Source organism: Thalia democratica, chromosome 9 (genome assembly GCF_965202585.1).
Source record: "Thalia democratica chromosome 9, ktThaDemo2.hap1.1, whole genome shotgun sequence".
In the NCBI taxonomy this organism is placed as follows: Eukaryota; Metazoa; Chordata; class Thaliacea; order Salpida; family Salpidae; genus Thalia; species Thalia democratica.
Genome location: NC_139173.1, coordinates 35,871,305 through 35,943,393, shown reverse-complemented (window position 1 = coordinate 35,943,393; position 72,089 = coordinate 35,871,305). Strand labels below are relative to the sequence as shown.

The 72,089-nt window shown below is 24.4% G+C and overlaps 1 protein-coding gene across 1 annotated transcript; it reads left to right on the top strand.

The window, feature by feature from the left end:
• The first annotated feature begins 27,779 nt into the window (after positions 1 to 27,779).
• Positions 27,780 to 66,778, top strand: LOC145845232 (uncharacterized). Its single transcript, XM_082952654.1, has 2 exons — positions 27,780 to 28,149; positions 66,678 to 66,778. Exons 1-2 carry the CDS (start codon positions 27,780 to 27,782, stop codon positions 66,776 to 66,778), a joined length of 471 nt encoding a protein of 156 aa, XP_082808780.1.
• The last annotated feature ends 5,311 nt before the right edge of the window (positions 66,779 to 72,089 follow it).

Sequence of the window (72,089 nt, the reverse complement as noted above, 5' to 3'; positions counted from 1 at the left end):
ACTAACAGTTTCATTAATAGTTTTGTACGTGTTAATATAGTTTGTAAAGTTAAGTTACCCCTTGGTGTCCGTATAAACATTTATTCACATGTTTATTGCAGCATAAATGTAATTGACCTGAAATGTTTATGGTGTTGAATATTAAAACTAATAGAAGTTTACTAAAACAAACATAAAATAAGGTTTAATAAAAATTTGTTCTAAAAAAGTCAACTTGATTTAATGAAAGGAAAAGTGCACTTATATTTTAATAAATATATTTGTTAGTTTACTCTTGTGTTACACATTTATTGTTGTAAATAAGTTATATAGTTTTTACATTAATGTTTGTTTGGTTTTTAGACATTTAACTGTTTATAAAAACCTTTAAGTTTAAACAGAAGTTTAAAGCTGAAATTAAAATGTGGCAGAAATATTTGTTATCAACATATTTTAAATTTTTCTGATTATCGAAGCGTTTAATAAGTTTACTTCTTTCATTTAGATTTAAGCAACAAAAATAAAAACTGCGTTTAATATGTACAATTGCTCTGCTTATGCAGCTTTTGAATGAAAGATTTTCAAATATCAAAATTCGCGTAAAAGTTTTGTACAAAACAAACAGCCATATCTTTGTACGTGTATTTCAAGTGAAGAGTATAACAAATATTTATAGTAAAGTTAGAAAGCAATAGCTAAATAAACTTGTTTAAAATTAAAGTTACTTATATTTTTTTGCACTTACGAGGTCTCTTAACGAAACATAGTTGGCATCATAGAGTCTTGAAAGAATTAAATATAATATTTCTCCTCTAGTAATTGATATCTCTTTAGTTGTTTTGTAAAAATCTAAGCATAAAGTACTTTGTTAACTTTATATACCAGCATTAAGGTCAACTCACAGGTGGTTGTGTAGTGCAGTGATTGTCTACCCGTTCAGTGAGCCGGAGGCAGCGAGATCGAGTCCAGCGATCGGCAGTTTTTGAAAATAAAACTTTACTAAATTGTTTTAGGTTGAATTGTTCAGTATCTTAAATTGTTCTATAACCTATAAATTTTTTTGACATTATGTTATTTAAAACTTAAAATTAAGTTAAACAATAAAACTTATGAACGTTAATATAATATAAAAGCTTTATTCAAACTTCTTAAAAAGTACTTTTGTCAGAAACGGATTGTGCTCTTTTGTTACCTATATCTTTGTTAACCTATAATAATAAAAGTTTTACAGATTTTATTTACTTATGAACAACTTAAGTTATCTTTAAATTTTATTAAGTTATACTTTTCAATATGTAATACTTAAACTTGAACCCACAATTTTTATTGTTACTCATAGTTAAAAACCTTATTCAGTATACAAAAACAGTTTAAACTATATTGATAAGACTAAACTAAATACTTGCTACTAATTTCTAACAATTATAAACAGAGTTAATTCCAGAAGAAAGATTGGATGAGATTAAACGCCTTCTGTGAGTTTATTTTGATCATTATTTAATAGAGAAAGACAGTTATCATAAATAAATCTTTTTTTAATTTTAAGTATTAAAGTAAAGCTATTTTTTTAGGTATATAAGTTTAAAAAACCATCAGTGCATTGAAAATGTTTTTCACTAGTCTACGTATTATGGTATAAACGAGTAATATTTATAAGATATATGTTATCAATGTTGATGTCAATATTTTTTGGCATAAAACTTTATTGCTTTATTTTTAATACAAATAAAATACATATTGCTTTACATTGTTACCAAATCAATATTTTGTATACAGTATTTTGTATAATCAACAATTAAGTTTATTTGAGACTGTTTTGTTAATGAATATCCATCGTGCGTGTCATTATATTTGTTTCATCAATATTTTTTTTCACAGGTCATTGGTTTAAACAACACCATATTTCCGAAAGTCCTTATTTTAGGATGATCGTAAGTACATTATTTTTCTAATAATGTATTTACGAATATATATCTAACTGTGAAATTAACACAAAATGCTTAATTATGTGAAAACATATGCATTTAATTATTCATTGATTAACGACTGAGAAACATTACATATACATCAATCTAAAGTAATTATGTTACATAATTCTTTCGTATTACAAAATATAAGTACTAAATTATATTTTTTATTTAATATCAACAGATAAACGAAGATGGATTTGTAAAATTTGATGAAATGATCAAGTTTTATGGTTTGAAAAAACATAAATGCGGCAAAAAGAAATTATTTATGTACGTTTGTTTTATTCCGATAAATTAAATATAGTAGTAGACTTTAAGATATCCCTTTTAACTTGATTAGTTTTGAAACTAAAAGTTCATTTTGCAAATTTTAAAATATTACAAAACTGCATTAACTTGCTTATAGTTATTTGCTAACTTTATACGCAAATTGTTTTAGTGATTGATTATAAACATATTTTAGCAACAAACTGCAAAAATTATAGAACTGAGTGTGATTTTGTAGCTAATTTGCACTTATTATTTTAAAACTATTTGTTTAATTCGTGTTTTGTTTAAGCAAGTTTTAGCTGAAGAAACTCGAACGTAAATAGTAAAATCACTATTTAATTAAAGTTGCTGATCACGTTGTTTAATGACAATGAAGTTTTCAGATGCATATACTTTTTTATTTTTAAAATAGTTTTAGATTTTCAGTAAAAAAAAAACAAAACTATTCAAAATATTTTATTAGTATTATAAAAATTTCAAAATAAAAAAAAACAACTACATTGTTTTACTTGCGACTAAACTACAAACTAAAGGTGATATTTTTGATTTTGTTAATTTTTGTAATATTTATGTACTAAAATACACTAGTTGTTAAACAATGTAAGTATTTGTAATGATCTATTAGTGTACATTAACAAGGCAAATAAGAATTAAAAAACCTTATAACTATATTACTTTATTTAAAAGTTACATATTGAAAATAGATTTACTTATAATGCAGATAAAAGAAAATTTGTTAAAATTAAAAAATAGTTCAGCATTTTAACAAAAATATTGTAAAAAGTTTGTGATGTCAGTGCCGAAAGCAACAAACCCTCTCTAATTTAAAGCATATTTTAAAATAAGTTTGACAATATTTGTATTAATCCATCAGCCAAGTTTTAACGGCTATAAAGCTGTAAAAATAATTACATAATTTCACTAAAACTCAATTTGTAGGCTCATCTGTTCATATTATTAAAAAATTTGATGAAATGATAAACTTTAAAAAATGTTGTTGGTATGTTTTCGTTGATGAAGTCATGTTCAAAACTAATGAAAGTTATAAGTATATCAAAAAGTAAATTTAGGTAAACCAGTAAGTATTATATAACTCAATAATTTAGTTTTTTTTTTTTGGCCAGATAAATAATTATTTAACTTGTTGAAAACGGACTCATAAAAACCATAAGTAGAGGAAAAGCGTTACTTTAAAAATTTAACTATGGAATAGGCTAAATTTTAGAATTAAATCAACAATTGATAAAAATTACTTATTAATTTTAATAAAAAGTATTTTATCCAAATCAATTTTTTCAAATTTCAATCGAAATTAATCAACTTTTTGCAGGAAAATAATTCATTAAAAACTTTTATTCAAAACTTTAACTCACAGATAAAAAAAATAATTATGCCAAGCCTCATAATAAATAATGTTTGCATGTTTTTTTTTTGCTATTTCCTTTCAATAGGAATATAGTTCTGTAAAGTTCAAAAGTTCATTGTATATTAATTGTAGTTTTATTCTGACTAGTTTTAAAAAAAGTAATGAGTTCAATTTGAATAACTTTTTGAGAGGTTTCGAAATTTATCTACACAAAAAAGTACAAAAAAAGATTTTTGTTTGCTTATTTATGTACGTTTGTTTTATTTCGATAAATTAAATATAGTAGTAGAAATTGATATTATTTCAAAATAAACTCAGCAAACTTTTAATAAAAATTAAACTTTATATTACTACCGCCGTTAACACTTATGTTAAAAACTTTCTTGACAATTACTTTATACAAACATTTAAACTTGAAATATATGATTACAATACCAAAAGGTCAAGTAAGCACTTTACATATGTTTTGAATGTATCACTAGCTTAGACTATTAAAGAACTAATTCACACTATATTGAGAAGTTTTAAACTTATACTATCATTATGTGATTAAATATTGATTAAGATTAAGCATAAAGAAATAATTAAGTTTTGATTACTCGTTTAAACTTAGAAAAATAAAATGAACATAATCTGTATGAACTTATTTAAGTTTTCAACAGCTTAAACTATTTACAGGCACATCAGCTGTTTAAAATAAAGATAAGTTTGTTTGTGCAGCACTAGGCTGTAAAAATATTAAAAAAAAGAAATTCTGGTCAATTTTCAGAACACGCTTAACTTATATTCATAAACAGGTTGTTATTACTTGTGTTTTTTCTGCATACGTCACTACTTTACAAATTGGTTTATTTACGAAACTTCTAAAAAATAATAGATCATTAATTAATACAAATTCTTTTGAACCTTAGTTTACAGCTAAGTTTAATTAATGCATGTTGATATTTAATTAACATAAAAGTTTGTTGTAATTTACTAAAAACCAAAGTGTTCTTTTATACTATAATAACTATTTGTTTATCTTAAATTTTTAGTAAATTGCTTTAGCATAACTATTAGAAAAAATATAGTTAAAAGCTCACAAATATGTTTGTTTTTTTCTGAATTATACTAAACATTTTGACAATATCCTATTTTTAATTTAAAATAGTTAAACATTTACCATCACCTTAAAAAACGAAAATTATAAAAGCATTTAAGAAACTATATTTCATTTAAACCTTAAGCTTTTGAAAATATCAAGCTTAATCTGAATCATTTGAGATGAACATAGAAAAAATCTTAAACTTTTAATGATAGTTTTTAAAAGACATCAAAAACATTATCAACAAACTGAGAAAAAACAGTCTCATCTTATTAATACGGACTATTGCACAACTATAACATTAAACTTATTAACATTAACATGGTGGTAACTAGTTTTACGTTTTGAGGGTTTATGTTGACTATTTAGTATCAGTAGGTAACCTAAACAGTGAAAACAAATACGTAATAAAAGTATTGATTTATTGAATTTTAGTATCATTAAGAATTATTCAATGCAATAAAATGAGTTAGCATGAAGTTTGATTATGTTTGCATTGTATGACGAAGTAATAAAATGTGAAATGAATACTATATTTGTAATATTTTGAGTATACTTTGTTTGTATTTATATAAGGTACATTATTTGAATCTTTAATTATAATTATTCGGGCGCATCTAGTAGTTAAGATTAAATTATTAAAAAATTGCGCACTCAACCGTAAAATATGTTGAAACTATTTATTTATTTGAATTAAAATTTTTTTTTATAACATTTACAAACAATTTGCTAAAACTTGTGATGTTTTACTGCATACTCAGCTGAATAATAAGAAGCTTTTGTTACAAAAGATTTTTTTACTAAAATGTTTAAAAAACTAATTTGCTCGTAAATTTTGCTATTTGCTCACAAGCAAGTTTTGATAGGTGATATTCATTTAGTTAAGAGCTTAAAGACCACACTGTAACAAATTATAAGATTGCATTTGCTTTTATCTTGAAATAAGTATTAGCTCGTTTTGTATTTTTTCTCAAGTTACCTTTAGCATAACAGACTTAAGATATTCCATGCCATTTGAAATATCTTTACTTTAGCGAAACAGATTACAAATAAGTTTCGCAGGTAAGGATTTTAAATGGTTCTTACTAGTTTAGTTACGTCAAATTTTTTTGCTTTAATTGTAATTTTACAATTATTAGCAAGTTGAACGAACTAACGAAGGTATTCAAAAATTTATATATTTGAGATAAAACTTTAAAACTTTTAGGTTTTTAATTTAAAAAATTAGAAACAAATCGCACTTTGACGTAGGCAGCAAACGTTACAAGAAATACCTATAATTTATAAAAAAAAAAATTGTTGAAACCATCCTACTTAAGATAATTAAAATGCGAAGTTTAATGAAAAATTTTCGCACCAATTAACTAATTAACGTTATTGAATAAAAGTAGTAAAAGGTTTTGTTTTTATTCATGATATACATGTTGGCATATCATTATTTATAGTTACAGTAAAAAAAAAGGAATAAACTTCTTGTTGTTTTAATTTATTTGGTAGTAACAATAGATTAACCAATTATTTTCTACAATTAAGTTAGAATAATAAAAAATAAATGCAAAATAGTTATTTAACATTTATACTTAAATAAATATAATTTTTCAAAATCAAATGTGGAGTTTACTTTAGACAAATAAATTAAATAGTAGAACTGAGGTTTAGTATAGTATAACTATACATAGGTTTAGTATAGTATAAAAGTTTTCATCAAACTTTTGATAGCTTAAAAAGAGTAGTCAATAAAAAAAAGTAAAATGTTGTATAAAGTTTGATCTTAAGTTTATGTTTTATAAAAATAGCAATTACTATTGTCTCATTTGTGACGTAGATAGCAAAAATCGCAATTGTCAACAAACTTATTATGAATAACAACATAAAATTAAAATATAGGACATCTTCACAATGACATAAAACTTTAACGGCTTAGAGCCGCATAACTAAACTAATACTTATGGCTTAGAGCCTAATATTATTAAATAAAAATATTAGGAAGTTTCATTAAATAGTATTCTAAGCAAATCAAATAATTTTTTTATGGTAATTGAGCGTATTTTAATTTTTTGAATTAAAATCTTGAAGATCTATACGTGATATATAGCACAAAACGTTTAATTAATTAGCGTATACTTAAACTTTTTAGTAATATTGTTTTCTACTTTAGTTTTGATGGCGTATTTAGTGGGCGAAATGGTGCTATTCAAAAGTCGATCGGATTTAAAAAATCAAAAAGATAATTATCATTGATGCTTTAATGGTTTAATTCTATATAGTTAATGTTTGCGATCGTTTGTGGCTAACTTTTTGGCGTATTTTGATGCATTAATTAAGACGTTTGTCCTTTCGTTTGGGCTTGTTATTGAATAACTTAATGTTGGAAAAAAACATTTTTAAAATTATATTATACCTAAGAAATAAAACACATAGTTTAGAAGCCACATATTAAAAAATAAGTAGGCAAGTTAGAAAATTACAGTTGAAATTGAAACTGAAAAAGTTGTTCTATTAAGTTTGAACATATTTAACATATAGCAGCTAAGTCCTTAACTTAATACTTTTTGATTACAGTTAAATTGTATTCTAATAAGCTTCTATAAATAAATCTAGTAAATGGTAAAAAACAAGATACTTTTTGATTAAGTTTTAAACTTTTATTATTACGTGATTACAGTTACTTTAAATAACAGTCCAAGCAAACCCTTTAATTAAACTTAGATTTTGTGACTAAAATATAAAAATAAAATACTATATCTTTTTTAATGAGTAATTTTAATTTCTAGGAACTAAAGCACACTAGGTTTGTTTAAGTATAATGAATGATAGTAGTACAGCAAGCCGCAAGAAACTGTGTACTAGTTGCGTGGTATCATTACGTAAACACTTTGAATAATATTAATAAACAGTTTACTCTCACTTGTGTTATTAGTCTATTTACGTCACAATTTATAAAGATGTACTTATGTTACATAAATTGTAAATTGTAAGACTAATGCTTCTTCTAAGCTATATCTATTTAACTTCAAAAGCAAGCTGAGTTAGTGATTGTTTAAAACTTACTAAAAATTTGATAATAATTTCTAATACAAGACAGTACTATTTGTTTTTTTTTACTTCTGTAACTAACTTTACTTCTGTAATACTTACTTAGAGAATAAATGTTGTCTGTAGAAAATATTTTAATGCTTTTTGTTATTTTATTTTTTTAAATTGAATTTATTCAATTTGTACCTACATTCTAAATATTAACAAAAAGTACTTAAGTATTTTACTGAGCAAAGTTCTGATCTAAACTAATAAAAAATACGACATTCCATAAAAAAATAAAACTTATTTAAAATATGCAGTTTTAAAAACACATTATTTTTAATTTAAATATAAATTTATTTGTCATTACATGATACAATTTCTTCAAACTAACAGCCATAGAAGATACTTGATTTAAATTTTTACTATATTATTAAGTAATTAAAATGATGAAAACATTTTTTTTGTTTTATTTTTTCATGAGTTTAGATAAATATTAATACTAAAGACTTAGAGCACACAAATTATATTAATTCATCATTAATGATATTTTTCGTGGCGGCAATGAGCAGTAGAAAATTCTTTAAACACAGAATAAGTTTTTAGAAATCGTTCTAATATTATTATCTCAATACAGAGTGGTTTAAAGGTAGTAGGGAATACTAATGTATAAATGATTATTACAACATTCAAAAAAAAGCTTATATTTTTATTACAAGAACTAAAAACACACAAAGATACGTTATAGCTACATCACACTATACTAAAACTACAGTTAAACATAAATGATCATGAAAGACTAATAAATACCTTAGAACTTAAGTAAAAAAACATTAGTTCTTAAATCTTACATTCTAGCATCTAACTTTTAATGCACAACATTCTAGCACCACCAATTGCTGCCGAATGCTTCAAACTTTCAAAATTTTGTTTATCTTACATCAAAAACAAAGAAAACTTCTTTTTTGTAACGTGTTTATTAAAAAGAAATTAACTACTTCGAATACACGATGTTGTTTTGGAATAATGAGAAACTTGTTTTGAGAAAGATTATCATTGATTTCATTGTTACAAATTTTATAATTTATTTACACGCTTTGAAATTACAAAATGAAACGTTTATTTCGTTATTGAATCAATAAACAGTTCATTCTCACTTGTGTTATTTTTCTGCTTACGTCACAATTTAACGAGATGCACTTTATGTTTTAAATTTTTTTATAAATAGTGCGTATTCTAAACATTTTTTTCAACTCCAAAAAACAAGCTGAGTTTAGTTAGTGATGATTTTAAAGTTATTAAAAAACCGATGATAACTTCAGGTACAAGTTAAAACTAGTTGTGATTTTAAACTAACTTAACTATTTTGATAGTTATTAGGAACTATTCTTAGTGCTTTTTGTGTATTTTAAAATTTATTTATAAAAAATTAAGTTCATTCAAATAAAGCTAAATTCTTAGTATTTTGTATGTACGAAAGAAATTTCTCAAACAAGTAGACTAAATTTACAAAACTTACACTTCTTTTTTTTTGTGTTCCAAGTTTTCTTTAATAACTGATTTTTTTCAAAACAAAAAGTTATAAAAACTAGCATAAACAAAAACCAATCATTGAGAAAAGTGTTAAAGTCTTACATAAAAATTAAATAAAAATAATACTATCAAACTTTCAACTTTTCGTTTCTAAAAGCTAAAATGACTAAAATACTAAAGAAAAGTGTTAATCTAATTATATACATTGAAATTACTTAGTTTCCAAAATTAATTGTAACAGTTTCGTAGAAAAATAACTTATATTGTTTCTCTCATAGGTTGCCTTGAAAACTTCTGAATGTATTAATTTGTTCGTTTCCTTATCAACACTGAAGTATTAATTATGTACACTTTGTTGATTTTTTTTAAACTGCAGACGTTACGATATTCAAAGTAGTTAAAAGTAAAAGTATATAACAAAAATAAAGATTTGATTGCATTAAATGCTTGAATAGTTTTTTTTTATAGTAATACTATTGTTTCTATATATTTTTAAAGGGTCAGCAGTTTCAAATAAATTAAATGATTTAAAAATAAAATGATTTACATACTTCTAGACATAATGAAAGTTTTAAAACTTTCTTTTAGTATTAACTTATTTTTCATTTTGAATTTTTTTATACTAAGTAAAAATCGTATTCCACAAGATAAAAACTTCTAAATCAAGGTTTCTAAATTTTTCTGCGGTTTTGTACCGTAAAAGATTTTGACACCATATTTGTTACAAAACTTTAGAATCAGGCTTTAACAAATATAAAAATGTTTTTATAGTTTGTTGCTTTTTCATAAAACGTAACTAGCATTTTTTTTAAGTAATATATAATTTAGTTCTATATAACAATATTAACATATGCACAAAACAAAAATAAAAATCTTTAAATTAATATTCAAAACAGATTTTAGCACTAAAAAGTATGTTTGTATATTGTATAAACGCCTTAGCAACCTTGTTTTACTTTTCAGCTTATATAAAAATAACAATAATAATAACGTATTTAGCAAACAGACCAGAAATAAAACAAAACTGTTTATGTATAAAAACAAGGCGGCTAAAGATACTAAATATTCGCAAAACTCAAAATATGTTAAAACAATGCACTTTAAAAAAAAAAAAGTTGTTGGTTTGTCTTCATTGATGCATACAGTTCTGAGCTTGGAACTAATGAAAATTATAGAAGCATAAAAAAAATTATTTCAGTAACACCAGTAAATATTTAAGATCTAATTTAATTTAATTAATTTAAAAAGTGTCAAGTTTTCATCTTTATGTGTTACAAATATACTGTCTTCACAAATCATTTTATCAATTTAGCTTGCATTGTGTGATACTAGAATAAATATAAATACTTCTTGTATTTAAGTAAAGTATATTTCACTGCTTTTTAATGTTTATTTGGTCAGGCACAGGAAATGTCAAATTAAAATAAACGTTTCTAGGTGCTGCACTTAAACTTATAAATTTTGGACTTTACACGTTTTATCTATTAAAATTTTTCCTCTTCTTGTTGTTTTTGCTTTAAACATAATTTTTTAAGTTGACAGTTTTGCTAGTAACTTATTAAATATAAAATCATATTAATTTGTTTATCGATTAATATTTCACACTCTGGTTTTGATTGATGATAATCATTTGACTAAAAGATACTGTACTTTTAACTTTTAGATCACAATAAAAGTTCTGAGCTAAAATATTAACAAACTTTTGAAAAAAAACTGATTGTGTTAACTTTTATTTTTGTTAAAAATTAGATTGTTTCGTATCTGTCTTTGAAATATTTTCTGCTAAAATAATTAAAAGGTAAATGTTTAATTATTACATTTCGCTGAGAGCTTATTTTTAATGTAATTTAAAATATTAGCTGTTTTAGTAAAAATAACATGTGATTATTTTACTTAATTCATTTGTATTGAATAAGAAAATTAAATATCATAATTCGTGATTCTTAGAATTTTTTTTAAATAATGTTTGTTTAGTATACTTTAAACAAGTTTCTCTGAAAATAGTATTCAGCAACGGTGAAAATAAACTCAAAAAGAGAATAAAAGAGAATTTTGAATAGTATATGTTTGTAAACAAGTTTCACCCAAAGTACAGTTTAGTTTAATAATAAAAATAAAGTAAAACAACTGAAATTTATTGTAGTATTGAAGTTATAATACATTATTTTACAGCTATACCAGTGTATTTTATTAAAAATAGAAAAAGTATTTCGTCAAAGGCATGTTACTTACTGTTATTAGTTATGAACTAATTTTGATGGATAGTATAATAGTTGAAACAAAGTAAAATTTCATTAACATTAGTAAACATTAAAGAAAATGACACTTTTAGCTGTAATTGTTTTATATTTTTTAATACAGCTCTTTTATTTTTAGCGGTAACACTCTTAACCTGTAAACTTGAATTACGCTTATTTAATTATATAAATATAGAGAATTTTTTTTTAAATTTTAGTAGGTTACACAAGTTTTTATTATTTACTACACTTTGTTTATTTTATGTTTTTTTGAACTTAATTCATCATTAAACGTAATCTAACAAGTTCGAGTTTTTAAAAAGTTCAAGAACAGCAAATGTGTAATTTGAACAAGAATGTTATAATGGTGCGGCGACTAACCGTAAAAATATTTAAACCCAGCTGGACAGTATCAACTTTTTTATACTTATTCTTAGTCAATTTGTTTGAAGTTGTGTTTTAATTGTTGCATACGTCATCAATAAGGTACATAAAATACCTATTAATATTAAAATTATAATAATTTGTATATAGTTTTTTAATTCTTAGTTAACATTTAATCATTTACAATTATATAAGTTAGAACTAAAAATTTATTTCGATTATATAAACAACATAATTACTTAAAAGAAGCTTGTAACAAAGTTTAATTCTTGCACAAGTGAGAATCTTAATATATGATTGAAAAAATACTAGTTAATGACTAACTATTTTTCTAAGAACTTTAAAGCTATTTAGTAATTACAAACAACAAACAGTTCTAGTAAAAAATATTTTTTTAATTTATTCTATTAATCTTTATTTAGACAATATGTAAAAAGGTTCTAACATAAACAAACTTAGTCGTAAAACTTTTAATTTTACAAGTCTGATTATGGTGATTTGAAATAAAAAACAATCAAACTTTTTGAGCGCTTTTTTTATCGTTCAATAAACAATAAATATACAAAGCCTACGTCGTTTCACCCAAGATCTTCAGATCTGCAAAATTACAAATAAGACGATGAATAGCTAAATAAATAGTGCAAAACAATCAATGCAATCAAATTTATAAAATTTACAAAAATCAACAAGCCAATTTAATATTATTAATTGAACAAAAACTAATTTAATTAACAAAAATAAAATGTTTAAACAGCAGTCTTCATAGTTACAAGTATTGATATGATTTAAACAGTTTTAGATATAGCTTATAACAACACAAATCAAAAATGGCATTTAACAAACAAAAGTACGGTAAAAATTAACAAGAAAGAACAAAAATGACAGCTATTAATACGCTAAGCTTTAAAATGGAATCTTCTTAAAAAAGTGTAGACAATGTGAAAAAGTTCTTGTCTTTTATTTAAATTTCGTTTTTTTTTGTCAGTAAGTGCTATTTCAATTTTTACTAGGTAGCAGATTGAACCAGCAGGTTTTAACGGCTATAAAACTGTAAAAATACCTCAAATATTTACTAAAGTTTGATCTGTAGCCTCATTTGTTCATTATTAAAATAGAATTATTTTTAAATTAATTCAAGTAAAAACAACTACTACTTATAAGCACAAAGTGAGTTTCTTTTTAATTTTTAGATTGTCTTGTAAAGTTAACAAAGAATAAAGTATCAAGCTTATGTTAGATGATTTCTCATTATTACCATATCAACAGATATTTTTGTAAAGGTTCAAGAACAATTTACTATTTATAAAAAAAAAGTTACAAAAAAATGATTTTAATAAAGTTTTCAACTAATGTTTATTTATGATATGTGAGTGCAGCTATAAGCTGTAAAAATAAGGGATGAACCGTGCGGTTTAGTTTCTGAAACCTTTGTGTTTTTATTCATAAATAATTTACTTTTACTTGTTAGTTGTTTTGTATTATACGTCACTATCTAAAAAATTGAATATATATACATAAATATACATAAATTGAATATACATAAATTATTGACAACAAATACTAACGCAACAAAAAATTTTTATTTTGTATAATTTAAGCCAGTTAATATACGCCAATTTATTTTGCAAATCATAAAAAAAATTTTAAAGGTCAAATGACTGAGGTTCTAAAATTAATTATGATGATGTTTGTTTTAGTTAACTTTACTTTAGTGTTAACTCAGTAAGTTGAAATAAAAATTACCTGTACGAATCAAGATATACAAAATAAGTAAATTTTTATTAACCAATATAATTTTTGATTTAATCTTAATATTGATTGATGTATGATGTTAATAACAAATTATACTGTATCCTAATATTATTACACTAACATATGTTTCTGTCTGTTAACGAATTAACACACTACAACTGAGCTCTGTAAAACAATAAATACTGTAAGAAAAAAATAGAAGCTAAAGTACGTGTATACATGTTTTCATTAAATTAAAAATAAATGCTATAGATTTTTAGAGGTTAATCGTTATTAACAGATAAAATACTTAATGTTAAATCCGACTGTTATAAAATTATATAATTATTTGAAATTATCAAGTATAAATTAAACAAAATAAAACTAAAATACACAATAAAATAACAAATTATAGTATAAACTACTTACATGAACCAGAAAGAAGAACTATACTATATAGTCAGTGTAATAAAAGAAGGATACTGTATAACTTGTTGTTATTATACATTTCAGAAACTTTTTTCACTAGGATCTTTTGTAAACATACACTTAAATTTATTTCTTTTAGTAGTAATTTATGATATAAAAATATAAGTGCCTTTGCTAAAGTTATATTATTGTTCTATATATTTTTAAAATGTCATTATTTTTGTTATCTTCTTATTTTATTTTGAATTTTTCTAAAGTAAGTTAAAGCTGTATTTAACAAGACAAAACTAAAGCTTCTAAGTTTTTGAGCAGTTTTGTACCATTAAAACATTTTTAAACACAATAATTTAAATTTGGCGGTGATAAAAATCTTACAAATATTTTTTATATTTGTAATTTTTTGTTTTACGTAATTATCATTCGTAACTAGCATATGTGTTATTTAATTGTGCTTTATAAATATTGATATATGCACAAAAACTAAAAAACTAAAAAAAATAAAAAAAAACTACTTAATTCATTATTTTTCTGCATATTTAAGCACTTAAAACTGTGCTTCAGTATGAAATAAACTCAAAGATATATTTTTAGCTTTAAAGTTTTTTTTTGAAAAGTAAATTTTATATAATGACGTATTCAGCAAACAAACCAGAAACAAAACCAAACTGTTTATGTATAAATACAAGGTGGTCTAATATATTAAATATTCTGAACATTTAATATATATTTTTACGGCTTAGTGCCGCAATTTTGAAAAAAATAGTACTTAACAAAAAAAAGTTCTTGGTATATTTTCGTCGACGCATATAGTTCTAAGCCCGAAACTAATAAAAATTACAGAGTATATAAAAAACTAAATCTCAGTATAATCATTAACTGTTATAGATCTAATTTTTTATTTTCGTTTAAGTGTTAAATTTTCATATTTTTTGTTGTAACATTTAGGTGTGATAAGTTTCTTTACAAACTACGTAATCAATTTAGCTTAAAAATTATTAAACTATAATTCATAAACAAATACAACAGTCAAAAATTAAAAACTTCTTTACTGTATGAAAATCTTCTAAATTTAAAAAAAAAAAATAATATTTTTATAATGTTTTGTTCAGTTCTGAGCTTTAAATAAATAAGAAATAAAATTTTGCTATATCAGCAATTCTTCAAAAAATTTGTTGCCGACATTTCTAATAGAGACATTTTATAAAAATCTCTATTTCATCAAGTAAGAAAGGAACTGTATTAGAAAATAAACACTGTGTTTGTTCAAAATATTTCATTACTTCTAATGTTTATAAAAGGTTTATAAATTTATATTTTTAAAGTTACGCCTTAACAAACAAAAAAATTCTGAAACATAGTTAAGTGGTACAAAAAGTTCTGAAAACTCTAAGCTATTAAGTATAACACAACCTGATTAGTTTGTGACGTATGTAACAAAAGTCACGTATTAAAGTTTATTTCTAATAAATAAGAACATAACATCTTATATATATTTCTAAATCTGAAGCTTATCAATTTTATACGGTACTTTGCCGCAAAACTCTTTCATTAAAATCAATATTATCAATGCGTTTTATAATTACATTTTTGTTGTTATTCTTGACATATGTTAAACGTTTTTTATAGTTTTGCTTAAAACAATATGAACAGGTGTAAAAGTTCATGATTCTTTAAATTTGATTACTAGTAATTGCTGTTTAATGAGATAAACTAGGTCCAATATAAATAATAATTCAATTCAAAACGATAAATTAAAGTTGGTATGCTTCTAACAACATTCACTTGAACCTTAAATTATATTGTATTTGAAAATTTCTAAATTAAGTTAAAAGAATAAATTTATTTTAGTGTCTAAGTTTTTATACATTGTTTCATAGGTGTGTTTTTCATGCAAAACTAAAAAAGTAAACTGTTAGTTGTATGTTTTTGTGATTAGTTCTGACCTTATAAAAATCAAAGTATCATAGACCATAAAAACAATATTTCGTTTAAATTATTGATCAATAAAGAACAATATGCTTTTAGTTTAATGTTTAAAAGTTGTTATTACAACGGGATTACATTTACCTAATACAATCATTCGAAAAGTAATTAAACTCAAGCTGTTTTAAAAAATTACATAAAAAATAAGGTAACACTAGGTTTATTTTATGTTTTAATGTATTTGAATATTAATGTTATTAAGATGCAAAACTGTATGATATTAAAAAAAATAATGTAAAAGTGCGGCAATAAGCTGTTATAAATATATTTGGAAACATATACAACCATTCCAAATGTAAAACTTTCTGTTACTATGTATAATAAATTTTGCTTTTACAAGTTGTTTTCTCTACTTACGTCACTACTTGATTAGAGATTTTACTTTTAAGTTATAAATTAAAAATGATTGGTGTAAAATTTAGGTAAGTATAAATTGTAAGTTTTACATTCAAGTTCTCCAGAAAACTAAAATTTTTTTTAGTTTGTAGTTCAGAATTTAGACTGCGTTTGAAGTTTTAGAAACAGAAAGAAAAAAATGTTTTTAAAAGGAATCTATAAATTATTTCAAAGAAAAAGATTGAGTTTGAAAGTAAAGACTGCGACTATGTTCACAGTTTACCTTAATTAATAATTTGGTAATAAGTGTAAATTATTATTTCTTATTTGAAACCAAACTGAATTTTAGTTTTTGTTTTAATTGATTAATTACGTTCGCGTATAATAAAAACTACAACTGTTATAATTAAATTTTGATCAATAAAAAAAAATTTAATAATGAAAAACAATAATTTGATGCGACTTTAAGCCGATAAAATAATTTTTCAAAGTTAGCAACCATATAATTATAAATGTAGTTTATCTTAAACAACTATTACGTGATGCTTTTTGTTGGAAACGTCATAACAAAATACTTTTCTATAGTGACATACGCAAATTTATTTTGCATCACAAGAACAAATATTTAAAGGTCAAATGACTGAGATTCTAAAATTAATTATGATAATGTTTGTTTCATTTTAGTTAAGTGTTAACTCAGTAAGTTGAAATAAAATAGATCTGGACGATTCAGGATATACATAAGAAGTAAAAGTTTATAAACAAATATAATTTTTGATTTTATCTTAATATTTATTAACTTATGATATAATAACAAATTATACAGTATCCTTCTATTATTACACTTACATATGTTTCTGTCAGTTCACGAATTAATACACTTCGACTGAGCTCTGTATAAAGATAAATACGGTAAGAAAAAAATAGAAGCTAAAGTAGAAGTATACATGTTTTCATTAAAATAAAAATAATTGCTATAGATTTATAGAGGTTAATCGTTATTAACAGGTAAAATACTTAATATTAAATCCGACTGTTATAAAATTATGAAATACTTGAAATTATCAAGTATAAATTAAACAAAGTAAATTAAAATACACAATAAAATAACAAATCATAGTATAAACTACTTACATGAAATGGAAAGAAGAAATATACCATATAATCAGTGTAATAAAAGAAGGATACTGTATAACAAATAATTATTATATGTTCCAGAAAAATTTTTCACTAGGATCTTTTGTAAACATACACTTAAATTTATTTCTTTTAGTAGTGATTTATGATATGAAAATATAAGTGCCTGTGCTAAAGTTATATTATTGTTCTATATATTTTTAAAACGTCATTATTTTTGTTAACTTTTTATTTTATTTTGAATTTTTCTATAGTAAGTTAAAGCTGTATTCATCAAGACAAAAACTTTTTCACTAAAGCTTCTAAGTTTTTGAGCAGTTTTGTACCGTTAAAACATTTTTAAACACAATAATTTTAATTTGGCGGTGATAAAAGTCTTACAAATATATTTTTATATTTGTAATTTTTTGTTTTACGTAATTAGCATTCGTAACTAGCATATGTGTTATTTAATTGTGCTCTATAAATATTGATATATGCAAAAAACTAAAAAACTAAAAAAAATAAAAAAAAACTACTTAATTCATTATTTTTCTTCATATTTAAACACTTAAAACTGTGTTTCAATATGAAATGAACTCAAAGATATTTTTTTAGCTTTAAAGTTTTTTTTGAACAATAAATTTTATGTAATGACGTATTCAGCAAACAAACCAGAAACAAGACCAAACTGTTTATGTATAAAAACATGGTGGTCTAATATACTAAATATACGGGACACTTGATACATTTTTACAGCTTAGCACCGCAAGTTTGAAAAAAAATATAGTAATTAACAAAAAAAAGGTTATTTGTATATTTTCGTCGACGCATATAGTTCTAAGCCCGAAACTAATAAAACTTACTGAGTATACAAAAAACTAAATCTCAGTATAGTCGTTAACTATTATAAATTTAATTTTTTTAATTTCGTTAGTTTGTTAAATTTTATCATTTTTGTTGTAACATTTAGGTGTGATAAGTGTCTTTACAACCTACTTATCAATTTAGCTTAAAAATTATTAAACTATAATTCTTAAACAAATACAACAATCAAGAAATAAAAACTTCTTGACTGTCTGAAAAGCTTCTAAATTTTAAAAGATATATATAGTTCTTTTTTTAATGCTTTGTACAGTTCTGAGCTTTGAAAAAATAAGAAATTGAATTTTTATTATATTAGCAATTCTTCAAAACATTTTGCTGACATTTCTAATAGAGACATTTCATAAACATCTCTATTACATCAAGAAAGAAAGGAACTGTATTAGAAAACAAACACTGTGTTCGTCCAAACTGTTTCATTACTTCTAATGTTTATAAAGTATTTATAAATTTATACTTATATACGCCTGAACAAACAAAAAAGTTCTGAAACATAGTTAAGTGGTAAAAAAAGTTCTGAAACTCTAAGCTATTAAGTATAACACAACCTGATTAGTTTGTGACGTATGTAACAAAAGTCACGTATTAAAGTTTATTTCTAATAAATAAGAACATAACATCTTATATATATTTCTAAATCTGAAGCTTATCAATTTTATACGGTACTTTGCCGCAAAACTCTTTCATTAAAATCAATATTATCAATGCGTTTTATAATTACATTTTTGTTGTTATTCTTGACATATGTTAAACGTTTTTTATAGTTTTGCTTAAAACAATATGAACAGGTGTAAAAGTTCATGATTCTTTAAATTTGATTACTAGTAATTGCTGTTTAATGAGATAAACTAGGTCCAATATAAATAATAATTCAATTCAAAACGATAAATTAAAGTTGGTATGCTTCTAACAACATTCACTTGAACTTTAAATTATATTGTATTTGAAAATTTCTAAATTAAGTTAAAAGAATAAATTTATTTTAGTGTCTAAGTTTTTATACATTGTTTCATAGGTGTGTTTTTCATGCAAAACTAAAATAGTAAACTGTTAATTGTATGCTTTTGTGATTAGTTCTGACGTTATAAAAATCAAAGTATCATAGACGATAAAAACAATATTTCGTTTAAATTATTGAGCAATAAAGAACAACATGCTTTTTAATTAATGTTTAAAAGTTGTTATTACAACGTGATTACATTTACTTAATACAATCATCCTAAAAATAATTAAACTCGAGCTATTTTAAAAAATCACATAAAAATAAGGTAAAACTAGGTTTATTTTATGTTTTAATATATTTGAATATTAATGTTATTAAGATGCATAAACTGTATGATATTAAAAAGAATAATGTAAAAGTGCGGCAATAAGCTCATAAACATATATTTGGAAACATATAAAACCATTCCAAATGTAAAACTTTCTGTTACTATATATAATAAATTTTGGTTTTACAAGTTGTTTTCTCTATTTACGTCACTACTTGGTTAGAGTTTTTACTTTTAATTTATAAATTAAAAATGATTGGTTTAAAATTTAGGTAAGTATAAATTGTAAGTTTTACTTTTAAGTTCTCAAGAAAACTAAAAATTTTTTTTAGTTTGTAGTTTAGAATTTAGACTGCGTTTGAAATTTTAGATACAGAAAGAAAAAAAATGTTTTTAAAAGGATTCTATAAATTATTTCAAATAAAAAGACTGAGTTTAAAAGTAAAGACTGCGACTATGTTCACAGTTTACCTTAATTAATAATTTGGTATTAAGTGTAAATTATTATTTCTTATTTGTAAACCAAACTGAATTTTATTTTTTGTTTTAATAGATTAATTACGTTCGCGTATAATAAAAACTATAATTGTTATTATTATATTTTGATCAATAAAAAAAAAATTATTACTGAAAAACAATAATTTGATGCGACTTTAAGCCGATAAAATAGTTTTTCAAAATTAGCAACCATATTATTATAAATGTAGTTTATCTTAAACAACTATTATGTGCTGCTTTTTGCTGCATACGTCATAACAAAATACTTTTCTTACAAAAATTTAAAATAATAAAACGATACTAATTAGCTTATTGTTTTTAGCTTACCTCTTGACATGAAAGTTATTTTTCTGTTTTAAAATACTGTGGTTAAAAGCTTCACAAAATGCAACTTTACTGTATCTCAATAAACTTTTATTCTATGATAACTTTTATTTTTTTTTTATCGTTTCTTAAACTACTTTAGCTTAATTAGTTTGAAAGTAAATATTTAAATTTGGCAACAACTATCCATTAAATTTACTTAGTATTTTAGTTACTTCTAATTTTTGTAAACTAAAAAAATAGTAAAGTAATTTGGAAACTCTTAGCTGTTATAAATAACATAATATGAGTTATTTGTGACGTAGGTAGTAAAATGACAAGTCAAAATTTACATATTTTGGATAACAACTAAACTTTATTTAACATCTAGTACATAATAGTGCACAGTGCTACAAAAATATCAATTAAATCAATATAATAAATTTTAATGAAAAAATTTTGTTATTGTTCTTAAAGTATGTTAATGTATTTTTAATACTGTTTCACAACGAAAAAAAGAGCAGCTATAAAAATTTTTTGATTCTTTAAACTTGATAAGGAGTAACTGATTTTTATGCAAAAAAAAAACTAAATGTATAAAATTAATATTAAATAAAGATGGAATTATAACAAAACATTTAAGTATTAATTTTATTTATAAAACGTTCACCTGAAGCTTAAAAATATTGTTGAGTTTAATAGTTTTAGATAGAGACATAAATATAAATATTTAATTTAAATAATACAACTGAAAGCTATTTTACTACTGAAGCTATTATAAACTGCTTGATAGCTAAATAAATGTATTTTATTAAAAATGGAAAAGTATATTGCTATTCTCATATAACTGTATTTATTTTGGTGCTCATATAGAAAAAAAAGTGTGTAGCTTATAAAAACAGGTAGTTTACAAAAACATTAAGCAATTAAAAATGATTACTTTATAAGTCTATTAGAAATTTTTATTTTAATGTTAGTACACTAACTTGAAATGCCAATCTTAGAAAACACTTTAATAAACTTAATTATGGTACTAATTACAAAAAATAGGCGAAAACTGATTTATTTTAATGTTTTAATATAGTTCACTGTTTTTATAATTACTTTGGTCAGATACATCATTTGTATATTAGCAAGAATTTTATCAAAGTGCGGCAATTTGCCGTAAAAATATTTGAAAACAAAGAAAAATAACAACACTTCCAAAAGCTTTTTGTTTATATACAAAGTCAATTTACTTTTTCTTTATGTTACTTATATTTACGTCATAACCATAATATACACTTTTATTTTAAAATTATAAAAAATTAAACAACTCTAATTTGTCTTCCAAAGTAGTTATAGATCTTTAAAATAACAACTTTCTAAAAATAATTGAATATGTGTTAATTTTGTGAACAGAAAGTAATCAATTAAAAATACTTTTTTAAATTAAAGCTTTTTAACTGTAGCAGTCTTTTTGATAACTTATATAATTCTGTTCAAAAATGAATATGTTTTCTACTTATCGTCTTATAATAATTTAACAGTGGAAAATAGTAAAAAATTAGAAGCTAAGGTTAAAGTATTAAAATAAACAACATATTTTAATTGTCAAAATATAAAGTTCCCTATTATACAGATTTTTTAACAATAATAAATCAAGTTGGAAAATAAAACTGACTTTTAAGAATCTTTTTAGTGAAGTAGTTAAAATCATTTCAAATAGAGACCTCGAATCTATACTCTTTTAAAGTCAAAAATTGTTTTTTTTTTTGTAATAAAAACGTCAATAGTTTACAAGGTTTTTTTACTTATACAGATTAAACAAATAATAACAAAAATATGTCAAACAAATATCTTTTAAACAAATATTTTATTTACTATGCTGTAAAAGATTTTAGTGTAATGTAAAACAACAAATATAAACTACAAAATTAACCAAGTCAAAATAAAGTAATTAGTAGTTTTAAAGCATAAACCATTCAATAAATACAGTACACTTCCGCTTGAATTTGGACTTTGAACAAAATCAAAAAGTGCGAACTCAAGAGGAGGTCTAACGTAATTAGTATTCATTAGGCATTAAGCAAACCTGTTGTAGAATAAATAACTTAATAAAACTGTTATTATAATAAGACTATTTAAATACAACACAAACCAGCTTAGCTAAGAAATCTTTTGAAAAATCAACTAAAGTTGAAGACCTTACAGAAAATAATGTTAAGGATGAGCATCATGATTGTTATATCTATATATCTTCATATCTAGATTGTATATTTTGCTCAAGATGTTGACAACTGAACTAAAAGCTTTCTCAACAACATAGCTTGAAGAAAAATCTACAAACACAATCTAACTTCCTTTCAAAAGATTGGATATTTTTGCCTTAGTTTTTGTTGAATCCAAAAACTTTCATATCGTTTTTTGAAAAAAAATACTTTAAGTTCAAGGTCAGTTTGTAAGACTGAGAAAGTTTTTTGTAAGTCAACGTTTACTTTAAAAAGATATGCTTCGAAGGATGCCATAGTCAACTTTGGGACATTTAATTGAAAAACGTCAGTAAACTGTTTATCAATATCACATTTAAGCTGTTCCAGATGAGATGAAAACACTTCTACTTCACCTTCACTTGTTTGAAGTTTTAAGATTTCCAAACTTGCAAACTATGAAAACTGATTCTTTTTGAAATGTTTTCTATACAGTTCAAGTTGGTTTCCGAAACTGGTTATCTTACTATTGACTTTTACAAGATTCAAGTTTTTAACTTAAAAGGTTTTGTTCAGATTTTTGATCTTACTAAATAAGTCTGACATGTAAGCAATATCTAATTTTCTTTTATCAAGATTGTCTACCAATACCTTATCCTTTGCATAAAAAAATAAAAAAAACAGCCAAAAACTTTCTAAACAGTTTCCTTTAGATAACCATTTCACTTCTGTATACATTATCAACTTATTGAAAACCTCATCATTTTCATTGCACAACTGCTAAACAGACGACATAGTAAAACATGCCTTTTTATATTGTTGGCAGCTTTTATCATACAGTTTAATAAGTCATTCAAACAGACGCTCAAATTTTTTTCAACTAAATGTTGACAATGTATATCGCAATGGATAGTAATTACATCAGGGTTTAACTCTCTGTAATATGTGATTAATTCACGATACTTTCCTATTATAGACGGAGCACCATCTGTTTCAATTCCAATAAGATGTTTTGAAATTATTTCATTTACTTAAAAACATTTTTTAATTTTTCATACACAAACCTTCCTGTGCTATGCGTTTACACTAGCTAGGATAACGCTAGTTCTTCGTATGTTGTTTCATCAACTATTAAACGCACGCAAACAAGAAAAAGACATTTATTTTTGGAAAAGTGGACTCGTCAACCTGCATCGAAAAAAATTATTGCACATCATTCGAACTAATTTTTATTCAACATGTTCTGAAATTTCATCTATACGTCTTTTTACAGTGTTGTTGCTTTTAGGAATAGAACGTAAAACATTACTGGTGTTTTTATAATAAATGACGTTTTCCAGAACTGTTCTTAAGACAGGAATAAACGTATTTTCCCCTATGGTGTGAGGCAGTTCTTGTTTAACAACTATGCAAGAAAGATATAAGAAGCTAATTGTCTATCTTCCGTAATTTGTGTAGATTTCTTAAACATGCTTGTGATTTTAAACTGTTTTATTTTCTCATCTCGACGTTTTCTGAAAAACTCTACATTCTTATCTACATGTTTATAATAAAATCTATACTTTATGTAAACAAAATGGACTTTTTTTGTTAAAGTTTTGTCTCAGGGTCAAATATTTAATGACAAGCTAAATTTAGTAAATAACAAGGTAGAAAATAAAAAGGTTATGACTGCCAAAAATTATAAAATCGCCCCCCATACGCCCCCTTACTAGTTATCGCCCCCCCCCCCCCCCTTTCGCCCCTTTACTAAAATTCGCCCACCGATTACTAAAATCGCCCCCAGGGGAATCACCCACTTTGGGAAACCCTGAACTATATGCTTGTAATAACTGTGAAAACTTTAAATTTTGCTTGAATGCTTTGTATAAAAAATTTTATTTTTCAGAAAATAGTACCTAACTAAAAACTTTTTAAAAGCATGTATAAAACAAATATTATGAAGAAACTTAAGACCTAAGTTTGAAGTGTAGTTTTTTGAATCTGGGGCACAAATAGAAGAGTTTGTATCGTTTATTTAAGTTATCCTTTCTTTCGGCTTTGACAACAGCGACTTTTTACAGTACTGCAAATACTTTGTTGGTTATTGATTTTGCCAATATGGTAGATTATTTCCCAGTATATTAAACAATAAATGTTGTTTACAACTTTATACAAAAATATAATATAAAATAAACTAGGAAATAATCAAATAGTTTAAATAACGAAACTGTGGTCATCTCAATAAAACTTGAATAACGCAACACTTTTTTATTCCTACTTAAACTTTTGTGGTACAAAACTGAACGTTCTTTGCTAAAGAAAATACAGTTTTCGTTTTAGGTGACAATTAAAATTTAATAAAACTAGATTCTAGATAAACAAAAGAAATGCTCATTCATATTGTAAAACATGTGTTGTATAACTTTAACATACACTAGTTTTCTACTTGCTTTTTATGTATTTAGATAAAACATTAACTTAAAAATATAAAACTTGTTGTAAACATAAGATTTAATTAATCATTGTAGAGTTTTAAATAAGAAGAAACATATATCTATAATTGATTATAACAAGAGTTTCTTTTTAAGTGCTACCTTTATAATAAATTAACAAATAATTTCTAAAAGTCAATAAAAAAGTTTAAATTCAGATTTTGAATCATTAATGTTTTATAAATTAAGTTTTAGTACTAATATACTGTTTTCATGTTGTTCTTTTATATAACAAATTACCATTAGATCTAAATGACACTAAAATAATCAAATTTTAGAATATTAGGTAAGGCTTTATACCGTTGCAGTATTTGGAGTATTTAAGTTTACAAAAACAGGCTAATAATCTTTAATTAGAAATGTTTAAAATGAAAACTTTTACAAATAGTATTTAAACCTACTATTTTACAACCTATTAAGTGAACCTGTTATTTTACATGTAGTAAATCTATGTGAAAATGTATTTATAGCAATCATAACTAATCATTAAAACTTGTCTAATACTTACAAATGTACTAAAAATGTTTATCATATAAAAGAAACAAGATTTATGTAAAAATGTTGATATGGTTGCAACTGACATCTAGTAATCTGAAAGGCCACGCGCATGCTACAGAAGTTTGTTCTCGCATTTGTTGCACGCTGAATTTTGATAGGAAAAGATTTTTTTTAGCTGCTATATTATAATTAATGAAAAACTCATTGTGTGCTTTTCTGCTATAATGTTATATAGCACAGTTTCGAAAATTCACTTTAATAAATATCACAAATAAAAAAGATAATTTGATTACTTTATTACCATGAAATTACTTTTATTCAGAGTATTATTATAATTGTTAACTGCTCGACTGCTCATCGTAAAACTTACGTCTTCTCTAACATCAACAAATAACTATTTCTCGATCTGTTTTAGTTAAAAAGATTGTGAATAAAATGTATTTTGTATTTGTTTAATGTTTTTAACAAAAAAAAATTACTCATAAACTTTTATTAACATTAAGTTTAATACTTTTATACAAAAACTGTTTTTGTAACTATGTGGTAAAGTAATAAAAATAAAAGGAATATTTTATTTGGTTTTTTTATAAGTTTTGATAGTTCTTTATACTAAAGAGTTAAAGCACACAAGTTATATTAAATTATCAAAAATGATAATTGTTTGGGCGGCAACCAGCATTAAAAAACTTTAAACAAAGTATACAACATTTGAAATCTCTCTAATAGTATTAATAAACATTTTGTTTTACTTCAATTATTTTTCTGCTTACGTCACAATCTAACAAGACGTACTTTATGTTATAAATTTTTTTTATAAGAATGTAGAGCGAATTTTAGATAATTTAATAAACTCCAAAGAGCAAGCTGAGTTTTAGTTAGTAATGATTCTAAGGATCTTAAAAACTCGTAGTAAGCTTTTGATAAAAGTTTTAACTAGTTGTGCTTTTTAACTAGCTTCATTACTGTGATAGCTATTGAAAACTAATAAATTGTCTACAAAACTACTGTTAATGCTTTTTGTGTACATTAAAATTATTTCAAAATTTTAAGCTTATTTAAATTAACCTAAAGTTTAATTTTTGTAGGCACGAATAAAATTTCGAAAACAGTTAGACCAAATTTTAAAAAATTACACTTATTTTTTTTGTGTTCCTAAGTTTTCTTTGATAACTAGTACTATATAAAACAAAAAGTAATAAGATTTAGCCTAAATAAACCAATTATTGAGAAAAGTGTTAAAGTCATTCTTATATATAAACTAAATAAAAACAATACTATAAAATTTTCAACTTTTTGTTTCGAAAATTCATAGTGACTAAAACATTAAAAAAAAGTGTTAATCTAAATCAGGGGCCGGCGCGAAGGGTAAATCTGCCGCCCGCGAGCTCGTTTTTTTTTTTGAATGGAATGTGGCCCGCGGAGGAAAATTTTGTAAATGTGCCTGTAAATGTGGCCCGCTGAGCGGAAACAAATTTAATTAAATTTAATTTGTTTTTTGTGTTTAATTTTATTAATTTCCTTTAAAGTCCCTATTTAACATTTAAAATCAATTAAAAAATCTTTACAGTATCAGCTTAAAAATGTAAAAAAGACAGATTAGCATTCTACTAGGTTTTTTTCTTAGTTTCATCATAACTTCCTTCTTACAACAGCAAGTTTAGATTTTTTTCACATGTTTTTTATACTTAAGTTTCTTTTATAGATGTTTTATTACTAAAAGTTATATTTGAGTTTGCACAAAAACATTTAAAACAACATATTAGTAAGAAAAGGTTTATTTTATTTAGTTTTTGAAGAGCTTTTTTCCGGTGCATAACTTACTAAAAATATATAACAGAACACATTTCATTTTAAATTTATTTAAGTACTTTCAAATAGGCCTCGTCAGAAATTGTTTCCTATTGAATTTGAATGAATACAAATTGAAATAAAATTATACTGAAGTTTAAAGTTTTAAGATATAAAATGACGTAATAATCAAAAGTTAAAATTAAGTAAGTGCTAATGTTAAACAAATTTGGTATACTAATAAAACTCGGTAGAACTAAAACAATCTAAATAAAAAGCTACAGATACATGAGAGGACTTTTAAAGTTTAGTTTTGATGGTAAAATGTATAAACAAATAGATGGGGTTGCAATGGGTTCACCTTTAGGTCCTATCTTGGCTAATATTTTTGTTGGTTACCTAGAAAGTAAGTCTTTTTGAACTGTAAAAGTCCTCTCATGTATCTTCGATACGTAGATGACACTTTTGTTATGTTTGAAAATAGACAAGAGAGCTCCAGTTTTCTTAATGGTCTTAATAATCTTCACAAAAATCTCAGTTTTACAAAAGAAGAAGAACACAACAACTCGTTAAACTTTTTAGATGTTTGTGTCCAACGATCAGTTGAGGGGGAACTTTTAACAAAAATTCATCGTAAATTAAATTCAGAAGCATTATATGTTCCGTGGGCATCTTTTGGTCCAGTCAAGCAGAAGTTAGGAGTTTTATCGGGTATGGTGAAGCGTTTCACCAGACTTTGTTCTCCTTGCTTTCTTGAAGGCGAGTTGAAAACACTTCAAAACACTTTCCTTTCGCTTGGTTATCCAGGTAACTTAGTTTCGAAAGTTATAACAAGAGCTAGAAGTTCAACAGCTTTAAAAATGATTGGCCCTCAGAAGTGTCCAGTATACTTAAAACTTCCTTACCTTGGAAATATTTCTGAGAGGTTTTCTAAGAAAATTTCTGAGGAAATAAGCCAAGTTTTCAGCTCTGTTCATTTAAGAACAGTTTTGTATACTGATCGACCTCTGAGTGGAATTTACAAAGATGTTTCTCCCACCCATGAAAAAAGTAACATCATCTATAAATTTAGTTGTCACTGTGGTAGTGACTACGTGGGAAAAACATCTCAAAGGTTTCATGTAAGAATCGATCAACATGTTCCGAAAGTTTTGAAAAAGTGGTTTGATGGCCGTTCTGAGAAACCAACTAAAAAATACTTCTCGGCGATTGGGCAGCATTTGTTGGACAATCCTGAGTGTGTTAAAAATTATAAAAAGGACAATTTTTCAGTCTTAGTGAGAGCGGAGAACTCTTTCCAATTGCATATTCTGGAAGCTTTATGTATTCAATCTTTAAAGCCCAGTTTATGCAAGCAGAAAAAGTTTGTTTACCAAACTAGACTTTTTAAATCCTTATATTAGTAATTTTAACGTAATTAGTTTCTTGTTTAACTTTATTTTTAAGCATAGTTTTAATTTAAAATTTTTTTTTGCTTTTTATTTAGATTGTTTTAGTTCTACCGAGTTTTATTAGTATACCAAATTTGTTTAACATTAGCACTTACTTAATTTTAACTTTTGATTATTACGTCATTTTATATCTTAAAACTTTAAACTTCAGTATAATTTTATTTCAATTTGTATTCATTCAAATTCAATAGGAAACAATTTCTGACGAGGCCTATTTGAAAGTACTTAAATAAATTTAAAATGAAATGTGTTCTGTTATATATATTTAGTTTTTGACACATTTTTATTTTTTATAAGTTTTTTAGCTCTTTGAATTAATTTTTATTCACACAAATGTACAAAGATGCTCATATTTTAATCAGCATACTGACAATTCCCACCCACGATCATTTCCCACCCGATCAATGCCCACCCGATCAATGCCCACCCGCTTACAATTCCCACTCTAAAATATTTTTAACTTTCTTTATTTATTCCTTTTTTTTCTAATATTTTTGTTTTATTTTTATTAAATTATGTTTTACTATCACTGTTACACCTAACCCTTAACTTGGTTTCTAAGCGGTTCTCGGATTTGATCGGGTGGGATTTGATCATGGGTTGAAAATGAGCGGTTCCCATTTAAAACCACGTTTTATTTAATAATTAAATTAGATTAAGTTTAGTTAACTCCTAAAATTATTGTTTATACATGTAGTACCTAGGTGTGTAAAGACACATTTAAAACAAATCATGATACAGATTAAATTTTTTTTGATAAGTATACATTTTTATTTTAAAACAATGTTTTTTGACAAACTAAGTTAACTTTTATGCACTAATATACACAGGTACTGTTTTTTGAACTACTTATTTAATACAAACTAAATTTAGGGATGGTAAATTTATCAAGTTTGTATATTTTTTATCAAAATAGTTCAAATTGAAGGAAATAAACAACTAAACATTGCCACACATCAAAATTATCTATAGATTTAAATATCAAGTCAATTTAGTCATTTTTTCAGTTTTTGCTTGGAATAATTTTTTGTATACTAAAATATTAGGCTATTTTTTGGTCATTTTTGGCTGGCTTTTTTGCTTTATGAGTGGCATATTAAACTTATGATGTATGTTTCGTTCAATTTACAGTGTTGGTTTGAATTATGATATATGTTAAACTTTAAGTCTTGCAGCTGATAAAATTACCATTTATATTAATTGTATACATATAGGTGTGAACAATTAGTGTTGCTAAAAAGCTTGAATCCTGGAAACGCATGGGATTTGAAAATTTATACTTAAAAATTCTGAAAAACCTTGAATTTGAGAGTTTTTGAAAAAAACTCGAATTTTAAACAATTTTTACGTGTAAAGTAATGAAATTTTGATCTGGCACAAAAAATTTACTATATAATTTTTTTAAACAAATTAAAAGTAGCTTAACAGTATCTATTTAGTATTGCTATATTACTAAGAAAAAGTTTTTTATTAGATCTAGTTTAATTTTATTAATAAAAAAAATTCAAAAAAAGAAGCAGAAAATTATACTTTCGAAAACTTTATGTAAGTGCATTGTATCTTTACTTTTAAAATGCTTTTACCTATTGTTGTGCTTTGCATTGAAACTAAACCTAGAAACTCTTCTTAAAAATCAAATTCAGTAAGAATATCTCTAATAAAAACTCTCAGCTAAGCAATAATTTTTGTACCAGTGCTTTCATCTTAACAGATTGATTAAAGTTCTAATTTGATTTTTGCTACTTTATAACCTTCAGAGATTTACTAAACACGACTTCCTGTTGTCATTAAATAAATAAACAAAAATGTTTTACTACTGCCAACATAGATTCATAAAAAAGAGAGAAAATACTTCTGAACGGTATCTTCTTTATAGTAATTATTTTTGCTACTTTATAACTTGCATAACAATTTTTTCTGATCAGTCTGTAGTTCCTGAATATAATCATTTGCGTTGTTAAAACTGTCTGAAGCTATTTGTTTTTTTTTTGTTTCTTGTAATAATTCCTCACTAACGTTTTTTAATTTCTACAGCTCGTCTTATATTTCAAATTTACTCTTTAAATACAACATCTTTATTGCAAAAAAAGAATTGTTATAATTTTCAATAAAAATTTAAGATTTTTCTACTTTATTAATGGCTTAATAAATTTTTAAATTTTGTTTAAAATGTTTAAGAAACGTAATTGTCCATTCAAGCTGAATTATGATATTTAACTTTTTAGTACTACATATATTGTACAGAAATCTAAGACAATATTCATTCAAAAACATCTTTATTAAAGCAAACAACAAATAAAATCGATTTCGGCTAACGCTTTTCAATTACTTTTGTTAGCAACTAATTTTAAGATTTAATTTTGAGTAAATAAGTAGTTAGAAGTTACATAGGAAAAGTTATTATCAGTATTTATGAATTGTGAATTTCTAATTAATTAATTTTTGCTCAACTATGCTTATTAGTGCTAATTGATTCTTTCTGATGTAACCTCTAACTATTTATTTACTCAAAATTTAATCTTAAAATTAGTTGCTAACAAAAGTAGTTGGAAAGCGTTAGCCGAAATCGATTTTATTTGTTGTTTGCTTTAATAAAGATGCTTTTGAATGAATATTGTCTTAGATTTTTTTACAATTATGATATTATATTGCTATATATTTAATCCACTGTTAATAAACTTCGTTATTTCTTTATTTTGTACTTAAATTTAAAAAGAGTTGCCGAACATACAGTCTAGTTTAAAAATTTAAATTAAGTTAAACCTGTTTAAGACATTAAAAAAAACTCAGGTAAACTTTTATTTCAAACACTTTAATTAAATCTTTGAATTTTCTAAAAAAATTTTATGACTGTAGTGTAGTTTACTAATTGTAATTTTTTCTGGTCTACTTATACGTTGTGTACTTTTATACTGATGATATTTAAGTTAGGTATTTTAAGCTTGATTAATTGCAAGTTTTTCACTTTTTTTTAGAACTGATTAATTCAAAATTTTCTTGCATATAAAGGTTTAAAATAAGGATATTATGACGTAACTATAAATCAAGTTTTAAGGTAAATTTTGTTTTAAAAGCCTGTCTTTTAAAAGTTTTTCAAATAGTAAATCTTATTAGTATCTCTAGTTTAAACTCGCAAAAAATAAATGAAATGAAATAAAAAATAAAAAAAGATATATGAAATAAAATCAAATCAAAGGACTTAATGAAATTAAATTGTTAAACTTTGATGTGTTTTACTAAATGTTTTATAATACTTTAAAATTTAAAATTAAAATAAAAATAGTAATAAAAATAGTAATCGAGCTTATTGTTGGTTGAAGTTAAAAAATCAAAAATAAATAGAGTAAATAATCGTAATAAATAAGTCGATAAAAGTAGTAGTGCGTATTACCTTAACTTGTTAAGATATTTTTTTAGTTTTTTTTTTAAATTTTATATGCAAGAAAATTTTGAATTAATCAGTTCTAATTGCCTACTGTAGAAGAATTTGAAAGTACTTTAGGCAATATAACGAATACTAAAAAATTTGTAGATTTTTTTGTTAAAAAAAAAATAAATTTTTTATTTAAAACGTTTTCAGCAAGACAAAAAATCACGAAGAACAACATAAAACCAAGGGAAGATTTGAGACACTTAAAACTTAAATATTCTCACACTTTTTTACAGTGGAAATCATGTTATACGCTAATTAATTACTCATAAGTTTCTTTATTAGAGTAGTCGAGCATTAATTAAGTTAAAAAAAGTACATAGTTTATTAAGACTTAAGTATATTAGTCAATGTAAATTTTACTCCAATAAATATTTATAATTAAAATAAGTATTCCATGTGTAACTAAATTTCATTAAATAAATTTTAAAGTGATTAAAAGTAAAACTTTTATTAATGTGACTATAACTAATATCAAAAGATTATTCAAATGTTACTAAAGCTAAAACTGCGGCCCGCGAAGATTTTAGAAACTTGAAATTTGGCCCGCGAGCACCAACTGCCTGCCGACCCCTGATCTAAATGAATACATTCAAATTACTTAGTTTCTAAAATTAATTGTAACAGTTTTGTAAAAGGATAACTTATATTGTTTTTCTCTAGTAGGTTACCTTGAAAAATGCTGAATGTATTAATTGGTTTGTTTCCTTATCAACACTGTAGAATTAATTATGTAAACTTTGTTGAATTGTTTTAAACTGCAGACCTTAAGATAAACTAAATATTAATATTAAAATATTAATTATTAAAAGTAAAAGTATATAACCAAAATGAAGATTTAATTGAATTAAATGCTTGAATATTTTTTGTTATAGTAATACTATTGTTCGATATATTAAAAGGTCAGCAGTTTCAAATAAATTAATTGATTTAAAAATAAAATGATTTACATACTTCTAGACATAATAAATGTCTTAAAACTTTTTTTAAGTATTAACTTATTTCTCGTTTTGACTTTTTCTATATTAAGTAAAAATTGTATTCAACAAGACAAAAACTTCTAAATCAAAGTTTCTAAATTGTGTGCGGTTTAGTGCCGTAAAAATTTTGACAACATATTTAAAGACAACAATTTAGAAATTGATTTTATATCACATGAAATATTTTCTTAGTTTGTTGCTTTTTCATAATACGTCACTAGCATTTTTTTAAAGTAATATATAATTTAGTTCTATATAACAATATCAATATATGCACAAAACACAAAAATCTTTAAATTAATATTTAAAACAAATTTTAGCACTAAAAAGTATGTTTGTATATTGTATGAACGCCTTAGTAACCTTGTTTAACTTTCCAGCTTATATAAAAATAATAATAATATGAACATATCTAGTAAACAGACTAGAAATAAAACCAAGCTGTTTATGTATAAAAACAAAGCGGCAAAAGATTCTAAATACTTGCGAAATTTGAAATATGTTAACGGTTTAGTGCCGCAAATTTGATAAAAATTTATTAGTTTGTCTTCATTAATGCATATAGTTCTGAGCTTGGAACTAATGAAAATTACAGAAATACAAAAAAATTATCTTAGTAAGTTTAGTAACACCAGTAAATATTTTAGAACTCAATGTTTTTTTTAATTAATTTGAAAAGTTTTAAGTTTTCATATTTATAAGGTAATATTTTGATGAGATTACTGTCTTTACAAATCCTTTTATCAATTTAACTTGCATTGTGTGATACTAGAATAAATGTAAATACTTCTTGTATTTAAGTAATGGTATTTCATTATTTTTTTATTTTTAGTTAGTCAGACACAGGAAATGACAAAATATTTTTTTTTTTTGTTGCTGCACTTAAACGTTGAAACTTTGGACTTTACATGTTTTATCCGTAAACATTTTCCTCTTCTTGTGGTTTTTTACTTAAAACATCATTTTTTAAGATGACAATTTTGTTACTAACTTATTAAATTCAAAATTATATTAATTTGCTTATCGATTGATACTTCACATTCCGGTTTTCGATGATAACCATTTGGCTGAAAGATCATTTATTGTGATCTTTTAAACTTTGTAGATCACAATAAAAGTTCTAGGCTAAAATATTAACAGACTTTAAAAAAAAATTGATTGCGTTATTTTTTTTTTATTGTTAAAAATTAGACTACTTCGTATCTGTCTTTGAGATAGTTTCCGCTGAAATAATTAAAAAGTAAATGTTTAATTAATACGTTTCGAAGAGAGCTTATTTTTAATGTAACTTAAAATATTAGCTGTTTTAGTAAAAATAACATGTGATCATTTTACTTAAGTCATTTGTATTGAATAAGAAAAAAATATCATAATTCGTGATTCTTAGAATTTTTAAAAATTAATGTTTGTTTAGTACTTTAAACTAGTTTCTCTGAAAATAATATTCAGCAACGGTGAAAATAAACTCAAAAAGAGAAATTCAAATAGTATATGTTCGTAGAAAAGTTTCACCTAAAGTTTAAAAGTAGAGCTTAGCTTAATATTTTAAAATAAAGAAATACAACTAAAATTTATGTTAGCATAGAAGTTTTAATACATTATTTAACAGCTAAACAAGTTTATTCTAAAAACAGTGAAAAACATTCGTCAAAGGTATGTCACTTACTGTTATTAGATATGAACTTATATTGATTGATAGTATAATAGTTGAAACAAAGTAAAACTTCATTAACATTAGTAAAAAGTAAAGAACATGTAACTTTTGAATGTAATCGTTTTATATTTTTTAATACAGCTATTTTCTTTTTTTTTGCAGTAACACTCTAAACCTGTAAACTTGAATTACGCTTATTGAATTATAAAAATAAAAAGAAAATTATCAATTTATAAATATTTTAGTAGGTTTCAAAAGTTTTTATTATTTACTACACTTTGTTTATTTTATGTTTTATGGAATATTATTCATTATTAAAAGTAATACAGCAAGTTTGAGTTATTAAAAAGTCTAAGCACAGCAAATGTGTAATATGAACAACAATGTTTTATTAGTGCGGTGACAAAAATTTTAAAAAATATTTAAACCAAGCTGGACAGTTAAAACCATTTTAAAAATATTTTTAGTCAGTTTGTTAGAAGTTGTGGTTTATTTGCTGCATACGTCATCAATTAACTACATAAAAAACCTTTTAACATTAAAATTATGCTAATATGTATAAAGTTTTTTAGTTCTTAGTTAACATTTAATCATTTACAATAATATAAGTTATAACTAAAAATTATTTCGATTGTATAAACAACATAATGACTTAAAATAAGCTTGTAGCAAAGTTTATTATTTGCAAAAAGTGAAAATATATGATTAAAAAATTACTAGTTAATGACTAAATTTTTTTTTTGAGAACTTTAAAGCCATTTAGTAATTACAAACAACAAACAGTTCTAGTAAAAAATATTTTTTTAATTTATTCTATTAATCCTTTTTTAGACAAAATGTAAAAAAATTCTAATACTAACAAACTTGGTCGTAAAACTTTTAACATTTTAAGTCTGTTTATGGTGATTTGAAATAAAAACTTATTCTAACTGTTTGAGCGCTTTTTTTTATCGTTCAATAAACAATAAATATACAAAGCCTACGTTATTTCGCCCAAGATCTTCAGGAATTACAAAATTACAAATAAGACGATGGATTACTTAATAAATAGTGCAATACAATCAATACAATAAAATTTATAAAATTTACAAAAATCAACTCGTCAATTTAATATTATTAATTGAACAGAAATTAATTAAATTAAGAGAAATAAAATGTTTAAACAGCAGTCTTTATACTTACAAGTATTGATATGGTTTATAAAGTTTTAGATATAGCTTATAACAATACAAATCAAAAATGGCATTTAACAAACAAAAGTACGGTAAAAACTAACAAAAACAAACATAAATGACAGCTACAAATACGCTAAGCTTTAAAATGGAATCTTCTTAAAAAAGTGTAGACAGAAAAAAAAAGTTGTTGTCTTTATTTAAATTTCGTTTTTGTCAGCAAGTGCTATTTCAATTTTTACTAGGTAGCAGATTGAACCAGCAGGTTTTAACGGCTATAAAACTGTATAAAATACCTCAAAGTTTTTACTAAAGTTTAATCTGTAGCCTCATTTGTTATAGTTTTAAAATAGAATTATTTTTAAGTTAATTCAAGTACGAACAACTACTACTTATAAGCATAAAATTAATTATAGAACCTAAGTCTTTTGACCTTTAAATATTTTTTCATGTTATGCAATTTAAATTGTCTAGTAAAGTTAAAAAAAAATAAAGTATCAAACTTATGTTAGATGATTTCTCATTATTATCATATCAACAGATTTTTTTCAAAAGGTTGAAGAAGAATTTACTATTAATGAAAAAAAAACTAAGTTACAAAAAAGTGAGTTTAATAAAGTTTTCAACTAATGTTTATTTATGATATGTAAGTGCAGCTATTTGCTGTAAAAATAATGGGATGAACTGTGCGACTTAGAGTCTGAAAGCTTTGTTTTTATATTCATAAATAATTTACTTTTACTTGTTAGTTGATTCGCAATATACGTCACTATCTGATAAGATGAATTAGTTACATAAATTTTTAACAACAAAACAATACTAACGCAACAAAATATTTTTAATTTGAATAATTAAAAGCCAGTAAATATATGCCAATTTATTTTGCATAACATGATAAAATATTTAAAGGTCAAACAATTAAGGTTCTAAAACTAATTATGATAATGTTTGTTTCAATTTGCTTTAGTCTTAACTGAGTAAGTTGAAATAAAAATGATCTGGACGATTCAGGATATACAAAAGAAGTAAAAGTTTATTAACAAATATAATGCTTGATTTAATCTTAAAATTTATTAATTTATGATAATAATAACAAATTATACAGTATCCTTCTACTATTACACTAACATATGTTTCTATTAGTTAACGAATTAACAAACTTCAACTGAGCTCTGTAAAAAGATAAATACTCTAAGAAAAAAATATAAACTAAAGTACGTGTATACATGTGTTCATTAAAATAAAAATAATTGCTATAGATTTTTAGAGGTTAATCGTTTAAAACAGATAAAATACTTAATGTTAAATCCGACTGTTATAAAATTATATAATATTTGAAATTATTAAGTATAAATCAAACAAAGTAAACTAAAATACACAATAAAATAACAAATTATAGTATAAACTACTTACATGAAACAGAAAGAAGAACTATACTATAAAGTCAGTGTAATAAAAGAAGGATACTGTATAACTTGTTATTATTATATATTCAAGAAACATTTTTCACTATGATCTTTTGTTAACAAACACTTAAATTAAAATTTAAATTAATTATTAATGATATGAATATATAAGTGCCTGTACTTTAGTTATATTAATGTTCAATATATTTTCAAAACGTCATTATTTTGTTAACTTCTTATTTTATTTTGACTTTTTCTATAGTGAGTTAAAGCTGTATTTAACAAGACAAAGACTTTTACTCTAAAGTTTCTAAGCTTTTGAGCAGTTTTTGAGTTAAAACATTTTTTAAAACAATAATTTAAATTTGGCGGTGATAATAGTCTTACAAATTTTTTTTTTATGTCTGTTATTTTTTATTTTATGTAGTTAGCATTCGTAACTAGCATATGTTTTAATTGTGCTCTATAAATCATGATATATGCACAAAAAATAAACTAAAAAAATTAAAAAAAAATACTTTATTCATTATTTTTCTGCATATTTAAGCACTCAAAACTGTGTTTCAATATGAAGTAAACTCAAAGACATATTTTTAGCTTTAAAGTTTGTTTTGGAAAATAAGTTTCAAATAATGATGTGTTCGGCAAACTAACCAGAAACAAAACCAAACTGTTTATAAATAAAAACAAGGTGGTCTAGTATATTAAATGTACGGGACACTTGATATATTTTTACGGGTTAGTGCCGCAAGTTTAAAAAAAATATATATAGTAATTAACAAAAAACAGATATTGGTATGTTTTCGTCGACGCATATAGTTCTGAGCCCGAAACTAATGAAAATTACAGAGTATACAAAAAACTAAATCTCAGTATAATTATTAACTATTATAGATTTATTTTTAAATTTCGTTAGTTTGTTAAATTTTATCATTTTTGTTGAACATTTAGGTGTGATAAGTGTCTTTACAACCTACTTATCAATTTAGCTTAAAAATTATTAAACTATAATTCATAAACAAATACAACAGTCAAGAAATAAAAAACTTCTTGACTGTCTGAAAAGCTTCTAAATTTTAAAAGATATACATAATGAGAATTGAGAAACTATTTTTTTTTACTATATTAGCAATTCTTCAAAAAGTTCTTGCTGACATTTCTAATAGAGACATTTTATAAAATTCTCTACTACATTAAGTAAGAAAGGAACTATATTAGAAAATAAACACTATGTTCGTACAAAATGTTTTATTACTTCTAATGCTTATAAAGTATTTATAAATTTATACTTATATACGCCTGAACAAACAAAATAATTCTGAAACATAGTTAAGTGGTACGAAAAGTTCTGAAAACTCTACGCTATTAAATATATCCTGATTAGTTTGTGACGTATGTAACGAAAGTCATATATTAAAGTTTGTGTTTAATAAATAAGAACATAACATCTTATATATATTTATCAATCTAAAGCTTATCAATTGTATACGGCTCATTGCCGCAAAACTATTTCATTAAAATTAGTATTATCAATGCGTTTTATAATAACATTTTTGTTTTTATTTTTGACATATGTTAAACGTTTTTTATAGCTTTGCCTGAAACAATAAGAACAGGTGTAGAAGTTCATGATTATATGAGTTCGATTACTAGTAACTGCTGTTTAATGAAATTAACTAGTCCAATAAAAATAATAATTCAATTCAAAACGATAAATTAAAGTTGGTATGCTTTTAAAAAAATTCACTTGAACTTTAAATTACATTAAGTAATAAATATAAATTTATTTTAGTCTCTAAGTTTTTATACATTGTTTCACAGGTGTGTTTTTCATGAAAAACTAAAAACAAAAACTGTTAATTGTATGTTTTTGTGTTTAGTTCTTACCTAATAATAATCAAAGTATCATAGATCATAAATACAATATTTCGTTTAAATTATTGAGCAACAAAGAACAATATGCTTTTAATTTAATTTTTAAAAGTTCTTTTTACAACATGATTACATTTACCTAATACAATCATCCTAAAAGTAGTTAAACTCGAGCTATTTTAAACAATTACATAAAAATAAGCTAACACTTGGTTTATTTTATGTTTTAATGTATTTGAATATTAAAGTTATTGAGGTGGTAAGATGCATAAACTGTATTAAGAATAATAATGTAAAAGTGCGGCAATAAGGTGTTAAACTTATATTTGGAAACATATTAAACCATTGCAAATGTAAAACTTTCTGTTATTATATATAATAAATTTTGCTTTTACAAGTTGTTTTTTCTACTTACGTCACTAGTTGATTGGAGTTTTTACTATTAATTTAATAAATAAAAAATGATTGGTTTTAAATTTAGGTAATTATAAATTATAAGTTTTACTTTAACGTTCACCTGAAGCTTAAAAACATAATTGAGTTTAATAGTTTCAAATAGAGACATAAATACTAATATTTAATTTAAATAATACAACTGAATGCTATTTTACTACTGAAGTTCTTATAAAATGCTTGACAGCTTAATAAGTGTATTTTATCGAAAATGGAAAAGTATATTGTTATTCTTTTATAACTGTATTTATTTTGGTGCTCATAAAGAAAAAAGTGCGTAGCTTATAAAAAGTGGTAGTTTACAAAAACATTAAGCAATTAAAAATGATTACTTTATTAGTCTATTAGAAATTTTTATTTCAATGTGATTACACTAATTTGAAATGCTAATCTTAGAAAACACTTTAATAAACTTAATTATGGTACTAATTACAAAAAATAAGCGAAAACAGATTTATTTTAATGTTTTAATATAGTTCACTGTTTTTATAATTACTTTGGTCAGATGCATCATTTAAGTATTAGCAAGAATTTTATCAAAGTGCGACAATTTGCCGTAAGAATATTTGAAAACCTTTTTGTTTATATACAAAGTCAATTTACTTTTTCTTCTTGTTACTTTTATTTACGTCATAACCATAATGAACATTTTTATTTTAAAATTATAAAAAATTAAACAACTCTATTTTGTCTTCTAAAGTAGTTATAGATCTTTAAAATAACAACTGCTTAGTTTTTTAAAAATAATAGAATATATGTTAATTTTGTGTACAGAAAGTAATCAATTAAAAAGATTTTTTTTAATGAAAGATTTTTAACTGTAGCAGTCTTTTTGATGGCTTATTTAGTTCTATTCAAAAATGAATATGTCTTCTAGCTATCGTCCTATAATGATTTAACAGGGGAAAATAGTAAAAAATTTAAAGCTAGGGTTAAAATATTAAAATAAACAACATATTTTAATTGTCAAAATATTTTCAATTGAGATAAAACAAAAAACAGTTGTACTAATAAAGTTCCCTAATATACAGATTTTTTAACAATAATAAATCAAACTAGAAAATAAAACAATAAAGTTAAGAATCTTTTTAGTGAAATAGTTAAAGTCATTTCAAATAGAGACCTCAAATCTATACTCTTTTTAAGTCAAAAATAGCTTTTTTTTTGTAATAAAAACGTCAATAGTTTACAAGATATTTTACTTATACAAATTAAACAAGTATTAACAAAAATATGTCAAATAAATATCTTTTAAACAAATATTGTATTTACTATGCTGTAAAAGATTTTAGTGTAATGTAAAACAACAAATATAAACTACAAAATTAACCAAATCAAAATAAAATTGTTAATAGTTTTAAAACATAAACCACTCAATAAATACAGTAGACTTCCGCTTGAATTTGGACTTTGAACAAAATCAAAAAGTGCGAACTCAAGAAGAGGTCTAACGTAATGAGTATTCATTAAGTATTAAGCAAACCTGTTGTAGAATAAATAACTTAATAAAACTGTTATTATAATAAGACTACTTAAATACAATACAAACCAGTTTAGATAAGAAATCTTTTGAAAAATCAACTAAAGTTTTTGAAAAATCAACGTAATGAATATTCATTAGGCATTAAGCAAACCTGTTGTAGAATAAGTAACTTAATAAAACTGTTATTATAATAAGACTACTTAAATACAATACAAACCAGCTTAGATAAGAAATCTTTTGAAAAATCAACTAAGAAGACCTTACAGAAAATAATGTGAAGGATGAGCATCATGATTGTTATATCTTTATATCTTCATATCTAGGTTATATCTTTTGCTCAAGATGTTGACAACTGAACTAAAAGCTTTCTCAACAACATAGCTTGAAGGAAAAGCTATAAACAACAATTTAACTTCCTCCCAAATGATTGGATACTTTTGCCTTAGTTTTTGTTGAGTCCAAAAGCTTTCATATCGTTTTTTGAAAAAAAATACTTTAAGTTCAAGGTCAGTTTGTAAGTCTGAGAAAGTTTTCTGTAAGTCAACGTTTACTTCAAAAAGATATGCTTCGAAGGATGCCATAGTCAACTTCGGTAAGTTTAATTGAAAAACGTCAGTAAACCGTTGTCAATATTACATTTAAGCTGTTCCAGATGAGATAAAAATACTTCTACTTAACCTTCACTTATTTGAAGTTTTAAGTTTTCAAACTTGCAAACTATAAAAACTGATTCTTTTTCAAATGTTTTCTATACAGTTCAAGTTGGTTTCTGAAGCTGGTTATCTTACTTTTGACTTTTACAAGATTCAAGTTTTTACCTTGTAAAGTTTTGTTCGGATTTTTGATCTTACTATATAAGTGTGACATGTAGGCAATATCTAATTTTCTTTTAACAAGATTGTCTACCAATACCTTATCCTTTGCATAAAAAAATCAATAGCTAAATTAAAAACAGCTAAAAACTTTCTAAACAGTTTCCTTTAGATAACCATTTCACTTCTGTATACATTATCAACTTATATAAAAACCTCATCATTGTCATTGCACACCTGATAAACAGACGACTTAGTAAAACATGCCTTTTTATATTGTTGACAGCTTTTATCACACAGTTTAATAAGTCATTCAAACGGACGCTCAAACTTTTTCCAACTAAATGTTGACGATGTATATCGCAATGAATAGTAATTCCATCAAGGTTTAACTCTTTGTAATATGTGATTAATTCACGATACTTTCCTATTATAGACGGAGGACCATCTGTTGCAATTCCAATAAGATGTTTTGAAATTATTTCATTTACTTAGAAATATTTTTTAATTTTTTAAACACAAACCTTCATGTGCTATGCGTTTATAATAGCTGGGATAACGCTAGTTCTTCGTATGTTGTATCATCAACTATTAAACGCATACAAACAAGAAAAAGACATTTTTTTTTTCGGCATAGTGGACTCGTCAACCTGCATCAAAAAAAAATGTTGCACATCATTCGAACTAACTTTTATTCAACATATTCTGAAATTTCAAATATAGGTCTTTTTACAGTGTTGTTGCTTTTAGGAATAGAACGTAAAACATTACTGGTGTTTTTATAATGAATTGACGTTTTCAAGAACTGTTTTTAAGACAGGAATAAACGTTTTTTTCCCTAATGGTTTTACATAGTTTTAGCAGCCTTAACATTAGAAACTTTTTTTTAACAAAATGTGTTTATATTATGATATGAAAGTTTTTTTTTCAATTTTCTATCACCTTAAAATATATTAAGTGTTTTTGTATGTTTTTTTTTGTATTGATTTTACCAAAAACATGAACTTTTATATTGCTATGCAAAAAACTAAAATACTTGATTGTGTAAAAAGGTTTTTATTTGCAATAACAACTTTACTACATTTTAAGTTGTAGAGTAGTTATTTAAAATAACTTTTTGACATACAATATTTTTCATAAAGAGATCAAATTTTGAATAGAATTAAAAAATTCAACTACTAAATAAAGCAAGCAGAAAAATAATAATAAAAAGTTTAAACATTACATGAAAATTATTGTAGGTGTAAAATATTATTAACTAAGTTAAATACCATTCTCAGTCTTGTTTTATGTTAAAGTTTAGTTTTAAAAATAATTCAATCAATTGTACATCATCAACCAATACACCAATTGCCTGTGAAAAATAAGAAGCAAAAATTCATAAACACATCATTATTTGTTTTTTATTTGTGTCTCTAAAAGTACTTTTAGTTTCACCTCACAAGCAAGCTAAGTTGGATATTTTAATATTGAATTAATTAGAAACATGTTAAAAAACACCGCAATTTAAAAGAAATTATGTACTTTCAATGTTGATTTAATTTAATTATATGACGATCAATAAAGATCATTTTAATTGATTAACAACAACCTTGTTTGTTAACATCTTAAATAAAAACTTACTTTTTATAAATTTTACATAAACTTTAAATTTATATGATTGTTTTCATTACTTTTAAGTTTAAAATTTAAAGTAAATACTTCTAACCCTGTATGAAAAAAAAAGTTAACATCTAGGGTAACTTTACCAAGATCAAAGCTTTAAAATGCTTCTTTTTTGTGTAGATAATTATCATTTATCTTAACTAATAATTTTTGATAGTGCCAGTTGCTCTAATTATTTTTTAAGCAAATTGCAACTAATAGCACATAACATATGTTTTTAAATTGAATAGAAATTTTTAATTTAATCAAAATTTAAAAATGCATTTAAGTTTTAATACTAACAGTTGTTTTTGAAATAATATTTTTAGTATGTTTTTTGTTTTAGGCAAGCTTTAGATAAAAACATGTTAATGTATATTATGGATACTAATAACAGTTCTAAATGATATGTAGATGAGCGGCTTTTGGCCGTAAAAATTTTTGAATTCAACACTGAACATATTTTTATTAATTAAATGATGTATTATTAAAGTTAATTACCTGCTACATTCGTGATTTTTGCTACCTACGTCACAAGTTACATAAGGAGAGCTTAAAATTTTATCTTCACAAGTTGTTTATAAATTCAGAAAAAAAAAAATTTAACACCAAGATTTTAACTTATTAGCCTCCAAAAGTTATAGAAAAAAAAGTTACAACAAGCTATGACTTTAAGTAAGTTAAACAACACATTTTTAAGTTTATTTGAAATACCAATAAAATACCTCACACTTTAAATAGTATACTTCGACTTTATATAAACATAAACGAAAACTGTTTTATTTTTATTTCATATATTTGGTTTTTTGTTTGCTAGTCTTACCTTATCACCTTATAAACAGATATTTTTGAAATAAGTTTAATAACATCATGCTATTTATGTAAAAACTATAGTTACAAAAAATTAAGTTCAACAATAGTATTTTCAACAACTGTTATGAGTAGTAATAATTTACTTTTACTTGTTAGTTGTTTGGTTAAACTTAAAAAATTTAATAAAACTATTTAGTTCTAATATAAGCTTTTAATAACTAAATGATACTGACGCGAATAAAAGTCCTTTGCTATTTATTTCACTCAAACTTTAAGTAATAAACTTTGATATGGGTTTTGATGTTTCAAATAACAATGTATAACAAGCACTAAATTGTAAAGACAAACAATGACGGTACTAGTAAAAATGAATTATAAGTTTAGTAACTCATAGTATAGTTTCGTATACATGTTCTTAAAATTTAAGCGTCACATAATTTGAAATTACATAAACAATTAACAACTAATTTCTTCTTTTATAACATAGAAGTAAATGTTTTCAGTAAATAATATAAAAGATAAATTTTGTTATTAAGCTATTTATAGGCATTGAGCTCAAAATTCTCGAGGAGTATGATATCTTGAAAACTTGATTTTTTTTTTCAAAAATATTCTAAAGAATCAATATTTTTAATTAAATTAACATTTTAAACCCACTAAAAGAACAAGTAAATTTAAGAGAGAAAAAAAATATAAGTTTAATAACGAAATTATATCAGAAATAGTAAGATTTACATGTCATTTTTTTATCATTTCATCGTTTATAATATCTGAAAATATTTGAAATCTTAATGTTTAAGGTTTATGCAAAGCAGTTGTAATAAATAAACTTTTTTTGGCGGCAAAAACTGTAAAAATATGACAATAAAAATAAACACTAATATGAACAATATGACAATAAAAATAAACACTGTATGTGTCGATTATAAAAGGTAAGTTTGTTGTTGTTCTGTTTATGTTGATTTGCACAAATTCTGAGCTTAAAATGTATTAAAATTTGAACATTTATTTTATCAACAAAATTTGAAAATTAAAGTTCTTAGTCTAAATTAACAGTTTAATAGTGATGAAATTTAAGTTCATTTACTACATTAGGTAACGGAGAATTTACATTACAAACAGTGAAATTGCCATTGTGTTTGTTTTAATTATTTAATTACTTCTGATGTTTAAAAAGTTTAAATAAACTTATACGCTTTAAGTGTTTATGTACATCACTTTTGTCAATAAAAAATAACAATAAGTTGTTCAAGATTAACCAGCTTGCGACACTAAACTGTAAAAGTGTATTTGTTACTTACAAGTCTTTAGTTTCAAAACTAATATGACAATTTTGATTAACGGTTTACTTTTGTTTGTGGTTTTGCTGCGTAAGTCACAATTTAAGAGGGTACTTACTTTACAAAACTTATAATAAAAAACACCATATACTATTAAAACTGCTCCATTATATATGATATGATACTCTAGCTTAAACATTTTTGTATTCTACTTCTTTTCCCGTAAACTAAGATAGTGGTTGATGATATTAAACTGATTAACAACTACCTCTCGCTTAAAGATGTTACTTAGTATTTTAGTAAGTTATCAATTGAACAAAAATAATTGTAAGGTTTCTTTAAGCGATACACAAATTTTTTAAACTACAAGTCGATTCATTTGTGACGTAGATAGAAAAAAGTATAAAAATAAATTTACATACACAATTAGTTAAGAACAAATAACTGATAATTGTGTGTGTAAAACACAACGAAATTCATAAAATATTTTACGGAGCTGTTCTTCAGAGATATATTATAAACTTTAAGATTATGTGCATACTTTTTTTCCTATGTAACTATGTAAAATTTATTAGTATTTATGACATGTTTTAGTATATCTTTTAATAGTTAGTAAAGAACAATAGAAACAAGTGATCAAAATTTGAGATTCTTTATATGAAATTAAAGTAGCAGTTTTTTAATACAATAAACTAATTATGTACAAATAAAAAAAAAAGTGTTATCGTTTAAACGATAGATTAAAATGTTTTAGATGGATTAATCTTTTCTAAAGTACTATACAAACATATTAAGCATATATATATATGTAATATACGTTGTTAACAATGATTAAAAACTAAATATAACAAACAAACATATTCTGATGATATCTATTATTCACATTTTCGATTAGTAAAACTATTTCAATTAAATTACAACCTAGTTTTACACTTTTTCATCTTTGCTAAGATGAGCTGTACTTTGTTGCTTTGTATTTGATGATGATTAAGTTTTAGTTTACAGTACTTTAACTTAGACAAAAGTAATTGAGTACAAGAACTTTAATTATAATAATAAATATCTTTTTTTATTGGTTTTAATTGAAATACAAAATCCTTATTAAAAATTACTGTCATAAGTAAGTTAAGCTTTTCTAATAAACTTCTATTTTAATTTTAAAGAGTTTTAACATATTTTTTCTTTAACCAGAAACTATTTGAATTAATTTTAGTTTTTAAGAGTTTAAGCATAACTTTTCATTAAACAGAAACTATTTGAATCACAGATAAAAAGTAAACAAATGTTATAGCTTTTTAATCATTTATTTTTATAAAGTTAACAATTTTAATGGTCTGTCTCAATTATTATGTAGGTAGCAAAAATCATAATTGCAGACTTATGTTTATTAATAAGTATTTTAGTTTTAATTACTTGTTTATATTTAAAAAAAAAAGAATATACTTAGTATATTCTTATTTTAATGTTCAACAGTTATAACCATTTAAATGTTTATCAATTGCTTAAAATTTAAATAAATTTTTTGGTACAGCATTAAGCTGTTAAAATATAAAACCATGACACGAAACTGTTGATTACCTAAATTGTTTTGTTTATATTCTTAAACAGTTTGTCATTATTTGTGTTTTTCTGCATTCGTCACTACTTAATAAAATGCTTTATTTACAAAACTTGTAAATAACAAGGGAGTACTAAATAATCAAATTTTTTTGAACTTCACTTTATAAGCAAATTGAGTGAATGTTTGGTGGTATTGACTTAATTTAAATCAATAGAAATTTGATTGTACTTTTATACAACTATAATTACTTCTCTATTTTGTACTTTTTCGTACAAAGCTATGGAACAACTAACTAGTAAATAAAAAATTAAAAGTTCACATATATGTTTTGTTGATAACGTTTCTTAAATTTATTAAATAGTTTAACTACACCTTTTTTTTAATTTAAAGTAAAGGTTTTACATCTACTAGCATGTTATAAAGTAACATTCTCATAGTATTAAATAAAATATAATTTTCGTTATTAAGTTTACCTTTAGAAAATATCAAGCTAAATCTGACTTGAAAATAAAACACTACATAAGTCTAAACAAAACCTACTTAAAAGTTCATAAGTACAGCTCATTAAAATAATTATAAGTAGAATAATAAAACTCAAATAGATTTATAAAAACAAGGTTTTTATAGATTGTTAGCAAAAGTATTTCAAGAAGCTAGAAAAAACAAACTTTATTATTGAAAATAATGGTGCATAATTCTGATCTAATCTGATAAAAGATACCATAGTTTACGAAAAACAAAAATGCCGAAACTTTTTAATTAAGTTCAAAATTTATTGTCACTACGTTACTTCATTTACTTCAGATAACAGTCTATTAAATATTTAAATTAAATTTTAATTAAGCGATTATGTTAGAAGAATAAAGGAAAGACTGATCTTGTTTTATATTTTTAACAGTGCAAGTATTTTTTTGATACTAAAAAGTTTTAAACACCAGTAATATTGATATGTAATGAGTAAAGTTCTTTATTGTGGCAATAAGCCGTAAAAATATTTACAAAACCATACTATTCTTCCTAAAGTTTTTTCTAATTATATATGTAAACAGTTTGCTCTCACCTGTGTTAATATTTCTAGTTACGTCACAATTTATCAAGATGCTACACAACTTGTTATAAATAATTTAATGTTCTAAACTTTTTTTTATTCTTGTTCTAAAAGCTAATTAACTTAGTTTATTGATGATTTAAAACTTATTTTAACCTGATAGTAGTTTCTAATACATATCAAAACTGGTTGTGCTTTTTAGCTAACTTTGCTTATGTGATAATTACTTGGAACTATATATTTCCGATAAAAAAAATTTTACTGCGTTTTCTTTGTTTTAAAACTTATTTTAAAAAGTTAAGTTTATTCTATTTACCCGTTGTTTTTTAGTATTTTGCATAAAAAAATCGTAAACAAATAGACTAACTTTACAAAACTTACACGTAAAGTTTTCTTTTGTTACCAAGTTTTCTTTAAAATCTCTAGTTAAAAAAAAAAAAACTAATAAGAACTAATGTAAACAGATTGAGAAAAAAATTGTACTCATTCTTATAACTAATACTTATTAAAACTAATACTTATTACACACTTTTATATTTTATTTCATTTATAAATTATGGTGTTTCAGACTAATTGACATAAAAAAACAAACAGTATACACGTTTGGTTCATTTTTGACCATCTTTTACCATTCTAAAATTAAAAAAAAAGTATTACAATACATTACAATAGAATACATTTTCTTGTTACAAAAATTTTAATTTTAAAAACCACTAGAAATGCGTTTATTCCAAAGAAAAGTGTACAACGTGTATTTAAATATTAACATGTTTCAACACAATTTATTTTTTACTTATTGTTATCTAATAACTTCATTGTGTTACTAAAGTTAATTAAAAGTACTGTAAAATATCTTTCAAAATATAGCAACTGTAAGTTTAATAACGAACATTTATGATAATCAAAATTAAAAAATGACCTACATTGAAATACTTTATTAACTTTAAGCTAAGATAAACAGATTTTTTGCAATGTATAAGCGACAAACTTTTCTTAGTTTTTTGCTATATTTTAAACATAGTGTGTAAAGTTAAGCTAAGCCTCAATGTCTTTGTAAATGTTTGTTAAGGTGTTTATTACTAATAATATCTCTATAACTATAGTGAAGCATTATTTAAAAATCAAATTAACAAATTAATAAGTTTGTACAGTAATACACACAGACTAAACTATTAATCTCAAGTTTATGGTTATTGTATTATATCAAAGTTAGAGTTGAAACATTTAAATTTACTTATACAGATTTTATAAAGCAGTTAATGAACAGTTACAAATATAAACCTTTAGCTGATACAAAAATTTAAAGCTGGAATATAGCAGAGATATTTGTTTTGAACATAAATGGAGTACTAATGCCTGCTAATTGTTTAAAACTCAGATCATGCAAAAACATTGAAGTTTGAAATGTATTCAAAGCAAAAATTTGTATATTTCAAAGCTTTGAATTTTTAAAGTTGTAATTTGCTTATTTTTTAACGTTTTAATAAAGTGTTTGGTGTTTTTTAAAGCAGAATTTTGTGCTGAAAACGATGGTGAAATTTATTTTTGAAAAAAACAAGGTTTAAAAAAGTTAGAGCCAAAAGTTGAAAATTAGCTTTAAACTGTCAAAGCGAGAGAAGAGAGGCCTCGTGAATGTCACCAAGTGAATTTTTTGCACAAAGGTTTTATTTATTACGTAATTATACAAAAAATCTGTTTGCAGAAATTTCTAAAAAATTGCAATTCATTTTAGAAAAGTTTTCTTGGAAGTGCTAGGCCATCAAATTTTTACTTTAACTTTCTTTACATATGTGTTTTTAGAGTTTACCTTTTATATGTTGCTTTAAGTAATAAAAAGTACTTAAAGTACAAGCACAAACAATTCAAAAACAATGACATAGTATAAAAAAAATCAATAAAATTTAAACTTGAACTGTTTATGCTTGAATAAAAAAGAAAACAAAACAAATCTACATTATCTGCACGTTGTCAAAGTTATTTAAATCAAGAGTCTTCTACTTTATTATGATATTCAAGGGTATTAATTATCTTTTTGTTCACAATTTCAAAGAAAAGTCATTACCTGTATGTTGTCAAAGTGGTTTAAATCTACAGTCTTCTACTTTATTGTGATAATCATGTTTTTTTTTTCTTTTTGTTCACAACTCCACAGAAAAGTGTTTACCTGTATTTTGAAAAACTGTCTTAAATCAAAAGACTTCTACTTTATTGTGGTAATCTTGTTTTTTTTTTCTTTTTGTTCACAACTCCACAGAAAGGTGTTTACCTGTTTGTTGAAAAATTGTCTTAAATCAACAGTCTTTTAGTTTATTATGAAAATCATGTGTATTTTTATCTTTTTGTTCACAACTTTAAAGAAAAGTCTTTACCTGTATTTTGAAAAAATTTCATTTGTTTCATTCACTCTATATTCATAAACTCACTAAAAAGTCTTATGTTGAGCAGAAACAAAATGGGCATCTATATTTAGATGCTAGATCAATCATCTTTCTAATTCCTAATCAATACTGCTAAGCATTTTGGTGAACCAAGTCAGTTCTTGGACTATTGCAGCTCTTAGTGAGGTTAGTTTCTTATTTAATTAAGATAGATAAATGTCATACAAGATTATTTTTCAAGGTTGCCAAGCACTTAATGTTTCAGTAACACTCAATTTTAAATACTTAAAAATTACTTACTTGATTAATTTTTGTAAACATAGAGAATCATTAATATAATTTAGTGCTCAAACTCAATTGATATCAAGTAAAGTACATAATGCATTAACAGCTTTTGCTGCTTAGTTTCTAATTATATTTAAATTAAGCTGAATTTTACAAGGGTACAATTTTTGAATTAATCACTGGCAGCCTTGGTATTCATATTGTTATTAATTTTTTAAGTAAATGTTTTATTATTATGTTTTTATCCACTAATCAATTAAAGCAATAGTGTAAAATGTTTCTGTATAAGTGACATATTTCATTACATATAAACATATAAGAACACAAACAACATTTAGACAGCATGATCAACTGACTTATGTTTAGTTGGTGTTTTTGTATGTTTATATAACCAAGTTAGATAAAAGTCTGGTTTGTTTCAGTTAGTTGTAGTGATAATAATTAAAAGTGGTAATAATGTTCAATGTTTAAACATACTATAAGATTGATAATCATTAAGTAATTATTATAGTTGACAGAATTGTGATAAAAACTGTAACTAGCTGACAAAAACCAGACTGTTGTCTGACTATATATGATGTTTATAAAAAGACAATGTTGTATAGACATGATAGACTTAGTTTTAAAGAATATTAATAATACTTCAAAATAGTCTTTGTCTGGAATTTTAATTGTGTGACATCATAAAATAGTGTATCATAAGTATTCAACTTGATACTATGTGTAAGATTAAACCAAATGAGTTAATGAAATGCTATATAAAACAGATACTTATGATATACTGTTAAAAAATTCCTATGAAAGATTATTTAAACGATTAATAGTTAGTTTTAGATATAATATACAAGCATGTTAGCTATATTTTTTGAACAAAAACTGTTCAAAACATGTCTAGAACTGTTAAATGTTTTTAGAATTATGTAGTACAGTGTAATAATTGACAATGCTAAACTGTATAAGAGTCTGGTTTGTTACTTAAAGTGGTTATAAAGTGTATTCAAAAGCTAATAAAAGAAAAAAATATTAACATTTAGAAACAATTGTTGATAACCCTTTAGTGTTTAACAGAGTTATGATAAATAAACTGTGACTAGCTGACAAAACCAGATATGATTGTTATATAGACATGTTAGACTTAATTTTCTAAAATGTCAATAATACTTCAAAATAGTCTTTGTCTGGAATTTCTATTGTGACATTATGAACTAACATAGGTGTTTATTTTATCTCAAACTTGATACTATGTATTGTGCAGCATTATTTCCAAGTGTTTTTTAGCAGTTTCATCATTCATACTATTAGATAGTGTCACAGTAAAGACTCTAAGCAAAGAATATTTTGATAATTAATAAAAGTTTGTTTTTTATACAGTATACAAGGATGTTAACTATTTTATTTAAACAAACTCTGTCAAAAACTGTTTAAAATATAAAATCACTAATATTCCTTTTGAATATTTTGTAACATTGTGTAGTAACTCAAGTGGTACTGTATTTTATTGGTTAAACAATATAGTTTTAGACAGTGATTGTTTAAATATGTTAATAATTAGATAAGGTAAGTTAAGCCATATTTTAAGTGGATCGGCTGCAGTTGTAAGGCTTTGTATATGTTTTCATTCATAACATTATGAGGTGAAGTGATGATACAGCATAATAATAAAAAAAACATAAAAATAAAAAGAAAAACAAGTTTTATTACTTCAATAAAAATTAAATCAATTAAAATTGTAATATATTAGCCAATCAGAAGCGACGTTATAACTGCAGCCGGACCTTAGAACTACTTAAGATGCAAGTAGTTAACAAATTTTGAACAAAAAATAAATTGTTATTCACACGAAGAAGTATGGTTTACTAAGTAAGAATGTATTTCTATAAGGTACGCGATTTAAGAAGTACGCACTCGCATAGGTACGCACTAAATTATTAAGGCCCCCCACACAAAGTTTCACAAAATGGGGGAATCCCCTAAAGTGAAAATCGAACGGGAATTTTTTGAGATTGATAATTAAAATTATTTTTTAAGGCATTTCGCCGGCTCCGCCGGCGAAAAATTTTTCACTTTTACTCCCAACCATTTTTTCTTGAAAACCTAATTACGCTTGGAGCCCAGTTAGTAAGCCTGACAGCCAAACCAGATAAAAGTGTGGTACTAAGCTCCAAGTGTAGTTCGGTTTTGAGTTAAAGTGGTAGCGGACAGCTTTCGTTATTTGTGCAAAAGTCCCTCCCGCTGCGAGCTGCTCCTATCGGAGCAGCTCTTGCTCCCGGGACTTTTGCACAAATAACGAAAGCCGTCCTTTAGGCCACGTCCTTATGCTGGTCGGCACCTAATTAGTCTTTTGTTTGATGTACGAGTAGTTACGCACGTTCTTTTATTATGTTATTTTTCTCTTATATACTTGTTAGTATCAAGATGTATGTTTATATTAAATACAACTGAATTACAGTAAAGTTTTCTGTTTTATAGTATATAACCTTGATGTAGTACTCCAAATGGTACAGTTTTGGAGTAGACAATCAATTTATTATTCTATATATAACACTTCACTTATTGTAATTTGGTTTAATAGTATCATTCTATTGTAGTTTGTCTCATAAATTTGCTAGTCGTACATACCAGTTAGTTTACCTATAAAAGTCTTCTATCTATTGCATATATACAGTATCATTCTATTGCAATTCAAATTACAAAATTCAAAAAGTCTCATAAACAGCAAATAAATTCTTGGTTTAGTATTTAATTATACTTTAGACTAGCGGTTCTTAACGTTTTACCCATTATTGGAAAATAATTACTTAATTAATCCCAATTTACATTACTTCGGTGCCAGTTACTCTATGAATTACTTAAGGCTCTCAAATGATACAAGAAAAGTTCCTGCATCATTTGTTTAAGTTACACTAGTAGATTACTTACTGAGATTTAAGCGTCGTTAGGCTTGAAAGAGAAAAGTAATAGTTGTGCAAAATATGTTATTAATATTTGTACATTGCATTCTTAATGGTACAGAACCATATACTTTTGTAAGTAGTATATCTAAGGAACACTGTATGTGATGCCACTTGGAAAGAAACTAAGCTAGAATTTTCCATTTACATAAGTAAGTATTTAAGTCTTAAATTGTATAAATAAAGTTTGGACATCTTTTAAAATTAGACACTTACAAAATTCCGTTTTTGTCCACAAATTTTCAGGTAATTTTGTAATATTTTTTGTTTTCACCTACTTACAATTATTACGTCATCACACTGTAGTCGCATACAATATAAACTTAGTAATTTTTACTTACACTTTAGTTGTATATGGACATATCTTTTGGATTGTAAATGATTAATTTTGTTTCAAATAAGACTAATTGTATGTTCACAATAAGTAATGGATAAGGTGTATCTTACTTAAACTAACAGATACAAACATATACGGCAATTAGCTCTTAAACACTATACTATATAAAAGAATCTAAATTTTTAATTACAATCAAATCTTAATAATACTTAATCATTAATTATCATGTTGTTGCGCTGGTTTAAATTAATATATGTATTTAACTATAAGTTTAAAACATTACAATTCAAATAAAGATCCCATTTAGAGCCTTTATGAGTTTAAAAGTCTCTTTTAAATTTAACCATTATATACAATTTTATTTAACAACTTGTTTGTTAAAATAATTAAGTAATGGTAGGTATAAGCTCTGTACTTTTGATAAATTAAATTAAATAACGTTACAACAACTAACTACCGTTCTAATTTGAGGTTATATTTGAGTTGTTTTAAATAACAATTTTTATAGTGCCATTTAAGCCAAGGTTTAAGTTTACACGATTAATAATGCTTATTATATACAGTGTTTTCTAATGTCTTATATCTAAGCATAAATTTGCTGTCAATTAATTTGAAAGACACTAGTATCTTTAGTTACGTATGTATGACTTTCATACTCTCTCTCTCTTGTAACATCTTACTGCAAGCTTCAGCAATTTTAAGCACAGTAGAAAGACGCAAACTAGCTTTCGACAGCAACCGAGAGCTGCTTTTGTTTTCCAGTTTAACTGCGGGCTCGACAAACACTTGTTGGCTTTACGAATGAGTTTGCTCAGGTCACGTGTCTTGTTATGTACCTCTCGAATCGTTGCATCAGTTAGCACGCAATAGTCATCTTTTACTTTTCTGCTTTAAAGGATCAAAAGTAATTTATAGCCGATATATGCTCTCATTTTCTTCAGATGAATTGCTCGAGTTGTCCATGTCCATACTTCTAAAAAAATATAGTAGTTCATATTGAGAATTAATATGCTTAACATTTCTTTTATAGTAACTCTCATTTTGAAAACCGTCGATTACTTAGTCAACGCTTAAACATTGTTCGTTTGAAATTTCTAGTTATTTCTCCAAATTTGCGTTGAAAATCTCTGAAAAGAAACAAAAATCACAAAACTGGGAAATTACCCATTGTTGATACAAGAAGCTTCTAGCAGAAGTTGACAATTGTGTTGAAATGTGACATTTTTCCAAATTATGGCAAGTAGAAGACTTCAAAGTTGGTCAAACATATGCTCATCGGCTTTCAAGTGCAAAAACCTACAAGTTTTAAAGGTATTAGAAAAACCAAATAGTTCAAATTCAAAGCTTTGAAGTTTTAAAGCTCTATTTTGCTTATTTTTCATCGTTTTAATAACTTTTTTGGTGTTTTTTAGCATGAAATTTTCCGCAAAGAACGATGGAAATGCTTATTTTTGATTATTGCCAAGTTTAAAACGAAAATGAAAAAAGTCAAAAAAAAAAGCTTTACTCGTTCATAATCATTCAATTTTGTTGCATAAAAATTTGCATAAATTTAAATAATTACAGTCTACTTAGAAGAAGACATCTTTTTTATAAAGTCTACTAATTTAGTTAGTTCTTTTACAGTTAATTAAACAATACTTACTTTGACTAACAGTTTCATTAATAGTTTTGTACGTGTTAATATAGTTTGTAAAGTTAAGTTACCCCTTGGTGTCCGTATAAACATTTATTCACATGTTTATTGCAGCATAAATGTAATTGACCTGAAATGTTTATGGTGTTGAATATTAAAACTAATAGAAGTTTACTAAAACAAACCTAAAACAAAGTTTAATAAAAATTTGTTCTAAAAAAGTCTACTTGATTTAATGAAAGAAAAAGTGCATCTGTATTTTAACAAATATATTTGTTAGTTTACTCTTGTGTTACACATTTATTGTTGTAAATAAGTTATATAGTTTTTACATTAATGTTTGTTTGGTTTTTAGACATTTAACTGTTTATAAAAACCTTTAAGTTTTAACAGAAGTTTATCTTTTTTGTAATGTTTAAAATTATTTAAAACCACAAATAACTTCAAAAAATAAAAGCAAAAGTGTACATTTTATCTTTAAACTAATGAGAATTACTATCATAGTCTAATAGTAAACAGGTTTTTGGTGATGAATTATTATATAAAAAACAACCTGTAAAACTTAAAACTAAATAAAAAAGCTTTTTCATTATTATGTACGGCTTCTTACCGTTAAAATATTGAGAAAAAAAAGAATGCAAAAATTACAAAGCTGGCTGTCTATTTATAATCTGAATTGTTTGATAGGAGCTGCGTTTTTTTCATGTTATGTCAGCATTTTTAATATTAATATAATAATTTTGAATTGTTTGTTTTTATATACAGGTTTTAAAGCATTTTGCTTCGTATGGTTTATTAGAACTGGAAAAAAAATCTAATAAAACTGTTATAACTAAGTTTAACTCACATCTTAAATTAGAGTAGACGAACTTTGTAGATATGTAAATAAAAATAGTGATAAATTGTTTTAAGTAAATTCAGAATCACATTTAAAGTTTACAAAACCAAAATTTATTTAATTTTTTGGTTAAATTACTTTTATTTAATTAGTAATAAATTAACTTTAGTAACAGATTAAAAAGCCAAGCATCAACCGTTAACTACCAAAAAAACTAATCAAAACCGAAAAACAAAAGTGAGATAAAAAAAAATCATCGTTTAACAAAAGTAAAGAAAGACAGCAACCCTGCCTTCACAAATAAAATATGTTTTTTAAAAGAAGAAAAAACATTAAACAATAGCAAAAATAGCAACAAAACAAAAATAAAAACAAGAACGAACAAGAAAAAAAAATTAAGCTAACTTGTACAGAAGTTGTTTTAAAATTAGCTACCTAAAATCATTTAAATTTATATGTGTATTTCTGTTATTCTGTAAAAAAATTGCTCTTAAATTTATTGTTGTTCTGATAAAACGCTTAATGCGTATAAACTGTAGTAAAACAAAATAGTAGATTTTCGTAATATTAATATAACAATAGATATACAAGAAAAAATAAGTATAATTTAGTTTATGTCCTTATGTAAATTTTGTCAATTTGTTTGAGATGGTTTATACATTTTATAATAGTCGTTCAGAAATAAAAAAACCAAGTATCACTGTTCTTAATTACTTGAATATATTTACTAATAGCAGTTGCTTAATCGCTAATTTAAGAAAAAATATTAAGAATTAAAAAAAATTCAAACCCTGGATTCAATAAAACATTTTTTTCTAAAAAGACTTATAAACACTGAAACGACATTAATGCGATTCGATTTCACATAATGTTTGTTAAATAATTCATGACGTGCAATTGAATAAAACATTTTTGACTGCCTGAAAATCTTTTTTTTTCCAAATTATAAAATTATAAAACATAGGTATTATTATTGGTTTGTTTATAATGCTTAGTACAGTTCTGAGCTCTAAATTTATGAGATTTTAAACTTTTATCAAAGCAGCAATGCTTAAAAAGTCATGCAATAAGAATAATAGTTTTTTATTGCTGACACTTCAATTAAAAACTTTTATCAAATACTTTATTACATTTAGTAAAAAAGAATTTATTTTAGAGACAGTAAAATAAACAATGTGTTGGTCTTAAGTATTTCATAACTTTTAGTGTTTGAAAAATATTTATAATCTAATAGTTTTAAAGTGGTAAGGTAAATCAGTTGTCCAGAACTATTAAACATGACATTAGAAAACTTTAAAAATCCTGGAGTTACTCTCAAGTCTTAGTTTTCAAAACAACTTTGTTTATTTCTTTTGTGGTTTTGCTTCGTACTTTACAACTCAAAAATATGTTTTTTAGCAAAACGTATAAATAAACTAGACTAATTTAATTTTAGATTTTCGAATACTACTTGTCCTAACTCAAATTAAGTTATTGATCTATAATATTACAGTGATTAAAAGGTTGACAAACTGTTAATGAGTATAAGACTGATTGTGATCTTATAACTCGATTAGTTTTATTTTGTTTTCACGATGGTTTTGTTTTAAGTGTGTCTTTTAAATATTTTCAGCTTTCAATTTAAAAGTAAAAATTAAAAACTAAACACTAAAGTTTTGCTGATAGAGCTTTCTTTAATCTTACTTGTTTTGTTTTCAATTGTTAGTAAGTTAACATTTGACCAAGCAAATTATTCTAGATTAAAGTTAAGTGATACAAAAATTATAAAAACTCCAAGACGAAAATATAACACAACCTGATTAATTTGTGACGTGTGTAAAAAAATCACGTAATAAAGTTAGTTTTTAATGAATAAAAACACAACATCTTATAGTTATTTACCTTCAAAAAGCATACCAGTTTTTAACGGCTCATTGCCGCTCAAGTATATCATTAAAGTTTATGTTATATTTTCCAAACATCTTTCATTTGAACTTTTAAAGTGCATTTTGTTTGAGTATTTCTAAATAAAGTAATAAAACTAAAATTTATTTTTGTGTTTTAATTTTAACATTGTATGACAGCTTGATAATTGTTTTATATAAAAAACAATAGTACAAAAGATTTTAAACAGTAAAAAAATATAGTGTTATTTATTGTTTAATAATTTAAACGAAATATTGTTTTTATGTGGAATTTTACATTGTTCGTTATTAGCCCAGAACTAATTACAAAAAACAAAAATGTTTGCTTATTTGTATGTTTTTGTGACTAGTTCTTATCTAATATAAGTTATAAAATTCTTAGTAAAAACAATATTTCGTTTAAACTATTAAAAAATAAATAACAATATACTTTTTTCACTATTAAGAAATTCTTATTAATTTGTGAACTAACTATTACTAAAGTGTGAATTACACAAAGTGTGAATTACTAAAGTTAATTAAAAGTACTGTAAAATATCTTTCAAAATATAGCAACTGTAAGTTTAATAACGAACATTTATGATAATCAAAATTAAAAAATGACCTACATTGAAATACTTTATTAACTTTAAGCTAAGATAAACAGATTTTTTGCAATGTATAAGCGACAAACTTTTCTTAGTTTTTTGCTATATTTTAAACATAGTGTGTAAAGTTAAGCTAAGCCTCAATGTCTTTGTAAATGTTTGTTAAGGTGTTTATTACTAATAATATCTCTATAACTATAGTGAAGCATTATTTTAAAATCAAATTAACAAATTAATAAGTTTGTACAGTAATATACACAAACTAAACTATTAATCTCAAGTTTATGGTTATTGTATTAAATCAAAGTTAGAGTTGAAACATTTAAATTTACTTATACAGATTTTATAAAGCAGTTAATGAACAGTTACAAATATAAACCTTTAGCTGATACAAAAATTTAAAGCTGGAATATAGCAGAGATATTTGTTTTGAACATAAATGGAGTACTAATGCCTGCTAATTGTTTAAAACTCAGATCATGCAAAAACATTGAAGTTTGAAATGTATTCAAAGCAAAAATTTGTATATTTCAAAGCTTTGAATTTTTAAAGTTGTAATTTGCTTATTTTTTAACGTTTTAATAAAGTGTTTGGTGTTTTTTAAAGCAGAATTTTGTGCTGAAAACGATGGTGAAATTTATTTTTGAAAAAAACAAGGTTTAAAAAAGTTAGAGCCAAAAGTTGAAAATTAGCTTTAAACTGTCAAAGCGAGAGAAGAGAGGCCTCGTGAATGTCACCAAGTGAATTTTTTGCACAAAGGTTTTATTTATTACGTAATTATACAAAAAATCTGTTTGCAGAAATTTCTAAAAAATTGCAATTCATTTTAGAAAAGTTTTCTTGGAAGTGCTAGGCCATCAAATTTTTACTTTAACTTTCTTTACATATGTGTTTTTAGAGTTTACCTTTTATATGTTGCTTTAAGTAATAAAAAGTACTTAAAGTACAAGCACAAACAATTCAAAAACAATGACATAGTATAAAAAAAATCAATAAAATTTAAACTTGAACTGTTTATGCTTGAATAAAAAAGAAAACAAAACAAATCTACATTATCTGCACGTTGTCAAAGTTATTTAAATTAAGAGTCTTCTACTTTATTATGATATTCAAGGGTATTAATTATCTTTTTGTTCACAATTTCAAAGAAAAGTCATTACCTGTATGTTGTCAAAGTGGTTTAAATCTACAGTCTTCTACTTTATTGTGATAATCATGTTTTTTTTTTTCTTTTTGTTCACAACTCCACAGAAAAGTGTTTACCTGTATTTTGAAAAACTGTCTTAAATCAAAAGACTTCTACTTTATTGTGGTAATCTTGTTTTTTTTTCTTTTTGTTCACAACTCCACAGAAAGGTGTTTACCTGTTTGTTGAAAAATTGTCTTAAATCAACAGTCTTTTAGTTTATTATGAAAATCATGTGTATTTTTATCTTTTTGTTCACAACTTTAAAGAAAAGTCTTTACCTGTATTTTGAAAAAATTTCATTTGTTTGATTCACTCTATATTCATAAACTCACTAAAAAGTCTTATGTTGAGCAGAAACAAAATGGGCATCTATATTTAGATGCTAGATCAATCATCTTTCTAATTCCTAATCAATACTGCTAAGCATTTTGGTGAACCAAGTCAGTTCTTGGACTATTGCAGCTCTTAGTGAGGTTAGTTTCTTATTTAATTAAGATAGATAAATGTCATACAAGATTATTTTTCAAGGTTGCCAAGCACTTAATGTTTCAGTAACACTCAATTTTAAATACTTAAAAATTACTTACTTGATTAATTTTTGTTTTTGTAAACATAGAGAATCATTAATATAATTTAGTGCTCAAACTCAATCGATATCAAGTAAAGTACATAATGCATTAACAGCTTTTGCTGCTTAGTTTCTAATTATATTTAAATTAAGCTGAATTTTACAAGGGTACAATTTTTGAATTAATCACTGGCAGCCTTGGTATTCATATTGTTATTAATTTTTTAAGTAAATGTTTTATTATTATGTTTTTATCCACTAATCAATTAAAGCAATAGTGTAAAATGTTTCTGTATAAGTGACATATTTCATTACATATAAACATATAAGAACACAAACAACATTTAGACAGCATGATCAACTGACTTATGTTTAGTTGGTGTTTTTGTATGTTTATATAACCAAGTTAGATAAAAGTCTGGTTTGTTTCAGTTAGTTGTAGTGATAATAATTAAAAGTGGTAATAATGTTCAATGTTTAAACATACTATAAGATTGATAATCATTAAGTAATTATTATAGTTGACAGAATTGTGATAAAAACTGTAACTAGCTGACAAAAACCAGACTGTTGTCTGACTATATATGATGTTTATAAAAAGACAATGTTGTATAGACATGATAGACTTAGTTTTAAGGAATATTAATAATACTTCAAAATAGTCTTTGTCTGGAATTTTAATTGTGTGACATTATAAAATAGTGTATCATAAGTATTCAACTTGATACTATGTGTAAGATTAAACCAAATGAGTTAATGAAATGCTATATAAAACAGATACTTATGATATACTGTTAAAAAATTCCTATGAAAGATTATTTAAACGATTAATAGTTAGTTTTAGATATAATATACAAGCATGTTAGCTATATTTTTTGAACAAAAACTGTTCAAAACATGTCTAGAACTGTTAAATGTTTTTAGAATTATGTAGTACAGTGTAATAATTGACAATGCTAAACTGTATAAGAGTCTGGTTTGTTACTTAAAGTGGTTATAAAGTGTATTCAAAAGCTAATAAAAGAAAAAAATATTAACATTTAGAAACAATTGTTGATAACCCTTTAGTGTTTAACAGAGTTATGATAAATAAACTGTGACTAGCTGACAAAACCAGATATGATTGTTATATAGACATGTTAGACTTAATTTTCTAAAATGTCAATAATACTTCAAAATAGTCTTTGTCTGGAATTTCTATTGTGACATTATAAACTAACATAGGTGTTTATTTTATCTCAAACTTGATACTATGTATTGTGCAGCATTATTTCCAAGTGTTTTTTAGTAGTTTCATCATTCATACTATTAGATAGTGTCACAGTAAAGACTCTAAGCAAAGAATATTTTGATAATTAATAAAAGTTTGTTTTTTATACAGTATACAAGCATGTTAACTATTTAAATAAACTCTGTCAAAAACTGTTTAAAATATAAAATCACTAATATTCCTTTTGAATATTTTGTAACATTGTGTAGTAACTCAAGTGGTACTGTATTTTATTGGTTAAACAGTATAGTTTTAGTTTTGTTTAAATTTAAATATGTTAATAATTAGATAAGGTAAATTAAGCCATATTTTAAGTGGGTCGGCTGCAGTTGTAAGGCTTTGTATATGTTTTCATTCATAACATTATGAGGTGAAGTGATGATATAGCATAATATTAAAAAATACATAAAAATAAAATGAAAAACAAGTTTTATTACTTCAATAAAAATTAAATCAATAAAAATTGTAATATATTAGCCAATCAGAAGCGACGTTATAACTGCAGCCGGACCTTAGAACTATTAAAGATGCAAGGAGTTGAGGAATTTTAAAATGAACAAAAATGATTTAACATCAGGTAGTAATTTACAATGCGTCAAAGTGATTTTTAATGTCTGTAAGGTACGCGATCTAAGAAATACGCACACGCATAAGGTACGCACTAAATTATTAAGGTCCGCCACACATTTTTTTTTCACAAATGGGGATTTCCCCCAAAGTGAAAATGTGACGGGAAATTTTTGAGATTTGAGATAAAATAAATTTTTTGAGGCATTTCGCCGGCTCCGCCGGCGAAAAATTTTTCACTTTTCTCCCAACCATTTTTTCTTAAAAACCTAATTACGCTTGGAGCCTAGTTAGTAAGCCTGACAGCCAAACCAGATAAAAGTGTGGTACTGAGCTCCAAGAAGTAGTTGGGTTTTGAGTTAAAGTGGTGGCGGACAGCTTTCGTTATTTGTGCATAAGTCCTTCCGCTGCGAGTCCCTCCTCCGGAGGACTCTTGCTCCCGGGACTTTTGCACAAATAACGAAAGCCGTCCTTTAGACCACGTCCTTATGCTGGTCGGCACCTAATTAGTCTTTTGTTTGATGTACGAGTAGTTACGCACGTTCTTTTATTATGTTATTTATCTCTTATATACTTGTGAGTATCCACATGTATGTTTGATATTAAAAACAACTGAATTACAGTAAAGTTTTATGTTTTATAGTATATAACATTGATGTAGTACTCCAAATGGTACAGTTTTGGAGTAGACAATCAATTTATTATTCTATATAGAACACTTCACTTACTGTAATTTGATTTACTAATATCGTTCTATTGTATTTTGTCTCATAAATTTACCAGTTGTACATACCAGTTAGTTAACCTAATAAGATAGAGTAGTCTTCTATCTATTTTATGTTATTGTTTAAACAAGCCTTAGCTTTATTGTTTTGTTTGTATTGTACTTTGTTACGTAATTTGATTCTACTTATAGCTCAAAGTTAAGTAAAGACTGAACAGAGTTTTAGTGTTATTTACAGATATGTTTAATAGTATATATCCATTAGTGATTCGAATTATTCAAAAGTAACACAACATTTTTTCGTTGTAGTTTACTTTATCAGTATCATTCTATTGCAATTCAAAAAGTTATATTATTTAAGTGACCTAGTCTCATAAACAGCAAATAAATTCTTAGTTTAGTACTAAATTATACTTTAGACCAGCAGTTCTTAACTTTTTTTTGATGTTTTACTTGGATCAGTTCCTGTATCATTTGTTTGAGTTACACTAGTAGATTACTTACTGAGATTTAAGCGTCGTTAGCCTTGAAAGAGGTAAACGATGGTTGTGTAAAATATGTTATTAATGTTGGTACATTGCATTCTTAATGGTACAGAACTATATACTTTTGTAAGTAGTATATCTAAGGTTTAAGTATGTGGAAGGTTTATGCCACTTAGACAGAAACTAAGCTAAAATTCTCCATTTACATAAGTAAGTATTTAAGTCTTAAATTGTATAAATAAAGTTTGGACATCTTTTAAATTAGACACTTACAAAATTCCGTTTTTGTCCACAAATTTTCAGGTAATTTTGTAATATTTTTTGTTTTCACCTACTTACAATTATTACGTCATGACCCTGTAGTCGCATACAATATAAACTTAGTAATTTTTACTTACACATTAGTTGTATATGGACATATCTTTTGGATTGTAAATTATTAATTTTGTTTTAAATAAGACTAATTGTATGTACATAATAAGTAATGGATAAGGTGTATCTTACTTAAACTAACAGATACAAACATTTAACGTTCTAACTTGAGGTTATATTTGAGTTGTTTTAAATAACAGTTTTTGTAGTGCCATTTAAGCCAAGGTTTAAGTCTTCACGATTGTTAATGTATATTATATGTTTTCTAATGTCTTATATCTAAGCATAAATTTGCTGTCAATCAATTTGAAAGACACTAGTATCTTATCTTCATACTCTCTCTCTCTTGTAACATCTTACTTTGCAATTTTAAGCACAGTAGAAAGACGCAAACTAGCTTTCGACAGCAACCGAGAGCTGCTTTTGTTTTCCAGTTTAACTGCGGGCTCGACAAACACTTGTTGGCTTTACGAATGAGTTTGCTCAGGTCACGTGTCTTGTTATGTACCTCTCGAATCGTTGCATCAGTTAGCACGCAATAGTCATCTTTTACTTTTCTGCTTTAAAGGATCAAAAGTAATTTATAGCCGATATATGCTCTCATTTTCTTCAGATGAATTGCTCGAGTTGTCCATGTCCATACTTCTAAAAAAATATAGTAGTTCATATTGAGAATTAATATGCTTAACATTTCTTTTATAGTAACTCTCATTTTGAAAACCGTCGATTACTTAGTCAACGCTTAAACATTGTTCGTTTGAAATTTCTAGTTATTTCTCCAAATTTGCGTTGAAAATCTCTGAAAAGAAACAAAAATCACAAAACTGGGAAATTACCCATTGTTGATACAAGAAGCTTCTAGCAGAAGTTGACAATTGTGTTGAAATGTGACATTTTTCCAAATTATGGCAAGTAGAAGACTTCAAAGTTGGTCAAACATATGCTCATCGGCTTTCAAGTGCAAAAACCTACAAGTTTTAAAGGTATTAGAAAAACCAAATAGTTCAAATTCAAAGCTTTGAAGTTTTAAAGCTCTATTTTGCTTATTTTTCATCGTTTTAATAACTTTTTTGGTGTTTTTTAGCATGAAATTTTCCGCAAAGAACGATGGAAATGCTTATTTTTGATTATTGCCAAGTTTAAAACGAAAATGAAAAAAATCAAAAAAAAAAGCTTTACTCGTTCATAATCATTCAATTTTGTTGCATAAAAATTTGCATAAATTTAAATAATTACAGTCTACTTAGAAGAAGACATCTTTTTTATAAAGTCTACTAATTTAGTTAGTTCTTTTACAGTAAATTAAACAATACTTACTTTGACTAACAGTTTCATTAATAGTTTTGTACGTGTTAATATAGTTTGTAAAGTTAAGTTACCCCTTGGTGTCCGTATAAACATTTATTCACATGTTTATTGCAGCATAAATGTAATTGACCTGAAATGTTTATGGTGTTGAATATTAAAACTAATAGAAGTTTACTAAAACAAACATAAAATAAGGTTTAATAAAAATTTGTTCTAAAAAAGTCAACTTGATTTAATGAAAGGAAAAGTGCACTTATATTTTAATAAATATATTTGTTAGTTTACTCTTGTGTTACACATTTATTGTTGTAAATAAGTTATATAGTTTTTACATTAATGTTTGTTTGGTTTTTAGACATTTAACTGTTTATAAAAACCTTTAAGTTTAAACAGAAGTTTAAAGCTGAAATTAAAATGTGGCAGAAATATTTGTTATCAACATATTTTAAATTTTTCTGATTATCGAAGCGTTTAATAAGTTTACTTCTTTCATTTAGATTTAAGCAACAAAAATAAAAACTGCGTTTAATATGTACAATTGCTCTGCTTATGCAGCTTTTGAATGAAAGATTTTCAAATATCAAAATTCGCGTAAAAGTTTTGTACAAAACAAACAGCCATATCTTTGTACGTGTATTTCAAGTGAAGAGTATAACAAATATTTATAGTAAAGTTAGAAAGCAATAGCTAAATAAACTTGTTTAAAATTAAAGTTACTTATATTTTTTTGCACTTACGAGGTCTCTTAACGAAACATAGTTGGCATCATAGAGTCTTGAAAGAATTAAATATAATATTTCTCCTCTAGTAATTGATATCTCTTTAGTTGTTTTGTAAAAATCTAAGCATAAAGTACTTTGTTAACTTTATATACCAGCATTAAGGTCAACTCACAGGTGGTTGTGTAGTGCAGTGATTGTCTACCCGTTAAGTGAGCCGGAGGCAGCGAGATCGAGTCCAGCGATCGGCAGTTTTTGAAAATAAAACTTTACTAAATTCTTTTAGTTTGAATTGTTCAGTATCTTAAATTGTTCTATAACCTATAAATTTTTTTGACCTTATGTTATTTAAAACTTAAAATTAAGTTAAACAATAAAACTTATGAACGTTAATATAATATAAAAGCTTTATTCAAACTTCTTAAAAAGTACTTTTGTCAGAAACGGATTGTGCTCTTTTGTTACCTATATCTTTGTTAACCTATAATAATAAAAGTTTTACAGATTTTATTTACTTATGAACAACTTAAGTTATCTTTAAATTTTATTAAGTTATACTTTTCAATATGTAATACTTAAACTTGAACCCACAATTTTTATTGTTACTCATAGTTAAAAACCTTATTCAGTATACAAAAACAGTTTAAACTATATTGATAAGACTAAACTAAATACTTGCTACTAATTTCTAACAATTATAAACAGAGTTAATTCCAGAAGAAAGATTGGATGAGATTAAACGCCTTCTGTGAGTTTATTTTGATCATTATTTAATAGAGAAAGACAGTTATCATAAATAAATCTTTTTTTAATTTTAAGTATTAAAGTAAAGCTATTTTTTTAGGTATATAAGTTTAAAAAACCATCAGTGCATTGAAAATGTTTTTCACTAGTCTACGTATTATGGTATAAACGAGTAATATTTATAAGATATATGTTATCAATGTTGATGTCAATATTTTTTGGCATAAAACTTTATTGCTTTATTTTTAATACAAATAAAATACATATTGCTTTACATTGTTACCAAATCAATATTTTGTATACAGTATTTTGTATAATCAACAATTAAGTTTATTTGAGACTGTTTTGTTAATGAATATCCATCGTGCGTGTCATTATATTTGTTTCATCAATATTTTTTTTCACAGGTCATTTAAGGTTTAAACAACACCATATTTCCGAAAGTCCTTATTTTAGGATGATCGTAAATACATTATTTTTCTAATAATGTATTTACGAATATATATCTAACTGTGAAATTAACACAAAATGCTTAATTATGTGAAAACATATGCATTTAATTATTCATTGATTAACGACTGAGAAACATTACACATACATCAATCTAAAGTAATTATGTTACATAATTCTTTCGTATTACAAAATATAAGTACTAAATTATATTTTTTATTTAATATCAACAGATAAACGAAGATGGATTTGTAAAATTTGATGAAATGATCAAGTTTTATGGTTTGAAAAAACATAAGTGCGGCAAAAAGGAATTATTTATGTACGTTTGTTTTATTCCGATAAATTAAATATAGTAGTAGACTTTAAGATATCCCTTTTAACTTGATTAGTTTTGAAACTAAAAGTTCATTTTGCAAATTTTAAAATATTACAAAACTGCATTATTTTGCTTATAGTTATTTGCTAACTTTATACGCAAATTGTTTTAGTGATTGATTATAAACATATTTTAGCAACAAACTGCAAAAATTATAGAACTGAGTGTGATTTTGTAGCTAATTTGCACTTATTATTTTAAAACTATTTGTTTAATTCGTATTTTGTTTAAGCAAGTTTTAGCTGAAGAAACTCGAACGTAAATAGTAAAATCACTTTTTAATTAATGTTGCTGATCACGTTGTTTAATGACAATGAAGTTTTCAAATTCATATAATTCTTTTTTATTTTTAAAATAGTTTCAGATTTTCAGTAAAACAAAAAAACGAAATTATTCAAAATATTTTATTAGTATTATAAAAATTTCAATATAAAAAAAAAACAACTACATTGTTTTACTTGCGACTAAACTACAAACTAAAGGTGATATTTTTGATTTTGTTAATTTTTGTAATATTTATGTACTAAAATACACTAGTTGTTAAACAATGTAAGTATTTGTAATGATCTATTAGTGTACATTAACAAGGCAAATAAGAATTAAAAAAACCTTATAACTATATTACTTTATTTACATATTGAAAATAGATTTACTTATAATGCAGATAAAAGAAAATTTGTTAGAATTAAAAAAATAGTTCAGCATTTTAACAAAAATATTGTAAAAAGTTTGTGACTTCAGTACCGAAACCAACAAACCCTCTCTAATTTTTTAAGCGTATTTTAAAATAAGTTTGACAAAATTTGTATTTATCCATCAGCTAAGTTTTAACGGCTATAAAGCTGTAAAATAAATTACATAATCTTACTAAAACTTAATTTGTAGGCTCATCTGTTCATATTATTAAAAAAATTGATGAAATGATAAACTTTAAAAAATGTTGTTGGTATGTTTTCGTTGATGAAGTCATGTTTAAAACTAATGAAAGTTATAAGTATATCAAAAAGTAAATTTAGGTAACACCATTAAATGTTATATAATTCAATAATTTTAATTACGTTAAACAGTGTAAAACTATTAGTTTTCAGTCAAGTATCTTTACAAATCATTTTATCAATTTAGTTTTTGTTGTAAGATGAATTTACAAAAAAAAATTTTTTTTGTATTTTAGTAACGCACATTTCATCATAAAATAATGTTTAGTTGATCAGGCACTCAAAATATCAAATTAAGATGAACTTTAATCTAATACAGCACTTAGCCGTAAAAATGTTGGACCAGATTAACATACTATTAAAAACTGCTTTTGTTTTATCCATTAGTAGTTTGCTTCTATTTGTGTTCTTTTGCTTCATACATTAATGTTTAAGAAGACTATTTTATTTATAAACTTATTATAATTAAAAAGATACTAATTTGATAATTTACTATTGATTACTATTTAACACTCCATTTTTGATTGATGATGTTCATTCAACTAAAAGTTTGACAAAATTTAGAAAAACTGATACTGATTACGTTCCATAATTCATCCAGTGTTAACAACTAGTCTATTACGTGTCTTTCTTAAAATTTCTTTCAAATTAACCAATAGGAAAGGAAATGGCTAACTATTACGTTTTTTTAATTCTTAATTTTATTAGTTTCTAAATTTTGTTTAGTATATTAGTATAAATTTGTACTTAGTAACTTCAAATTAAAAAAAAACAAATCATTCTATAGTATACTTAAAGATTTTAACTTAAAAAACTTTAGTCTGTTAAAAAGTTACTTATCTGATTCATTAGTGACGTATTGGTAACAAAAGTCAAAGTATTTTAATTAATAATAACACGCTACTTGTATATTTTTCAATATATATAGTTTTATTATGGCTCATTGGCGCACAAGTCATTAAAGTTATCAAAACTTCGTATATAAATCACGATCTATATTAAAATGCTTGAAGTTTTTTTTAAACATTTATGGCATATCTTAATGCAATTTCGAACAGCTTGTTTAGATCCGTTTTTTTCATTTGTGTACAAGATGAAGTAACAAAATAATCTGGTTGTTAAAGAACTTAAATGTTTGTAATACACTCATTACTTTCTATCTAAAAATAAAAAAAAAACAAATTAACTAATATTGCTTTCAAAAAAATTATCGATTGAAAATACATTTACATCTGTTGCAGATTTTAGAAACTTAATTGAATAAAAAAAAACAAGAATTTCATGTCTTATTTAGAAAAGTTATTAAATTTTTGTGCTGTCAGTAGCAAAACAAACGAACCCTCGCTAAATTTTTAAGCATATTTTGAAATATGTTAAATTAGTTGTGAACTTATCTACCAGCTTAGTTTTAACGGCTCTATATCAATAAAATATATCCAAAAAGTATCATTAAAATTAAAGTTATACCTTCATTAAATGATAGAATAAAAACAGGGCATTGATTAAAGTGCGATAAGCCACTTATTATGTGCTTAACATTATTGTTTTTTAAAGTTAAATTATAGCGTAAGATTAAAAAATAATAGAAAAGTAAATTTTGTTTATGTTTGTTGGCTTTACCTTATCACCTTACATACAGATGCTTCTATAATGAGTTCAGAAGAAATTATTACTTATGAAAACAAAATTAAGTTACAAAAGAGTAAGTTCAACTAAATCTTATAATTAATATGTTTAATCGATTTTTTTTTAGTAGAGTGACTGAATTTGAGTATTGTATTCAAGCTTAAGACGAATGTACATTTTTAAGTCAGAATAGTAGCTGAATTAGTCTTGTTATATTGTGAAAAGCATTTGTGATGATTTTTGATTATGAAAAAATTGAAAAAAGTTTCTAATTCAACTTTATACTGGTTGTGCTTTTTAAGTAACTTTACATCTTTGATAATTACTTGGAAATTATGTATTATCTGTTGAAAAACTTTTGCAATTCTTTGTTTATTTTAACACTTATTATAGAAAACTAAGTGTACTTAATTTTACTTAATGATCTTTTTCAGTAAAGTCATGCTATGCATTTTAAAAACGTTTAAAGCAAATACTATACCGCCTATTAAGCAAAAACCAAATTTTGTTAAGAAGTAGACAGATTTTACAAAACTACACTCGAAATAATTTTGCATATTAATACGGCCCACTACCTTTAAAAATTTAATGTTAGTGAATAAGTAACAATCTTCGTAATTTTTGATAAGCTGCTCAACACATGCACAAAAGTTTGTTTTAGAAACACAAGCGATTAAATACAAATCTAAAATTTATATTCGTTATCAGCCTGCTCTCACTTGTGCTATTTAATCTGCCTACATCACAAATTAACAAGGTACTTTCGTTACAAAACTTTTTATATAACTAATGCATCTTATAAACTATTTTTTATTTCAATTCAAAAAACAAGCTGAGTAAGTTAGCAATGATTTGAAACTTATTAAAAGTTCGATAGTAGTTTCTAATACAAAATATAAAAAAATTGTTACTTTTAACTAACTTAACTTCTGTGATAAATTCTTCGAAAACATCTAATGTCTGAAATAAATTTTACCGTTTTTTTTTTGTTTTAACATTCCTTGAAAAAAAAATATTCTTCTTATGTTTATAGTATTTTTAAGTAAAAGTACTCAAAATTTCTTTGAAGTAACATAAATGTTTTACAACTTATCACTTAAAACCAAATTGTAGTTAAAATTTTAAAAGCAATGTTTCGTTAAAATAAATTATGAAAATAAATTATTTTAACATTGTAAACAAGTTTTTAAAAAGTTTCTTTTATTGGCATGTTTTCGTTAATGCATAAAAATTGTACTTATAGTTAATATCAATTTTTTTCAATACTCAAAAGATAAGGTAAAATTCCAAACTTACGTAAGGTATTTGTATAATTTTGAAACATTTACGTAAGGTAATTGTCTTAAACACTTTTATCGAACCTAAGAAAAATTGTGATTTGGTATCAACCTGACTGAATTCAATCATATTTATTCTAACATTACATAACAAAACAT

Coding starts and splice junctions, on each gene's coding strand:
- LOC145845232 (XM_082952654.1), top strand. CDS start 27,780: ATGTATCTTCGATACGTAGATGACACTTTTGTTATGTTTGAAAATAGA. Junction 28,150..66,677: donor CCTTTCGCTTGGTTATCCAG/GTAACTTAGTTT, acceptor TTTATATACCAG/CATTAAGGTCAACTCACAGG.